This window comes from Gouania willdenowi, chromosome 11 (assembly GCF_900634775.1).
Source record: "Gouania willdenowi chromosome 11, fGouWil2.1, whole genome shotgun sequence".
In the NCBI taxonomy this organism is placed as follows: domain Eukaryota; kingdom Metazoa; phylum Chordata; class Actinopteri; order Blenniiformes; family Gobiesocidae; genus Gouania; species Gouania willdenowi.
Genome location: NC_041054.1, coordinates 11,681,743 through 11,753,831, shown reverse-complemented (window position 1 = coordinate 11,753,831; position 72,089 = coordinate 11,681,743). Strand labels below are relative to the sequence as shown.

The 72,089-nt window shown below is 37.9% G+C and overlaps 3 protein-coding genes and 1 long non-coding RNA gene across 9 annotated transcripts in view; 3 read left to right on the top strand and 1 right to left on the bottom strand.

Annotated features, from left to right (window-relative positions):
* Positions 1-6,313, top strand: part of LOC114472340 (uncharacterized) — a 24,318-nt gene extending 18,005 nt beyond the window's left edge. The window contains exon 5 of the long non-coding RNA XR_003675079.1: positions 6,256-6,313. This is a non-coding gene — a long non-coding RNA (uncharacterized LOC114472340). The remainder of the gene's footprint in view (positions 1-6,255) is intronic.
* Positions 6,314-19,189: 12,876 nt separating this feature from the next.
* On the top strand, positions 19,190-24,288 carry LOC114472092 (chromosomal protein D1). The gene is made up of 2 exons (XM_028461189.1): positions 19,190-19,317; positions 21,170-24,288. The coding sequence occupies exon 2, from the start codon at positions 21,211-21,213 to the stop codon at positions 22,450-22,452; it is 1,242 nt and encodes a 413-aa protein (XP_028316990.1). The 5' UTR covers positions 19,190-19,317; positions 21,170-21,210; the 3' UTR covers positions 22,453-24,288.
* Positions 24,289-31,514: 7,226 nt separating this feature from the next.
* LOC114472392 (uncharacterized) lies at positions 31,515-37,872 on the top strand. The gene is made up of 5 exons (XM_028461640.1): positions 31,515-31,698; positions 32,346-33,102; positions 34,523-34,717; positions 34,803-35,025; positions 36,990-37,872. Exons 2-5 carry the CDS (start codon positions 32,463-32,465, stop codon positions 37,180-37,182), a joined length of 1,251 nt encoding a protein of 416 aa, XP_028317441.1. The 5' UTR covers positions 31,515-31,698; positions 32,346-32,462; the 3' UTR covers positions 37,183-37,872.
* A 1,240-nt stretch (positions 37,873-39,112) lies between these two features.
* LOC114471925 (myocyte-specific enhancer factor 2D homolog) lies at positions 39,113-71,310 on the bottom strand. 6 transcript variants are annotated; one of them, XM_028460911.1, is made up of 13 exons: positions 71,099-71,310; positions 58,297-58,672; positions 55,867-56,070; positions 54,785-54,922; positions 54,235-54,451; positions 53,776-53,832; positions 53,122-53,303; positions 52,152-52,181; positions 49,589-49,718; positions 47,850-48,048; positions 46,027-46,095; positions 44,841-44,891; positions 39,113-43,502 (listed from the first exon to the last, which is right to left on the bottom strand). In XM_028460911.1, exons 2-13 carry the CDS (start codon positions 58,348-58,350, stop codon positions 43,031-43,033), a joined length of 1,803 nt encoding a protein of 600 aa, XP_028316712.1. In that variant the 5' UTR covers positions 58,351-58,672; positions 71,099-71,310; the 3' UTR covers positions 39,113-43,030. The 6 variants fall into 6 exon arrangements, with proteins under 6 accessions (XP_028316712.1, XP_028316713.1, XP_028316716.1 ...); XM_028460912.1 differs by having other exon boundaries at positions 54,235-54,448; XM_028460915.1 differs by lacking the exon at positions 44,841-44,891.
* Positions 71,311-72,089: the final 779 nt, after the last annotated feature.

The window sequence follows — 72,089 nt, the reverse complement described above, 5'->3', positions numbered from 1 at the left end:
TGAAGTAATAAGTGCTTTGCAAAGAGTAGTTTCCTGCCATTTAATAAAAACACCGTTTTACACTTCTCTCGCTTCTCACTTATGCTTGTCTGTCAAATTTAAAGTATTTGGTAATCTCTTGGAACAAGGAACAAAGAACAACTATCTATTAATGTGTCTGTTGCTTCCTCTCCCTCATTCATCCATGGTCACTGTCTGTCAACTGAGCCCACACAGTGAAATTTCCAAAAGAGAAAATGATAGTGTGCTTACAACAATTGTAAAGTGAGTGACAGCAATGCAAATAAAGGAACTGCTGAGCTCGCTGCCTTTCACATCCTCCTGTGACAGAACCACTCACAGATCGACTTCCCCGTGATTCACCGGGTCCACTCTGTGCAAAGAAATATGCAATTTATGATGATTCATGAAGACACAAGTGGCATTTGTTTTGCTCAGATCACCGAAGGACAATGACGTATTTGATCTACAACCTAAATGATACAGAGAACAACTACATTATTCTGAATAATAACAGGAAGCTTGTAAGGGTGCAACACAGCTCTGTAATGTGTATTTACAGTATGTACTTCATGAGTTTTCATAAATCGGTCCATCCTCCGTACCTGCTTACCCTGTACACACACCTACAGACAATCACAAGCACAGACACACTCACCAATTAAACTAATACACGTTTTCAGAACACACAGCGAAAACTTAGCACATTCATGGGAACATGCGAAAGTTGCGGATTACGACCAATGGACAGTTCGTATTGGGCTACAAAACAACAAGAATTTGATCAGAAATGGCATCCTAATGAGCTAATGATTCAATATGTTTTAATCAAGGCTGTTAATGAGAATATTTAAAAACACAAAGTATTTTTTAAGACTGCCTTTATATTGAGTCGTGTGTTATGGTAGATCTGTAGCCACAGCTGTAGATTATTATCATATACATGATCTTCCACCAGAACAATCGTCTCGTGCACAGTCTATGATATCAGCTTATAGTGAAAGAAACCAAACTAAAAGGGTTTGTAAAATATAACCACTTAATCACAGTAAACCATCAAGAGATTACAATAAAGTTTCTCTTCCAGGGCCAAGCAATGAATCCAAGAAAATTCAGATCAGAAATTCTTCCATAATATGAAACGTTAGCCTACAGCATGCTGTAATTTTCTCTTTGGTGTCAAAAAAGTCACGCTTGAAGCATAAAGAACTAGCGTTTATCACTGAGATCTATCTTAAGAGTGGAGAAACCTTGAGCTGGAAGTGGAAAGTGGTTTTTCAAGCAGCCACTCAGCACTCGTGTGTTTGTTTTGGTCTTTATCAATTCAAAGTCACATTTAGCTCTGACTCCCAAATGGCTCTTGATTCTTTGATCTGGCAGCCAAGAGATGAGCTGATACGCACAATTGAGCATTTTCAAGGTGATGCACAACAGCGAAAGAATTGCAGCTATTTCTCCTCTAAAGGTTGTTGTGATGATATTTCTCATCATTGACGAGACTTGATACGGATAATTATAACTAAATAGCATCCTATTATAGTTCTTCATAACCGCAAATGTCACAGATCTGTAGGTCTATGGTAAGTTTTCCATCATAGTGAATATAGGCGACGGGTGATTGTATCAACATAACAAATTATAAGGGTAAATATTATTGTTTTTTTACTGGTTTATAAAAAGGCTTAAGCTTTTTTGTAATTGCAATTATACACGATATGTAAAAACAGTGTAATTCAATTATATATTTCTTATTACTCTGCAAAAAGGTAGTATTTTCACAAGCATTTATTTGTTTGTGTGTCTGTTAAGAGGAAATGGTCAAAATAATTTATGAATTTTGACAAGTTTTTAACAAAGATAGACCTTTGGCATGGAAGATTCCATTTTATGTTTGAGTGGATCCTGATCAATATACTGATTTTGGTTTCCAGTTGATTCTAGTCGGATTCCGTTTTCAAAAATCAAAAAATCCCTATCTCTAATCATGGGCGAAATTTCTATAATTCATATCTAGGTTTGTAATTGAACGATCTTTATAAAATTTTACTTAATCATGTCAGGTTGGGTCTTCAATTAGCCCACCAAGTTTTATCTGTATTCATATCGGATTGTGCATTTCATCGCATGTCCATACATTTGGACCTACTGTATCGTTATTTACCCTAGAACACAATCTAAAATTAGTAACACCATCACTAACGCTAGGTGTATTTTACGTCATCAATATACTCAATAAAAAGTAATTATCATGTATGACAATACATGCCAATTTACAGTTGTGTTCTTTTATTTTCAGCTATGCCATGTCTAACAAAATGAAAAAAAAAAACTACATTAGGTGGACTGAAAAATTAGGAATGTAAGAACAAAAAATTCTGAGAAAAAAAAGAATGAAACTGGAAACATGGCATTTGGTTCATCCATTTTTGGGGCATTTGAGGCTTCCCTGGTGAAGGTATCATCTCCTTGACACATGGACAGCTGCAGGAGAGAGGAACAAAAAATGACTTTTTTTTGATTGGGTAAAAATGATCATCTGACTAAAATATTTTTATCATCCTATGAATTTCCTTGGAAATCACCACTTTTTGATATTTATTTACAACTGCTGGACTAAATAAAGATAGCATGGAAATTTCAGGACCACTTTTACAATGCTTTTTTTAATAGTATTATACTGTGATATAGTAGTAGTATATTAGTTGTTATTATGGATTTATTGATTGATAAAAATCAATTACATTCTAATTTCACGACTTATGCCAAAACAGAGATCATTATTATCTGCTGGTGTGTTTGATCCCTTTCTCAGTGTAAAACTTTTTTTTTAAGTACCAATTTAAACTGCAGTGAAAAACATTGGAATATCAGCACTCTCTGTCATTAAAGTGAGAACCCTCTCATCTCCATTATCTGCTGAAGTCCACCATCAGTGATGCAGGAGTGGAGCAGTTCATCCGCAGCCCACAGCTGATCCCACGCCTCTGTCAGTTCTCTATAAACCTCGCTTAACCATTTTAACCGACAATGACCTCAAAGCACTGAGGTTTTGGCTGTAGAGATGAGTGGTTTTTCCCAAGTGTACAGTTAGTAGCTGTGCTGCTGGTAACATATCACCCTTTCAAACCCCCCTCCCACCTCCTCTTCCCCCTTCTCCTCCTCCTCTTCCTCCTCCTCCTCTGTGGTGCATCACCTCACAGAGCTTTCAATCTCTTCTCCTCTCTCCTTCACTCTCTGGCTTAATATTGATCTGAATTCATTTGTTTCCTATTGATTTGCTACTCCAGCTTCTGCCGCATTGAGCAAACACAAGGACACACACCAGGGCTGAAAAAAATAACAAAAAAAACAGGCGTGTCTTGCACGCACCTCGCACGTGCGTGCAAGACCCAAAAAATGCCCATTTACAATGCGCTAATTCATTAGCTGCTTTGCACACACACACACACACACACACACACACACACACACACACACACACACACCTTAGTTTTGAGAGGTCTCTGTTCAAGCGTCGAACAAGCTAATGCCATGCAGAGAAACCTGGACTTGGTATTGATTAAACACTTGAGGAACAAGAGGAAAACAAAAGCTGCAGCAGCAGGTGACACGATTACACCTGTAGTTCAGGTTTTCCCAGGTTTGTTTGTTGGATCATCTTCAGTTAACAGAGCAGATTGCTCAGAATACTCAATTTTAGCTTCATCATCATTCTGCCCTCTGTCCGGTTCAGCTATTAAAGTGATTTAATATTATTTCCAAATTGATTTGAATGATACTTTTGTGAAGGGCAGCACACTTAACATCAAATATCTAACCACTGACTCTGTGATTTCCATCTGTAGAATAGTTTGCTTAAGCTCGTGTGGAAAGCTTGAAAAGGAATTGCCATCAGAAAAACATTCATTCATTCATCGTCCGAACCACTTGTCCCTGTTCACCCTTGAGGGGGCACCATTCCACCATCACAGCGTGTGAAAAACAGAAATGAAAACGATATCACCATAAAATTAAATTAGAAAAATGCGATTTCAATTCCTTAAATGGGCTAGCCTTTCCTTTAAAGTACTTTATTTATATTTTTCATTTATATACTGCAAAGTTTTGCTATTTTTCAATTGTAAAAAAACTAAATCATTAATTAAAGCTGATATCCGTAGTTTCTGAGAGGACGTCTCGATGTCCCGCCCTCAATAGCTCCACTTCCTCCCACTGCCTCTGCAATCTACCAGAAGCCACGCCTCTACTTTTTTGCACTCGCATTGCGGAACATAACAAGGTCGCATCGGGTCGCATTGATATATGTCTATGGGTCAGGTAAGAGCCAAAATCATATTTGACTGTTTGCTGTTTTGACACGTGGTCTGTTTCCGTACACAGTTCCACATTCACTTTGATTGACAGTCTCAAAAACGGGAAGATTAAGCCTATTGGCTGGGCACATTCGGCGATCTTTTCCATTTGTATAGGAGTCTATAGGACGAAGGAGGGACTTATATACATTAATGACCACCAGCAGTAAACCATAGTAAAAGACAAGTTAGGTATTTTTCTCATTTCAAAGAATTATACATAAACATAGATTTCTCAGAAACTGGATATCAGCTTTAAGTTAAAATAAAAAACAATTTAAAAATGTTTATAAAGAATGTAAACCACTGGTCACTTAATTCTTATGCCTGTAGAGCGGGAGGGATTTTTTTAATAAATATAAAATAAAATAAAATGATTTGTGTTTTAATTTCTATGATTGCAGCAACACATTCCTAGTATGGTAAAACTATCCTGACAACAGTCTAACCCAGCATACGTTCCCTATTCGTAGGTTAACAATTCGACTCTTGGTAAATTCTGCTTAGCAATGATAGAGCTGACATTCGAAGATAAAAAAAAATAAAGTGGCATCTCTATAAACTCTTGGCCACACTCAAGATGGATGGAGTTCAGTGCGACATCCCAAAGGAAAATTAACTCACACTTTATCTCACATTTGATCAAAGCAGGGGCGGAAAGGGGAAAAGAGTGCTCGCTGTATTCATAAACGAGAACTTTTGTGTGCAACACAAGAATCTCTTCTTGCGACCGACTGGATGGAATCATTCACGTCTTTCTGCACATCAAGAGGATTAGTTGGTTTAAAACTTTCCGTGCAGAGCGGCGGTGATTGTCCTCTGCATACTGTGCTGTTGGCCAACTTTGCAAACCCCCAGCCTCTCCAAATGTTTCTAGGTGGCATCAAGTTGCCATGACGCCAGACTGTTTGTCCTGCCCTCTGACCTGGTTTCAGGACATGCTGTGCTCAGTCAGACTGCATCTCCTGCAGCGGCTTGAGTTCAAAGGGCCGAGGGAGAAGAGGCAAAGTGGGAGAGGTTGTGCGTCTTCACAGTAATATTAGATAAGATGCACCACGGGTGATTTTCTGCCTAAAGCTTTCCTAAAGCCAGGAACACACTGAGCCATATCACATTTCCCGCCAGCACTAAAAGTCCACAGTCTCTCTCTCTAAATGTCATAATTGTTGCATTTGTTTGGCAGACTGCTGCTTAATTAACTAAGTGTGGATGATCATTTATTTTTTACTATCTCTGCTTTGTCTCGTACTCTGCATCACAGTCTGACAAGTCCTGTTCCGATATTGATATCGGTCCGATATCAGTCAGAAAACAAATATCAGATTTTATCGAGCTGCATTTAAAATCTCCGATATAAGCAATTCGATAAGTTTTTTTGGTTTTTGTCCCTGCCCTTCAGTTGTTCCCACCATATACTGACAGTAAACTTGAATAGTTCTCTGTTTGAGTAACATTACTTTATCAAGCATTTGCTAACATTCCACACTACAAAATAAGTAATAAAAGTATGTATGATTCATGCTGATATTGCATCGTATCGATATTGGCATCGGCTAACACTCAAGGCTACAATATCGGTATCATATCTAAAGTCAAAGAGTTATATCAGGACATCTTTACTGACATGGGATACATTCTCATATCTGTGGTGTTGATACATTCAATACTCGACAGCCATTTAAGGTGTTTTTTTTTTTACTTTGAGCTTCCCTAGGACACACTATTATGATCTCATTGCGCTTCACTTGAGAACTGTAGGGCGTTTTAGTGGATCAAATGTTTTGTCTAGGTGACTCGCATAGTTTATTTCCATACTCCAGTCTCCTGGTATATTTGTTTATTGATTTTCCCCTCCTTTTCCTGTGGTATGCTAATAATCTGCACAACGCTCTGTTGATTTCAGGAATGCCATGGTCAACCATTGAGGCTCCCCTGTGAGAGAAGGGCATGGGAACCAAGCCGCAGCTCCCTTTCGGTTTTGAGGTAAAGGCTTTGGCAACGTCTGTTCCTTCTAGAACACACAGAGAAAGAAAATAGCTTCATGGATCTGATGATGGAGACAAACATATGCACATGGGTTCAAGTTCTCTGATCATACTTAAACTAATGTTTCACAACAAGTCTAATTTCATTCTGATGAAATAAAGCCAGAAGAAAGATGGAGCGCTTCCACTGTATGTCGTTAGAGCTGAGCGCATGTTCTCGGGCTTTCTCTGACAGGGTAGCTTCTCGTGAAGAAAAATGCAGCAATAAAGACACAAAAGCTGCAGTGCATCATTTGTCACCCACAGAGTTTAACCGAGTTTGAAAGAACACGTTTTTTTAATAAACAAACTGACATTAGAGCTGCTGCTGCCATTTTGGAAGCTGAACAGTGAGCTGCTGCCTCTGTTCATTTTGATAGAATGTTTAGATGTGCCGAGCATCTACATGAACACTCAACACATACACATGCACTGGCCCACACAACCCAATAGCCATTGACAACGGTGCCCTAGCAACCGTTGGGCATCATGCCAAGCCACTGAGGTTGCCTGGTTGCGTGTTCCTATGGTAACGTTTTCTGCCTTTGTAAATAAGGGGGAGGAGGGTTGCACTACACCATCTCATTTTATCTGGAGAGCGCTAATAATTTATGGTTTTTGAGTAGCACATACTTCTCCTGGTTCTGAGCCAAGCCCTGCTCTCACTGAGGTGCATTCACATCAGTGAGGATCGGAGGTCGGAGTCCTTGCCTGCTCACTGGTTTTTATTGACAACAGGGGGAACCCATGGGGAATGTGTTTCTGCTCGTCTCTAATTTGTTTTTGTCTTATGAAAATGAGTGGGAGCGTAGTGATGGGTTCCTTGCTTTAGGCTTTGATCAGGTCAATAATGAACATTTTTTATTTATCAGGAATGTTTCTTCCTCGTCTCATTTTTTGTTCAATGTTTTTGCAGGAATAGTTTATAAACCCGTCCTCTGAAAATCCATTAGACCCAATTGGGATAAGCCTCATGTCTGAGGCTAGTTTTCCTGTTGAACTGGTGCTTACCAGTTCTTTTACTGTCACTGGGCAGATTTCACTCCTCTCTGCCCTCTACATAGTTTGGGTGGTGCCTTCGTGTCTGTGCCTCACTGCTCAAAGACAATGACTGGAGGAGAACCATCAGAATTTTGTCAGTGCAGCCAAAATTGTTTGTGTGTATATGTTTGGTAGAAACTTGACAGTAAAATTAAAACGAGAGTGAGCAAAATACTTGGTTGCTATGCAGATATGAGCTTTTTGTATGTTAGATGTGACTTTGATTCCAGTTTTGTTTTATATTTTAATACTGAAAGTGTTGTTCAGCGTACGTTAGTGTTTTAAGGCATTTTCCAACATGGATTTGCACTGTCAGACATATTTATGACTAATGTTTAATGTTTTAATGACTTCCGTTCTCTTTAAATCCTGACCGAGTATTCAAAATAATAGCTACATTTATTTATTTATTTTTTATTTATTCAGTTCATTTCCGACATGGTTAGAAAATTAACTCTTAATTTTCCCCTCTCTATACCTTCTGTATGCTGCTGTTTTTTGAAATCCAAACATTTGAAGTAGTTGCTCTGTTGTTTAATAGCAAAAACAGAAATGATTGTAATGTGTAATTCTTAAACAGTAATTTTATCATATAAACATTATAGATATACAAATGGAGAGTGAACAAACTATGATATAGGCATCTGCATTCTGCACACATATAGACATTTAATCAATCTATCATTTCAACCAAAAGCTTTCTATGGTAAACTAGGACTAAGAGTTATTCAGAAAGAAATGAAAAAGTAAGGATGAACCACAAGGCATGTGGTACTGAATGGGAAACAGCAGCTTTAGTTGTGCTTTTGGAAGGAAGCCTGTGGCTGTGAAAGACACATTGGATTCAGTCACGTCAAGACAAAAGCTTGCAAGCATGTGACTGCCTGATGAAGTTGTGCTACTAGTAGGTTGAATGCAGCAACTACCTGCTCCACTATTATCCTCATGAGTTATTTATATTGTTTTAAACTATAAATAACTATGTATAAACACTTCAGTTGTTGATGGTGCGGAGGTCAGCTTTGATTCTGGGCCTGGTCCCACTCATAAGTCTGTGTGTTGTAATTTGGTGCTGCTAATATAACTGTGGAAGCCCTTTGCAAGAGGTCTAAACAGCTTGTTCTTTTTGTGGCTAACGCAACTTTTATCATATATAAATGTTAGATTTGTCATGTTTTTTTCAGGCTTGTGTTGAAATATGACCATCATGATGATTCAGCCTAGACTTTCACATATAATATATATATATATATATATATATATATATACACACACTACTAAACCTTTACCATTAGAGTAAATACAGATACTAAAAGTTTGATTTTGGCCAGAGCAGCTCAAAGTAGAGCTTTCACATAGCTTAACCTGACCCGACAGCAGCTGGAGCATGAGCGTAGAAACCTTTTCTGGTGCAGGGGCTTTCCACCGCACTGTCTGTGTGTTAGGCAAACACGCCCAGGCAGTTTGGCAAAGAGCTGGCATTGGCACAACCATGCCGCATGCATGCGTGATCTGACTGCGAATGAGGCGGTGAGCGAGGTTTTAAAAGGGGAGGAGAGGAATCAAGTGAATGAAGAGGGCAGACTTAGTCGGGATGAACAGTGTGAATGTTTTTTGGGGAAAAAGGAAAGTTGTAAAAAGATTTGGAGGCATGAAATGTTTAGATATGGAGGACAAATAGAAAGAGCCGAGGACAGCCGAAGAAAGAGAAAGAAGTGCAGGCGGAGGGTGGGCCTTTACAAAGGCAGAGGGCAGTGCAGAGAGGCGAGGTGAATGGGTTGTGTTTGGACGCTGGCCAGCAAAATGTAAAAAAAAAAAACCCACAAGAGTCAATAACTCTGTTAACTACGTGGTCTGCTGAAACAGAGCCAGAGCTGCTGCTCTATCTAAAGTTCACTCTCTCATAGCAGCTACTTCTCTGACATTAACCCTGTAGTTTTTGTAATTAGGTAAACAAATAGAAGCAATTACAGCCATTCGTCCTCCTATACACTCCTGCTTGTGTATGCAGTAATTGTTGGGGCGGGTAATGGAGTGTGTTTCCTTCGGTTGTGGAATCAGTGATATACGTCTTAAGTGTTTGGCTGCTGACTTGAACATCTAAGGCTGTATTTTTTTGTCGTATTGACCAAGCTAGATAAAGAACCCAGCAAATCACCTGTGCAGCAGCTATCAAGTAATCAATGAGTTTCAGAGGTTCACTGAAGCTGTGTCAAATTACAACCATTTATAACTAACAGCAGCCAACTTGCCTGGTTTTACACGAGATCTCTTCTACTTAACTGTACAAATGTGTGGGTGTGCCCAATTGTTTATGGAATATAATGGGAAAGATTGACTTTTGTTTAAAATTGTTAATTACAAACTCTTTAGATCATGTTTGCTGACTTAGTATTTTGATATCACACCTATTAGCTCATCTTACTTATATGTGTTGATGTGTATAATAATAAATCAATTTTAAATAGTGCATTTTTGGACACTCTAAGTCACTTTACAGAATAAGGGGAATTATTATTTTTATTCCACACTTAATGGTGGTTAGCTACTATTGTAGCCACAACTGCCCTGGGGTAGACTGATGGAGGCGAGGCTGCCATGGTGTGCCATCGGGCCCTTCGACCACCACCAACACCAACACTCACTCATATCCTACATTCATACTAGGAATGTGGGTGAAGTGTCTTGCCCAAGGACACAATGACAGATACCACTGGGGTGAGATCTAACAAGTTCGGGCAATGACAGGCTGGTATGGCCACATATATGGGTACATATATGTGCATGTTTCGTCCATTTTCAATTAATGTCCTTGCAGTATTTTGCCTTCTCTCACATAGAACTGCAAAGTCTGTCTTTCTTAAATGCTGTAAAAATGCATCAAAGGGAGACAGACTTATCAGAAGATGCAGTTTAAGGGGAAGCTAAGCTGCTAAGAACCTAGTGCTCTAACGTCCTAAACGTCTTTAACTCCAAAAACTGTAATCCAAGGACTCTCAGGGACTCAAGCTTAGCATAACTACAAATAAAGAACACAACAAACCCTAAAATAAGATATTCATTTAGATAGAGTAGACATTGCTTTTTCATTTTCAATAGTTTCACTATAAACCAATCATTAGCTCTTATCCTGTTGAATTCAAATGAGAGTGTGTGTCACCTGGTAAATTAAAAACAGAATCCGTCATCAATGTTAGAAGTAAGGCTGTCCATGTTTTCTTCAACCCTGCCAATGGTTGTTTGGTAGAGCGGCCAATTTCTGGGACTACGCTTTGCTTTTTGACTACGCAGCATTGTGTAAGCATAAGGGAATTCACATTCACCTTTGTTATTAAGATGAGGAATATAAGGAAGCATCAAAAATCACTACAAAGACCAACTCTTTACAAAAATGGACAAGTGTTAAATTGTTGTCAACAGTTAAAGTGCACAAGCTTTTACTAAGCTTCAGTACTGATCATAAGGAACATGTTCAGTCACTCAGTGTTTAAATTCATTTAGTGTCAAATCAGGAAGAGTTCATTCTTTTTATAGTTGCGTAAAATTTCTGACACCATCTTTAGAGTGCAATGTTTTCTCTGTGTCTTGGACCAAGATTATGGAGAAATATCGACTATATGTTTTAAATGAGACCAACACAATATAGGATAACATTTTCTGCAACCATACATTGATTAAACCATATGCAGATAAGTAAACAAAGAATCAAGTTTTCTTCGATCTCCTTTAGAGGTGAAATCTGATAACCCTCTTTAGAGCAGAATGTCAATCTAAGCCGAGTGAAAGAAAAGCAGCTGAAGAAGTTTTTTAGACTTTAACCTCATACAGACTATAAAAGACAACTCAGTAGTTCTGAATCGAATCTTTCAGGATAGGGAAGATTCCGACAGCGCTTCTTGCAAAAGTAGGTCAGGCAGACGCCTACAGTGAGCAACATCAGGTTAAGTGCTTGTCTTTGTATTCCGATGGTGGAGACGGTCTCCCCTGGCCTCTGGTGGGGGGAGGGGGTGTCTCTGTACAGCTTGTACCCACAAGAGGGAGACAAGATCACAGAAACGCACAGAGTGCATTTTTTCACATCAAAGCATTAGACCTTGATCTTTTTATAAAGAATGTAAATACTGCTTTAATTTAAGGAAGCAAGAATGTAAAATAATCCAACCACACGATGAGAGGGAAGGAATCTGTTGATCTGAATGTAGTTTCTGTAGTAAATTCAGGAGATTATGAATGGAATAAGACAGACAGACAAGTCAAAGTCCTGAAGAGGAAAAAGACCCCAGCGCTGACCTCGCTCTGGTGCTCTGCAGTGTGAGGTAGTTGGTTGTATGGTTTGACATAATAACACAGCCTGGAGATAACTGTTACAACCTTCTAGCTTTCCCTGCGGAATCACCCACACTTCACTGAAACGCCGACAGCTTTCTCGCCCCTACAAGTGGTGAGTACGAAGACCCTCACGAAGAAGACATAAAGCTAACGAGTACCTAAAGATTCACCGCTACAGTTACTAACAGTGTTCTGCTTTAAGTAAAATCACCGACATTGTTTCATGTTTAACTTTGTTAAGACAGAAAACGACCTATGACACCAGGTATTACTCTGCCATCATATTAATTGTTACGAGTTACAAAAAGGTTTCTCTTGTGATCCTTAATCTGATAGACGTAAAAAATCAATCAGGTTTGTCTGCGTAGTTCAAGTCCAGCTAATTCAGACGATATTATTCCCTCACTTTGCTCTGCAGTGCTCTTTGATTTGTTATTTGCTGCAGTCCAATAAGGTGCAGAGCCAGCTTATCAATGGCAGCTGGTCTTGTTCAGGCTTTTCTTTGCATGGTGTGCAGAGAAGTTACTCGCAGTGTATTTACTGGAGTGGGTTAATGACATACTTGGGTCTGAGCGAGGGGCGTTTTCATCATTTGTAGAATCAGAAGTTCAAGTATACTCAAACTGTGCATCAGCTTAAGCCTGGCTGTAGTCTGATTTTCTCATTTATAAAAAGCTGTGTTTTATGGTATATCCTAATATCCATAGTTATTGTAATATTTCATCTTGATTACATTGATATAAGGCCCTTGGAGCTGATGTGTCTGTGTGAGCTCTCTGTAAGTCCAGGCAGATAATGAGTGTGTGCTCAGACGTTGGTATCAGTGTGTCCTGAAGCACGAGTTGCTGTGTGAACCTGCTCACTGCCTCCGCCTGCTCCTCCTCTATCCCTCTATCCCCACCACCGCCACCACCAACCCTCCTCCTCTGTCCCCCCCTGTGTGTCTGGCTAGTGGCTCAGACACCCAGTATCTGCATTGCGTTGCAGTGCTCCAGTGAGGAAAAAGGGGGGGGGGGGGGCACATATCAGCAATCTCTGCCGAGCACTGCTCTTTTTTGTGCTCACACAAAGAAACGACTTCACCCGGCACAATTAAGCGCTATTTATAAAAAGTAGCTAAGCCCTTCATGTATTTCAGAATGCATGCTCCTTCACACATTGTTTTTCTTTTACCTCAGCAATGGTATCGTATGCTCACCTGACTGAAAACTGAAATGCATACATATACTCCCATCTGAGCCTGAAGGCAAGTTTTTTTTCAAAAGCAATTAGTCTCATGATCTTCAGACTGTTTTATGGGTAATTTGGTAGGTAATTTCAAAAGACAATTTTGTTGAAAAGCAGAAGTTTGCATCTAGAAATGCGCAGTTTGTCTACGGCTTTCGCCTCGCAAAAGTGAATATTAGTGAATTTGTGCCACAAAGGCAGGTGGATGGATGTGTTAATTGCATGAGCTGATGATGAAATATGAAAGAGAAGCAGTGGTGTTGTGGCTGTGCTGGTCAGAAGGTTAATCACCTCTTGGTTTGCTGAGGCTTTGATCCTCACACTGTAAGCCTCTGTCTGTAAGCTTTAGCCACTGCCTTTTTTTCCCTCCGTCCTGACACACACACACACACACACACAGATAATTGTGAGCACACGCCACACATGGACGCATTGCTCCTCCCTCACACCAAACACATAGATTGCTAGCCCTCCTCCAGAAGCATGAAGTTAAAACACACACACACACACAGTAACGACACTGTCGTAGAGGTATCATGTGAGACGTTTCCCTTTTTTTTTCTGGCGAGACGGGACGTCACGCCTGGGAAAAAAAAAACGTAAGGGGTTAGAGAGTGCGGAAGAGGGGGGAGGGGGGGGAACAACGTGGGGAGGCTGAGACAGATTGATAGAGTATGTCCAAGCAAGAGAAGAAGAAAGAAAGATAGCTGAAGCTTGCATAAGCGTTTCTGCACGTGCACATGTGTGTGTGTGTGTGTGTGATGTATGTAGGTGACACAGATTTATGAAAGGAGAGGATCACAGTGCATTTGGTGGTTATTGGGGGAGGTGGGTTGATGGTGGCGCACCAGATAATAGAATCAATGCGTGCGTGTGTGTGTGCGCGTGCGTGCATGTCGTACCGTACCTGCCTCATAGACATTGCCTATTTGGACTGATTGCCAGGAGAATTAGTGATGTGACTTGGCAGAGAGAAACAGCCACAAAACAGAGCCAGGGACAGCGGCGGAGAGAGGGATAGAAGAAGAAGAGAGACAAAAAGAGAGCGAGAGATGGAGGGGTAGCGCGAGGGGAACAGCTTTTTCTATTTTGTCGCTGCGTAGTGTGCGATGTGAACAAGGAAGAGTCTGGCGATGGGGCTGGATAGGTTTTATCACGCCGCTTTCTTTACCAGTGGACTAATTGTTGTTGTTTTTTTCATGGGGAAACGGATCAATAACTCAGTAAGACAGTATGTTCTTGCAGACGCGCTGTAATGCACATGCATGTGCACATACATATGTGAGGAGTTTCAGGCAAACGGTGAGTTCAGAGTTTAAATGTTGCCTTCACAGATTTAGGCAAACAGCTAGACTGACTGTGTGCACCTGTCATCTTTTTATTTGTCTCCACCATCATGTTTTTTAACATTTGAAATAGGTTTTAAAAGTGTTTTATTTTATTCGCTCTCCTTATCTGTATTACATCATTCTCTCTTTTGTCTCCGGTGCATCAAAGGAGCAACTGTGGAGCGCTTAAAACTGGGGCAGAGGAAAAATATTGGAAACCTTGAAGACAAAGAAGAATTGGAGAGAGGGTGAAGTCTCTCACAGCAGAACGCTGCTGCACGGTTCGCCGGTGGTCGCATGCTCGCCTGCATGTGGCCAGAGACACATTTTGTAAGTTGGGGACATGCTCTGGATTCTTGGCAGGCAGAGAAGCTGGCAGAGCTCACATGTGATGAAAACAGCTTTTCATCTGTGGAGCAGTTGTTTGAGGCACTGGATCATATTCTTAGTGCAGCGTCGGCAGTGTCAAGCTTTGTGTGCCATTTATTTTGTCTGGGGAAGAGTAAATCAGTGCTATTCCCTCAAGGCTGAACATCTTTTTTATGGTGGGGGGGATGATTGCATAATCCTGTGATATCATAAGGCCTGTAGAAACATAAGAGGACAGTGTTGTCCGCAGTGTTGTCTGCGGACACAGCTGTCTGTGAATGTTACATGCATGCGGACATTCACACAAAGTCTCAAATGTTTGTGTGTGTGTGTGTGTGTGTGTGACTGCTGTACCGGAGCCGACCACAAACCAAATGTCTGAAAGCGGCAAGTTCTGATCATACATCAAATCTGAGGGTTAATGAAGGTGAGTCTGTCTCTTGCTGCATTGACCATTTGTCTGCCAGCAGGGGGCGTTTTGTCTCAGTGAAATACAGAGGGTTTGGTCCGAAACAAAGGCAGTGAAAGGCCCCCAAAGATTTGAAAAAAAAAAGTGTACAAATATTGTGATGACTGCAGCACTATTGTATGTTTAGCTACGTGCTTTAACTCCATCTGTCTGTTCACAGGGTTCAGTCCACACCAGCCTGTGCTGGCTTCACAAGACGCTGTGGTTTTCGTCGGACTGCATCGGCAATTTTTTATGTGACGCATAAACAAGCTCTTCACTCATACTAAAGAAAATGCTTGTACGTACCAACATAAATGCTTACTTGAATGTATAGTTTTTAAAATTCAAGATTTTTGGTCTTTTTAAGTCGTGTGTGCAGTGCATGCGAAACAGCGGACCATTGAAGACTTTCCTTTGCGTGCTTCATTGTCCCTGAGACCCTTAACCTGTGATGATAAGAAAGGTCACAGGTGAGGTCCTTGGGAACAAAGTAGACACGTGTTTACTACTTGAGACAAAAATACATCCCTGTTTCACCAATTTTGTGGATTTGATAAAAATGACGTCATCCTGTAAAGCCTGCAGAACATTCCCAGGGACGCAACGTTTGGAGCGCATGATATGGAAAAGACATCAAAGGTCAGTAAAGTGCGCCCTTTGTTCTCCGGAGGGGGCAGTACCTTTTGGCTGACTTTGTCCAAAGAATACATTAGTATTTCAATAAAAAAAAAGGCAGCCAAGGTTCATGACCCTGAATTGCAATTAACGTGGGAAATTTTAACGCCAGCTTCAAAATGCTTGCCAGACCTGGAAACGAATCCGCTTTTGATAGTTTCTCACGAATGAAGGCACAAGTTTTTGTTTAAATTCATGCTGAAACAAGAGTCTGGGGCAACTGCAAAAAGATCTGTTCATCAATTTAACCGCATAGAAGAAGAATAACATTGTTTCAGTTGAAGATAAGATGCTGTTAAAAGATTTACATTGTACTTTTTTAATGAATCATTAGCATCTTGTTCTGTTTGTTGGTTTTTTTGAATGACAATAAAATATTGTAACATTTGTGTTTAGTTGTCTTCTGTTTGATACATTAAGTCCAAGCTGTGTGTGTATGTGTGTGTCTTTCTTATCTCTGCGGTGTCATTTTTCATTGCCTCCATGCGGAAATCAATCCCAGACAAACCTTTCGGATCGGTGTAGGGATCGCTGTGAGATAGTGAGATGCTTTTGTGCACACCAGTAAAACTTCTCAGGTGAATGAATGGGAGTGACTTGCTCCTTATTCAGCCCTGCCTGGCTCGCTGTTCCCTGGCTGTCAGCCCTCTGTGTTTGTGCATCCCAGGACAGTTGACATTGATTGTGCTGGAGACAGCCGGAGACACATTAGTACCCAGCTCGCTCCTGCTGCTGAAAAACACATTAACTGGCTGCATTGGGAGCCCTGTTTGGTAACCATGGCAAAGCACATGGGCAGGAGGAGGAGGAGGGTAGAGACAGGGCAGTGGGTTCAGCGAGTCTCTGAGGAATCGTCTCTCAAACGCTTCATTCCCTCCTCCGGCCATGTCTGTCATTATCCCTCAGTGCCTTTGAAACTGACAACTTCTCACTGCCTCCATCATTCTTTACTTTTTCACTTAAAACTTCACTGCATCTGTTCTTTAATCATGTTTAATCTCCATTACTCTTTTTCCTACGTTATACTCGTCTCCGTCATCTAATGCTCAGTGCAGCCTCACTAATAAACCCAAAAGTCCCTTTTTCACCCCTGCATTTTAATTTCTTTAGTTTTTCATTCTTTCCTGTGGGGGATTTCCTTCATTATAAAGTATAGTTAATGCCAAGTACACTACCTAGGATTTTGTTATTCTGACACATTTCCCTGGGTTTGGTATTTAGATTACAAACGAACCAGAAATTAAATACCTGAGTCATGCAATTTATAAAATGTGTGTAGAGGACAGATAAAGATGTAAATCCAGTAACAATTTTGTTACTTATTACTAGCAGGACTGCAAAAGAAACACTAATTTCATACTTTTTAATCTTGCTGCTTGAAATTGATTATACAATGTAAAGCAACCAGAAAGATATTAGTCTAGGAATGAGACCAAAGAGGTTCGTTCTTTGACATTTTTTTATGCAATAATAGAAACTTTCAAAAATAAATTTGATAGAAGAAGAGAAAAATAATCAAGCAAACTAATTTAATTCATTATGTGAACAACAAGATGTCAGCATCGAAGCGTCTTTAAAAATAGTGACGTGGAATGTTTTCCTGTCTGCATCCATCAAAGTTTTTCCAAGAAAGGAAAATTAGTGAACCAGTATTGTCAGAGGAGGTCCTTGATGTCTGTTAGTGTTAAAATTGTCTAGTATGTACCCCTAAAAGCACAGACTACATCTCTAATCTGAGGCACAGAATAATGGAGTTAGGAGGACCAATCTGTGGTGGGGTTTCCACTCTATGTGATTTAAAACAGGTAACTCTGTTTACAACAATATTCCTTATGATATTAACTATTCAGCAACAAAATACTTGTGAGACGCACTGGATTATTAAGTCAACTCCATGGAACGGAATGAGGAAGACAGAAAAAACAAAAACTACAAAAGGCTAGTCTGCAGGTGTCTATCCAAATACATGTTTTTTATTTAACGAGGATGATCTCACCAACTTTCACAATCTCTTTATTTTTTACTAATTATTATTTACTCAGGTAAGTCATTATACCAATTTTCATTTGCAATGATTACCTGGTTAAGTGGCAAAAAATATGGAACAAATATACTAACATATAAGGATTACATTAACAAAGAGCAAATAATTTAAAGAGTAACTGAACCCCAAACCACTTTTTTTCTGCTGAAAACACATTTATTTCATTATGAAGTAATAGTGTTACTTATCGATTTGTATACAAATTCTGACATTTTTGTCAAAGTATTTCCATTTGGCATATATTTTTCCCCATCCAAATGAACTACAAACAAATAACGTATTTGTGTTATTGATATAATATGAACCTCACATGCAGCATCCATCATTTCTACCTACATTGAACAAATTTGTACAGAGAAACGGTGTCTTGCATAATCACAATTTTTATATAAAATCACAAAAATGGTTAGTTAATTACAACAGAGAGACCATATGTGCTACAGATTTGCATCTTGCACCAAAATGTTGCCCCAATACTGAAGAAACTTTAAGCCTATTGCAAATCATCATCAAAAAAATGTAAAAGTTATAAAACAATTCTCCTCTCACCATTTTTTAGCTTAATTGACACTAAACTTGCTACAGCAAATCTTCAGAAAATCCTACACAAATAATCCACACAGATTTGTGATTTATCAAAAATTGAGCGCATCAAAATGTTTGACTGTAAACAGTTATGGAAACATATATTGCAATTCTTGCTAAATACATTTTTAATGTTCATCAAAAAAAAAAAACATTATTTTGGAGTCATTGCAAATGATGTCTGGAAAAATCTGACTTTTATTTTCAATGCCTGTTTTTTTTTTATTTTATTTTTTTTTTAACAGTATTTTCAATTTCACTCTTTCTGATTTATTAACCAATAGTGCTAATAATTATGCTCGAGAAGAAGTTTTAAACATATAAACCTCAGAGTCGTCTTTTACTAATATATAACTCATTAACACAGATCATCGTCTCTTGTGCTAGAAATTGAGATTTCTCAACTTGATGTAAAATTCACATATTCAGCTAATATTGTAAAACGCTAAAGCACTTTTTAAATCCCGCTATTTAATTTTGCCTAAAATTGCCTGACTCCGACCCATTTTCATTTTATTTCATTAATTTAAATTGTTGATCTTTTCGCTGTTACACACCAGACTGTATACTGGATAGTGACGCACCCAGAAAACGGTGCATGTATTTTAGCTCAATTTTTGTTTTTTGTTTGAGTCTTGAAACTCTTCGGTATTTTTATATAGACTGGTAATATTTCTAGCTTAAATTAAATCAATTTTACCATTAAGTTACTATTTTTAATTTCAAAAATGTGTTTATCTGGCTCTTTTATTAAACCGTCGCAACCGGAACTGTTGACGCTGTGTTCGTGTTGTTGGTTTTTACGGCACTTCCTGAATGTCACGGACAGCCGGAAGAGGTCTGAATTTGAACAGCCATCACAGCAACAATACACGCGCAATTTTCTTCTACGGTACGTTTGCTCCATTTAATTATAAGTAAAACATGATTAAATTACGCAGAATGGAGTTTCTACGAGATGAAATGTTTTCTGGAATCGTGTGGGTTTATCTTTGACCGGCCGTTTCCTACTCATGTTACAGCCTTCGACTTGGATATAGACTATTTCCTGGAAAACAATTGCATGCACTGCTGTTTTAGCAGTTCAATGCCTTTAAGCGTTGACCGATGTTTTCTCGCATTTAGGCATTTGTTTAGCATTTGTGTATAATTTTTAGAGAATATTTTGAGTATTTTAAACTGCAAATATACGCCTTAAATGTGCATTTTTAATAATATTCCTGTAGCGGTACTGAAGGGACTGAGCACTTTCCCGCCCTTGAGTGAGGGGAGAACCAGGAAGTAGACGGAGCGGATGCGACCGTTTAATACATGCATTAGACCCCCTTAAAATACGCAAAAAAACCACGCGTGGACGGCGCTTTTCTGTGGTAGTATTGTGACGGGAGAGTAAACAATCCATCTTTGTTCTGGGAGTGGTGAATTCTGAAACATGTGGAGTAGTGTGCTGGATTTAAAATTGTATCTTCCTTTCTCTACCGTTTCCCACAAACCACGCCCACTAAATAGTTGCATGCAGATAAGTTGATCTGCTGTTTATTAGTCAAATAATATATTTATTTAATTATCTTCCACCCAGTTTATTATTTATTTTTTTAAAAAAAACGTAAATTTTAATTTATGCTTTTTTTTGTTATTGTAGTGTCTAATTTATCTTATGTGATTATTACTGTACTGTGTATAACCTACTAATATTTTATTTATTCAAGTAAATGTTTAAAGGAATTTTATTTTATTATTTATTTATTTTTTGGACAGAATTTGTATTTAATGTTTATGAAATGCAAAGCTCTCAGTGAAAACCGTTTGAGTTGTAATAGTGATATTTTAAACACTGCCTCTAGATGAGGTGTATAAATGAGCAAATAATTCAGTTGTAGATATCCAAGTCCATTTTAAAGTCAAATATCTAATGAAAATCCACAATTTTTGCAGGGGCTCACAATTTTTCAAGTGCCTTTGTCACACTACTGCAGTCCATTTTAATCTGTCAAAAGAAATGTAACTGTCTAAAATTCTTTCTCACAAACACGGACACAATTCTTCTAATTTACACACAGATTGGTCACAAAATCAAAAAACCTTGAAGTGTAGAGTGATATCTGTCACTTATTGCTTTTAAATGAGGGTGAACATTTTAATAAACAGTCAATAAATACTAGAATCAAGTATATTCTAGTATATATATAAATATTTCAACATTTAAACAGACTAAACCACTAACGTCTACTGAAAGTATCATCACATTTAGGGGTGTGAAAAAAAAATCGATTTCACGCTGTATCACGATTTTTGGGTGCCGATTTATACCAATATATCGATAATCGTAGTATCGTCATATCGTGAGATAATCGTTATCGTGAGTTTTTTTTTATTGTATCATGAGGTACCCAGCGGTTTCCCACCCCTAGTCTAGATCCATTTCTTCCGCATTCTAATGACAAAATTTGGTAATTATAAGATTAAAATAAAATACATAGAAAACATATCAAATATTAACACATATCACCATTTGATTATAATATAATTTTTAAAACTGCATTATTTTTTTTTCCTTTTGGCACAAGCATTATTTTCATTCAACATCACAATTTAAAAATATATATATATATAAATGCTCATATACTGTGTGCACACAATGTAATTGTTATGTTAAAATCCTGAATTACTAATGTCTTTGTCAATTAAGTTAATTATACATATTTGAAATAAAGTCATTCATTTTATATCTGGTTTTTGTACAGGTGCAGCCCAACAGCAGTAGTCCAAACGGAAAGTTAGCAGCATGGAAGAAGACATTGCTATAGCAGAGGCAGAACAAGTTCATGACGCGACTGATGAAAATGAGGTTGGTGTGGAAGTGCCCAACAATAATCCAGTCAAAAGGGGAAGAGGAAGACCATCTGGTGCCATGAAGCCGAAGGACACACCCAATGGCGAGTCTGGGACAAAGAAAAGAGGGCGTCCAAAACTTTCCAGTGTAGAAGGTCCAGAAGAGGATGAATCCAAGAAATCAGGCGAAAGCCTGGGAGATGGTTCACCTAAAACAAGGGGCCGGCCAAAAAAGTCACTCAGCCAAAGTCCAGGTGATGAACCTGCTGAAGACTTACCAAATGGCAGCACTGGGAAACAAAAAAGAGGACGTCCAAAAGGATCTTCAAAGCGTAAGCTTAAAAGTGAGGAAGACGGTGGTGCGACACAGAAGAAAAGAGGTCGACCAAAGGGCTCTTCAGACAAGGCGAGTGCTGAGGGCGATGATGCAGTTGGTGAAGGTACGGCTGGAGGCAGGCGGAGGAAAGCTGTTACACCTCAGAGAGGAAGAGGGAGGCCCAAAAAAACGGATGCATCTCCATCAGCAAAGGGCTCTCAGGGAGTAAAAAGAGGAAGAGGTCGGCCTAAAGGCTCTACCAGCAAGACAGCCTCTGCGTACAAGGGTCATCGTAAAATAGGTAGACCACGGAAAATACTTAGCACACCTGTTAAGGGCAAGAAGCGTGGTCGGCCACGCCTGAACGCACTGCCGGTAAAAAGAGGCAGGCCGAGGAAGCACCCCCTCCCCACTGCAGAGGAGCTTAAAAAGCCAAGAGTGTGGAAGCCTCTGGGAAGGCCCAGAAAATACCCCCGGGAGGATCTTCCAGAAGGAGTTTCTGCCGCCCCTCGTCGCAGCCGCGGGCGGCCTCGTAAAGCTGAGTCTAAAAAAGGAGCACATTTGCGCAAGGGTTTGTCACCTGCTTATGATGGTCCTCCAAGAAAAAGGGGTCGTCCTAAAAAAAGCGAGGTGGACACGCCCAGCAAAAAGCGAGGTCGTCCCAAAGGGTCGCCCAACAAAGCCAAAAGTCCTACGCAGCTCGATGGCGTTCTCTTACACTACTCTGAAGACGAAACAGATTCCCCTGCAGTCGGAGAGGAAGTGGAAACAGAAGGTGTAGAAAAGGTGGTGGAAGATTTCAGTCATGCGGTTGCCATGGATACAGAAGAGACTTTCGTTCACCAGGATGCAAGCGGTGATGATAGTGACCAGGCTTGATGAACAATCTTGGTCTGACCAAAAGTTAAAAAAAATAAATAAATCTGTAGTAATTGCAGATGAAAACATAGCCAGGGGAAGCAAACCATGCTTTTAACATTTTGTCCATTGGTTAGAATTAGAGCCTCTGAAGCTGTTCCATTGTTTTAACTAACATGTTTGTCATCATTGATGATTTTAATGATTTTTACTTTTTCTGATGAGGCAAAAAAAAAGTAACATTTTTGTTGAGCAGTCATGTGGAAGTTAAAAATATAGACTGACTGTTCTGTCATTTCACACCTTCCATAATTAGTATTTGTCTGCTTGGGTTACAGTAAAACTAATCTCTTTGCAGGTAGCTGGAAAATCAATTGATGGAGATGAGTGTTCTAAACAGACTTAAGATGGAAAGGAAAACTTCATTAAATAAGAACCGTCTCTTTGATAATGTCATCATTATTTCTTTTGATCTGTCCTTAAATCTTTTTCCCTTTTGGTTTAGTTTTCATGTTTGATAAAGTAGTGTAAGATCACCTTCTACTTTAATTAGCTAGCCCGAGTAAAGGTTAACTGGAGGAAAAGTAGGCCTTTTTTATCTTGTAGTTGACAAGTAGTATAGCAGTTAGCCAAATGTAGGACACAGTTTAACTCAAAATGTATTTTCCTTCATTTTATTATCTATTTACTGTTTGTATTGTTGATATCTTTGTAAGAAATTTGTGATCACATAAAAAACTGCGGCCAACCCTTACGCCCTCCCACCTGAAGTTTCTTGCAAGTTTTTAATCTGTAAGTTTTAAATGAACGTTTGTTTTTTTAAGCATTCTGGCCCACAGATGAGTTGTTTCGATCTCAGTGCAAAGTTTTTAAAACGTGAGCAACAGCACTGTAAATTCTTGATTTAGAAAAATAAAGTAGCAAGAAGCCCAAGTAAATATACAATACCGTTGTTCAAAATGTAATAATGTGGCTGTTAACAAGTTTGTCTGTTTTTTTTTTTTGCATTGATGTGAACACACTTTATTGCCCTTTCAGGTGAGATCATCTGCAATATTTCTTTATTTTTGTAATTGAGATTAACATTTATTTCGTTGAGTCTTGCATCTCCCGTGGCTCGTTATTGCCACATTGAAGAAAAACTTACAAGGAAGAATTAAAATGTGCATTTCATATGATTAAAAATAAGATTTTAACTTCCTGTATGTATTTGTGAACTGCAACATTTAAAATTAACTTGGCTTTTTCCTTTGGTGCCACTAATGTGCAGTTTTAGTCTTTTTCCGGGACACATTTTTATGTCTTCGATGAGGGATTTAGTGACTTAAATGTTATATTTTAAATAGTATTACACAGCTGATTGTGTTGAAACATTTGTTTTTGCCTTATTTGTTTTGAATGTATAATTAAAAGAGTCTGGTGTAGCCTGTTGGTTTGGGGCTCTTTTTGAAATTATATTCTTGCATGGATTAGCCCCAATTCTATGTTGAATGAATTACTCTAAACTATGACACCATTTCATTTGTAACAGTTGGAGTCATTACTTTAATCTGAAGTATCTATGAAATTATTTAAAGGACGTTTAGTGTCCCTCATGAGACCAGATTCCCCTGTTGGAGTGACCTTGCAACAGTTATCTTGTATCATTTTTTTTTTTTGCTGTATATTAACAGTTCTCTGGGTTGGGTTAACTGTGGATGTTTCCAAAAGCCAAATTGTCTTTTTCACCAAAATTTGACCTTGTGTTGTAAACTGATTATAGGATGGAGTTTGCCTTTTTGTGAGTTTTGAACGAGACGTCAATAAATTGTGTGATTAAGGTCATTTGAAACAAAATGATCTTCGCATTTTGGGTTCTGAGCGTGTTGTGTGATTTTTCTTTGCTTATTTATGTCCAGAATGCGTGATTTATTAATATTAGCTTATGTTATTTAGTAGTTAAACTAACCTATGTGGGTCAGTGGTGGCCTAGTGGTTACAGAAGTGGGCTTGGAACAGGATGCTTGAAGGTTCAAATTCACTGTGGGGCCTTGAGCAAGTCTCCTACACCTAATTTGCTTACAGGACTCTCTTAAAAAAAGATTAATCTCAATGAGGCTTTCCTGGTTAAATAAAGGAAAAAAAAAACTTGCATAATCATGGTATTTTGTGTGCATTCTCATACAAAAGTAATTCAACTTTTTTTAAAAAATTAAATATGATTTTGTAAAGTAATATTTTACTGCTAAAAAGATACAAAAATTTATGATTGCATTTTTTTTTTAAAGTAATCTTAATTATTTCAGTTTTGAAAGCACATATAGGAATATAAACAGTTCCCTTTTGATTATTTGCATCACATGTAATGTTCAAAACGTTCTTGGGAACAGTGTAGAGATGTGGCAATATTACCATTCCTACTCAAGAAAGCAATTACCACATATAGGGAGATAGACAATCCTGGATGAGTATTCCTTAAACACAATATGGATAATTAAAAAAAACACCATAGACAAAAATATGCGACTGCAAAGTGGCTAAATAAAAGCAACAAAATAACTTGAACATTTCCGTGGGATGCGAAAAAGAATAGCCAACTCCTTTGGCTGTATGTGTTTACTGTCAATGAACAGAAGTTTGTACAGTACACATTACCAATAGATGAGATACATGTAGTCGGTATTCAAAAAAAAATGAACAGCATCACATTGACCAACAAACAAACTTTTATTTAGAGCCAAGGTTACAGACATTGTGCAGAGCAAGATTTGAACCAGGTTCCACTTGCTGATAATCACTTGAAGGAAGATAGAAGTAGGGTTTGATCCAGGGTTGGGGTCAATTTTATATTTGTAATGGCGTAATTGATAATTAATTACAATAATGGTGTAATTATAATTGAAATTGTGCTTGATACAATTCGTTGGTGTTGTAAATGTAATTTATTTCAGATGATTGACTTTGTACTTGTAGTTGGCATGAAATTTAAAAAAAAACTCTATGGTTTACACATATTACATAGCACTCACACTGCTCTCAGGCCAGCCTTGTTTATTTGCTTTCCCATAGCCTTACCTCCGTTTTGAGGCGTTTGAAATTTTTTTTGCCGTTTTTATGCCTTACTATAGCATTACCTCCGTTTAAAGGTGTTTGAATTTTTTTAGCCGTTTTTATGCCTTACTATAGCCTTTCCTCTGTTTTGAAGCGTTTTAAATTTTTTCGCCCTTTTTATGCCTTATAATAGCCTTCGTTTTAAAGGTTTTGAAATTTTTTCGCAGGTTTTTATGCCTTACTATAGCCTTACCTTAGTTTTTAGGCGTTTGAAATTTTTTCACACGTTTTTATGCCTTACTATAGCCTTACCTCCTTTTCGAAGGGTTTTAAAATTTTTTTGCCGTTTTAATGCCTTACTATAGCCTTACCTTCGTTATGATGCTTTTGAAATTTTTTCACCGTTTTTATGCCTTCCTATAGCCTTACTTCCGTTTTAAGGTGTTTGAATTTTTTTAGCCGTTTTTATGCCTTACTATAGTCTTACCTTAGTTTTTAGGCGTTTGAAATTTTTTTGCACGTTTTCATGCCTTACTATAGCCTTTCTTCTGATTTTAGGCGTTTTAAATTTTTTTGCCATTTATAGGCCTTACTATAGCCTTACCTCCGTTTTAAGGCGTTTTTAAATTTTTTGCCGTTTTTATGCCTTACTATAGCCTTACCTTTGTAATGATGCTTTTGAAATTTTTTCACCGTTTTTATGCCTTCCTAAAGCCTTACCTCCGTTTTGAAGCGTTTTAAATTTTTTGCCGATTTTATGGCTTACTATAGCCTTACCTTAGTTTTTAGGCGTTTGAAATTTTTTCACACGTTTTTATGCCTTACTATAGCCTTACCTCCTTTTCGAAGGGTTTTAAATTTTTTTTGCCGTTTTAATGCCTTACTATAGCCTTACCTTCGTTATGATGCTTTTGAAATTTTTTCACCGTTTTTATGCCTTCCTATAGCCTTACTTCCGTTTTAAGGTGTTTGAATTTTTTTAGCCGTTTTTATGCCTTACTATAGTCTTACCTTAGTTTTTGGGCGTTTGAAATTTTTTCACACGTTTTTATGCCTTACTATAGCCTTACCTCTGTTTTGAGGCGTTTGAAATTTTTTCGCCCTTTTTATGCCTTACTCTAGCCTTAACTCCGTTTTTAGCTGTTTGAAATGTTTTCGCACGTTTTCATGCCTTACTATAGCCTTACCTCCGTTTTTAGGCGTTTTAATTTTTTTGCCCTTTTTAATGCCTTACTATAGCCTTACTTTCGTTTTAAGGTGTTTGAATTTTTTTAGCCGTTTTTATGCCTTACTATAGCCTTACCTTAGTTTTTAGGCGTTTGAAATTTTTTCACACGTTTTTATGCCTTACTATAGCCTTACCTCCTTTTTGAGGTGTTTGAATTTTTTCAGCCGTTTTTATGCCTTACTATAGCCTTACCTTTGTTTTTAGGCGTTTGAAATTTTTTCGCCCTTTTTATGCCTTACTATAATCTTACCTTAGTTTTTAGGCGTTTGAAATTTTTTTGCACGCTTTCATGCCTTACTATAACCTTTCTTCTGATTTGAGGCGTTTTAAATTTTTTTAACATTTATAGGCCTTACTATAGCCTTACCTCCGTTTTAAGGCGTTTTTAAATTTTTTGCCGTTTTTATGCCTTACTATAGCCTTACTTTTGTAAAGAAGCTTTTGAAATTTTTTCACCGTTTTTATGCCTTCCTAAAGCCTTACCTCCGTTTTGAAGCGTTTTAAATTTTTTGCCGATTTTATGGCTTACTATAGCCTTACCTCCGTTTTAAGGTGTTTGAAATTTTTTCGCAATTTTTTTTGCCTTACTATAGCCTTACCTTAGATTTTAGGCGTTTGAAATTTTTTTGCACGTTTTTATGCCTTACTATAGCCTTACCTCCGATTTGTTGCGTTTGAAATTTTTTTGCAGGTTTTTATGCCTTACTATAGCCTTACCTCCGTTTTGAAGCGTTTGAAATTTTTTTGCACGTTTTTATGCCTTACTATAGCCTTACCTCCGTTTTGAAGCGTTTGAAATTTTTTTGCAGGTTTTTATGCCTTACTATAGCCTTACCTCCGTTTTGAAGCGTTTGAAATTTTTTCACGCGTTTTTATGCCTTACTATAGCCTTACCTCCGTTTTGAAGCGTTTGAAATTTTTTTGCACGTTTTTATGCCTTACTATAGCCTTACCTCCGTTTTGAAGCGTTTGAAATTTTTTTGCAGGTTTTTATGCCTTTATCTAGCCTTACTTTAGATTTTAGGCGTTTGAAATTTTTTCACACGTTTTCATGCCTTACTATAGCCTTACCTTAGTTTTTAGGCGTTTGAAATTTTTTCACACGTTTTCATGCCTTACTACAGCCTTACCTTAGTTTTTAGGCATTTGAAAAATTTTCGCACGTTTTTTTGCCTTACTATAGCCTTACCTCCGTTTTGAAGCGTTTGAAAATTTTTTGCAGGTTTTTTTGACTTTATCTAGCCTTACTTTAGATTTTAGGCGTTTGAAATTTTTTCACACGTTTTCATGCCTTACTACAGCCTTACCTCCGTTTTGAGGCGTTTGAAATTTTTTTACACGTTTTTATGCCTTACTATAGCCTTACCTCTGTTTTAAGGCGTTTGAATATTTTTAGCCGCTTTTATGCCTTACTATAGCCTTACCTCCGTTTTGAAGCGTTTGAAATTTTTTCGCAGGTTTTTATGCCTTAGTATAGCCTTACTTTAGATTTTAGGCGTTTGAAATTTTTTTTACACGTTTTTATGCCTTACTATAGCCTTACCTCCTTTTTGAGGTGTTTGAATTTTTTCAGCCATTTTTATGCCTTACTATAGCCATACCTTTGTTTTTAGGCGTTTGTAATTTTTTCGCCCTTTTTATGCCTTACTATAATCTTACCTTAGTTTTTATGCGTTTGAAATTTTTTTGCACGTTTTTATGCCTTACTATAGCCTTACCTCCGTTTGAAGGGTTTTAAAAAATTTTTGCCGTTTATATGCCTTACTATAGCCTTACCTCCGTTTGAAGGGTTTTAAAAATTTTTTGCCGTTTATATGCCTTACTTATAGCCTTACCTCCGTTTTGAAGCGTTTGAAATTTTTTTGCACGTTTTTTTGCCTTACTATAGCCTTACCTTAGTTTTGAAGCGTTTGAAATTTTTTCGCAGGTTTTTATGCCTTACTATAGTTTTACCTTAGTTTTTAGGCGTTTGAAATTTTTTCAGCCGTTTTTATGCCTTACTATAGCCTTACCTTAGTTTTTAGGCGTTTGAAATTTTTTTGCACGTTTTCATGCCTTACTATAGCCTTTCTTCTGATTTGCGGAGTTTCAAATGTTTTTGCCATTTATAGGCCTTACTATAGCCTTACCTCCGTTTTAAGGCGTTTTTAAATTTTTTGCCGTTTTTATGCCTTACTATAGCCTTACCTTTGTAATGATGCTTTTGAAATTTTTTCAGCGTTTTTATGCCTTCCTAAAGCCTTACCTCCGTTTTTAGGCGTTTTAATTTTTTTCACCCTTTTTATGCCTTACAATAGCCTTACCTCCTTTTTGAGGCGTTTTAAATTTTTTGCCGTTTTTAAGGCTTACTATAGCCTTCCCTTAGTTTTTAGGCGTTTGAAATTTTTTCACACGTTTTTATGCCTTACTATAGCCTTATCTTAGTTTTTAGGCGTTTGAAATTTTTTTGCCGTTTTTATGCCTTACTATAGCCTTACCTCTGTTTTAAGGCGTTTGAATTTTTTTAGCCGCTTTTATGCCTTACTATAGCCTTACCTCCGTTTTGAAGCGTTTGAAATTTTTTCGCAGGTTTTTATGCCTTAGTATAGCCTTACCTCCTTTTTGAGGAGTTTGAATTTTTTCAGCCGTTTTTATGCCTTACTATAGCCTTACTTTAGATTTTAGGCGTTTGAAATTTTTTTTACACGTTTTTATGCCTTATTATAGCCTTACCTCCTTTTTGAGGTGTTTGAATTTTTTCAGCCGTTTTTATGCCTTACTATAGCCTTACCTTTGTTTTGAAGCGTTTTAAATTTTTTCGCAGGTTTTTATGCCTTACTATAGCCTTTCTTCTGATTTGTGGCGTTTTAAATTTTTTCGCCATTTATAGGCCTTACTATAGCCTTACCTCCGTTTTAAGGCGTTTTTAAATTTTTTGCCGTTTTTATTCCTTACTATAGCCTTACCTTTGTAATGATGCTTTTGAAATTTTTTCACCGTTTTTATGCCTTCCTAAAGCCTTACCTCCGTTTTAAAGCGTTTGAAATTTTTTCGCAGGTTTTTATGCCTTACTATAGCCTAACCTCCGTTTTGAAGCGTTTGAAATTTTTTTGCACGTTTTTTTGCCTAACTATAGCCTTACCTTAGTTTTGAAGCGTTTTCAATTTTTTCGCCGTTTTTATGCCTTACTATAGCCTTACCTTAGTTTTGAAGCGTTTGAAATTTTTTTGCACGTTTTCATGCCTTACTATAGCCTTTCTTCTGATTTGCGGAGTTTTAAATTTTTTTGCCATTTATAGGCCTTACTATAGCCTTACCTCCGTTTTAAGGCGTTTTTAAATTTTTTGCCGTTTTTATGCCTTACTATAGCCTTACCTCCGTTTTTAGGCGTTTTAATTTTTTTCACCCTTTTTATGCCTTACAATTGCCTTACCTCCTTTTTGAGGCGTTATAAATTTTTTCGCACGTTTTTATGCCTTCCAATAGCCATATCTCCGTTTTGAGGCATTTGAAATTTTTTCGCACGTTTTTATGCCTTACTATTGCCTTACCTCTGTTTTTAGGCGTTTTAAATTTTTTGCCGTTTTCATGGCTTACTATAGCCTTACTTCTGTTTTGAGACGTTTGAAATTTTTTTCGCCCTTTTTATGCCTTACTAAAGCCTTACCTCCCTTTTGAGTCGTTTTAAATTTTTTCGCGCATTTTCATGCTTTACTATTGCCTTTCCTCCGTTTTTTGGCATTCTCTGGCCATACGATGGCCTTACCTTCGTTTTGAGGTATTTTAAATTTTTTCGCCCGTTTTTTTGCTTTACTGTAACCTTACCTTTGTTTTGAGGCTGTTTTAATTTTTCCGGCTTTTTTTTTTTTTTTTTTTTATCCCTTACCTTGCCTTACTTCCGTTTTGAGACGTTTTAAATTTTTTTGCCGTTTTTATCCCTTACTATAGACATACCTTCATTTTTTGGTGATGCGAAAAAAAAAACTACTTGGGATGTATGTGTTTATTGTTCATGAACAGACATTTGTACACATTAACAAAAGATAAAATATTTGTTGTCAGTATTCACAAATAATGAACAGCATTACATTCACCCACTGAGCAATTAACACACTTTTATTTTGAGCCATAGTGCAGTGCAAGATTCATACCAGGTTCCACTTGATGATCAAGGAAGGTAGAGTATATAGGGTCTGATCACAGAAGTCCTGTGGCAAAAGTCCTATTGTGAATGCAAAGTATGGGCTTAATACAGCACACAAAGTATAATTTTAAGAAAGAGGAAGATTGTAGCAACATTTTAAGCTAAAAATTGGGGCTGTAGCTGCAGGATTAAAGCTTTAACAGCAGTTTTCCTCAAAGTTCATGAGCATTAGTTGCCACTATCTACAGCACTAAGTCCTGCAAAAGCAGTCTAATTCTTATAAAACCTTTAATTACATTAAAAGTAGGAGAGTTGACATTTTACAAATTAGTTATCATCATTGTCACAAAGCAGCAGAACATTCTGACTCCCACAATAATAATAATAATAATAATAATATCAAAAAATTTAAAAGATACCAAAAATAAATCCCATAAAATGAAATCAGTTTACTCACTTTTCATTACTTCATCACTTTTGCAAAACTCACATTTTCATTTAAATTAACATTCGAATAGACATACTTCACGTATAATGTACATGCTTAAGTTGGTATATATTTTCTGTAAATTGGTATACAATTATTATATAATTTTTCCTTTTTATAATAAAACGTTCCTTCTTAATCTGCCTATAAATAAAGCTAAACAAACAAACAACTGCGAGACTACGTGATGACGTCACGGTCGTGGGCGGTCTACTTGTGACGCTCTCAGGTGTCTCGGCGGAGTGATACTTTTCTATTTCCGAGTGTGTAAACGTTCAGTGGAAAGAACACCTGGCTTCACCTGACAGCTAATTTAATGTCTCTTTTCTCTGGGTAAAACAACGGGTTCAGCTTCAGATACAGCGACTTTTGGTGATGTTAACGGAGGAACTACAGCGGGTACGTACGGTAACGTTCATGTTAACTTCTTTGTTGGTTAAAACTTGACGGAAACAAGAGTTGCTCAACTAGTTTTAGCTGTAACTACATTCCTCAGTCAGGACTGCTCCATAACGCTCTCCTAGTCTGTGAAACACCTTCAGTATTTTGAACATGCCAATACATTAATGTTGTCTTTAGTAAATATATATATATCATTTTGATACGGGGTTCAAAGGTATGTAAAGCGTTTTGTCATTGCTGAAACTCCTGAGGAAAAAATAAAAAATTAAAGTTTAATTATAAATTAAAAAATAATAATAAATGTATAATTTTCTGCCTCATCACATTTTTTTTTTAATTATATCTTTCTCTGCCGTTTTTCAAACCGTTTTTTTTTTTTAATTATTATTTATTTTCTATTGAAAAGATGCAATAGCAACTGCTACAGTGATTTGTCAACGCAAGTGGACAGTTTCAGATTATTATTTGTCACTATTAGTAAAAATGTAGAAACTCCAACTTGTTTGTCAGCCTGTGTCAGGCCTGGAAAGGCCTTTTGTGGCTGCACACCCTTGATAAACATTGGACTTTGATTTCCCCTCTCCCTATTTCTGTTTATGGGGGTGAAGAAACGATGCTTTAACAGTGCATTCTCTACCTTGCAGATGAATCAGCAAATGTTACCAGAAAGGATGTTTTGCAGCTGCACGAGGATCCATTATTAGTCTCTTGGCTGTACACCACTGGTTGAAAGGAGAAAACTTTGAGTCAAAGGCTTGAGAATGTCAAGTGGTGTCGTTGCGGTTTTGCCTGAGGATGCTGCACTTTTACCTGCGGGTCCAATTTTAGAGCTGGACTCTGCAGTAAATATAAACCTTGAAGATGTCAGCAGTGCAGAAGAGGACGATGAGGAGAAAGAATTAAAAATTAGCTCTGCCCATTTCGAGCCAGCAACCTTACCTTGGTCAGAAGACAAAAATAAAAACGTTGTGATGGGCAAAGGTAAATTGTGGTCAGAAAAAGAAGGTTGGGATCCTGAGGAGAGGGACACAGGGTTCAGTGGGGGAAGCCAGGACCTTTCAGAGGAGCACAGCCAGACAGAAGACAACCTAAAGAACAAGGCCAAATGGAGGGAGAGCATGCCTGAGGGAGAAAGGTGGAGGGACGACGACAACGAGGTGGAGAAGCACGCCGACAAAGGAGATGGATCGTTAGCGGACGATGAGGAAGAGGAGGAAGAGGAAAAGGGGGATGAGAGTTTCACACCAAATGTGATGATAGTGCATCCGTCTGGCAAAGAGGCTGCAGAGGAGTCAAAGCGACACTTCAGAGATGTGGAGGAGGTGGAGAAGGAGCTGCAGATGGAGCCTGACTCAGCAGTGCAGGTTCATCAGGAGGGGACAGAAGACTATGACAAGTACTGTGAGTATCATCACACCTGCTGCATCAGCTTTGGGCCTCGTTTAAGTACGGTGTAAATCACCAGTTTCATTACGATATGATACAGTATATCCATTATTCACAACACGGGTAGGTACGAAATCACAAAGTCTGCAATGATTCGATTCAGGGGCCTTTGATTGATTCAAGACGGTAGCTGCGTTTCCATTACCCTTGGAAATGTGCAAAATCTAAATAGCGCAATAATTAAATGGTAATGGGAACGCCTGAATTTAAAATAAAAAAACTCAAAAATGGCAAAAAGGTTTTTACACTTTAATGAGGAGGTATTTCAGATGTTTCGATATTGAAATGTGTTGCAAAAGTGCTATGGAAACACCTTTTCCGCAAATACACATCACAGGGCACATGACCACTGCTCTCTGAGTAAACATGATGCGGTACGTGTAGACAGAAGAGGAGATCAGGACATTTCTTAGCATTACACTTAAAAAATGATTACTGGGGCGGTGTTTAGCTCAGTGGGTTGAGCGCCCGCCCCATGTACAGAGGCTATAGTTCCTCACCTGCAGCGGGTCCAGGTTCGATTCCCGGCCTGGGACCCTTTCCTGCGTGTCATTCCCTGCTCTCTCTGACCCCTTTCCTGTCAAGCAACTGTCATATAAAGGCCACTAGAGCCAAAAAAATCCTTTAAAAAAAAAAAAAAAAAAAAAAAAAAATGATTACTGTCATATTAGACGTGAACCAACAAAGGAATACAGAGTGTTATAAGGAGGTTGGGAGCGTCCATCTTCCTGCAGTGAAGTCTCGCGGGATGAGATTTCACGAGTTACGAGGCTCCTGCCCAAAACAACCTTCACTGGAAACGTTGAAAGCGCAATTATACTTTGTTTACATTTAGAAATATCACTTTTATTTAGCAAAAATCTGTAATGGAAACCCAGCTAATGTTATAAACCTATTTAACATTATTAGAATAGTTAAATTTTACCTACAAAAATCATTATGGAAATTAAGATGAATCATTGATTTAATTTTTCTGTGTAGAATGTATAATACAACATTGCCAAAAATGTATTTAGCAAGAGTTTGAAATGCATTTGGATGCACTAAAAGTGTTTGCCTCTCCTTATATAATCAATATTTTATTTTTTTTTCCAAGCAGAATTTGAAAAAGTAAAATCTGTCACAAGCAGGAAACCTTTGCAGTGATGCGGAAAAAGAAATAAAGATTGTTTCAGTAAAAATTGGTTTTAAAATGCAGATGGAAAAGATTTACCCTGACTGAAAATAAAACAGAATAAGATCAATCTGCCTTTTAGCTGATGAGAACAAAGTAAATAAAATGTGACATAAAAAACATTTCCAATCACTGATATTGTGTTGCTGAGTCATGCTCATCCCACTCTGTGAAGTTGCTGACTGTGTCCTTCCTCCTCAGACTTGTGTGAGGATCTGTGCAGTGAGAAAGTGAGGGTGGTTTTGGCCACAGTGGCAGGAGCGCTCCTCTTCCCTCTCCTGGTTTGGGGGGGGTTTGCCCTCCTTCCTTTTGACCCCCCCCTGCTGGAGAGCGCCCCCCTCAGGCTGATCTACACACTGCGCTGCGCGTTCTTCGCCACCATCCCTATTCTGCTTGGTAAGCTGTGGGAAAAACTTGTTGGACAAATGAGATGACACGATAGTGATCTGATGATGATGGTAGTGTGTGTGTGTTTGTGCAGGTGTGGTCGTGCAGGGCGTGGCTCGGCTGCGCTTCAGCTCACTCAGGCCAATGTTCCACAACACACTACACAACAGAGAGGTGGCAGTGCACTGGCACTATGTCAACGAATCGGCCGGGCTCTTTGTCTTCTACTTCCTACAGCTGGCTGTCATGGCAACCTACATCAGCCACGACCTGATTAAGCTGGTGCCGCTGCTCACCATCATTTTTGCCTTTGGCAGGTACGCACACCAGTTATACACTGTGGAACATCCTGTTGCTCTGCTGTTGGTGGACTGATATCTGCTGTCACTTTTTGTGGTTGTTTCACCTTTTTTATTCATGTCTTCTTGCTAGTTTGTGATTGATGGTTAATTATCTGTGATTATTTTGTCATTTTGTTGCATTTATGTTGTAGCTTTGACTTTATTTTTGTATCTAATTCAATGATTTCTCTAGTTTTGTGTGTTTTGGGGGTCTGTTTTAGGACCACCATCTAACCGTGTTTTCATGCTGTTTTGATCTATAAATAGTAATAACAGTTGTGCAAATTTAAGGTTTTTCCAAATATCTCAAAAAGGTATTGTTTGAAAAAAAAAAAAAAGTAAACATTGTAATTTATTGATGCTACTCTGCACTCAAACAAAGACATTAGTTTTGAGTCCTTATTTCACACCACAGATTAGTAGAGTCAGTTTGACATCCCTGGTTTAGATGAACTTTTACTCCTTTCTGATACATTTACCTAGTTACTCGGCTTTCCTTTAGAACAAGGTTTGGTTTAGTTTCTTGTTCAAGCACACTTTGATTTACGCAGAAGCCTGTCCTGGACCTCTGTGTTGGAGAAACTTCTCTATCTAAAGCTATCAGAGCTTGTGCACATCAATAATCAATCTGTAATTTAATGTTTAACTCGTCTGTGGCCTCCTGTTGTCACTTTGAACTGTGTTTGAACACCTGATTGTTCTTTCATAGCGTAATAACTTCTCTTTACATTGATACAGTTAAAAAGAACAAACTAGCATTTTTTTTTTTCAGAGTAACTCACACTTTGATGAAAAGTAAAAGGACTCAAATTAAAGATTGGAAAGCTTTATGACTAAAGTAGAAGACAAGTTAAGTAGCTACACATTAATAATAGTCTTATAAACAATGAATATTTTTACACTGTGAGCAGTTTGAGCTTTAACTATACTGATACTGATAACATGAGTAATAGATTATGCAGTTTGAAAAACCATGAAGTGAAAGAACGTACTGGGAGGACACTGGACGTCTTATTGCTTGTCTTTGGTAAAAGAACAATTTGCAGCTGAAACCTCTTCATGTCTGTTAACTGATCTAATCTGCTGAGAGCAGCAGCTTCAATAAAACCTGAAATTCATTTCAAATCAGTTCCTTGTTATGAAGCAATACTGTTCAAGTGAATTTAGGCCAAACGATGGGATTGATCCAACTCATCTGCCTGTTGCTTGTGCTTTTGGGAAAAAGACGGAGGTAAAGGGGGAGCGACACATGTATCTTTCTCCAAAATCATCTGCCCTGCTGTAAATAGCGAGTGTCTAGGAGTCGGGCAGTGGATTGGATCGTCTTCCTAGTAAACGTTCTGTTTAAAGCACTGATAAAATCCTAGTGTGTGCCTCATAGATCAATGATGGAACATAATTTACTCAAAAGAAACAAAAATGGTCAAAATTGCCACTTGAAAGTACGTAAACATTCAGTTTGTTGAAATGTTCCCGTGTTGCATTGTGGGATGTGGAGACACGTGCATTGAAGGGTTTTTACTTCATTCTGTTATCACATGAAATATCAGGAACAAATTATAACAAAAAAAAACTTCTATGCATCTGTTTACAAGACTCCACATCCCAAAATGCCAGTGTTTAGGGTGCAGACGGAAAATCAACTTTGAAACAGCAATTTTGACCTTTTTCCTTTCTTTTTGGAGTAAATGATGTGATCTGAGGCACACACTGATTTTATCTGAATTTTTTAAAAATGGAGGGTTGCAGCTTTAAGTTTTCTTGGGCAAAATACTGAAGTATCAAGTTGCACCCAGGCCACCACTGGTGAGCAGGACAGTGCATGAAGAGCTTTGAGACCTCTTCTTTAATGAGTCTGAGCTGATTTTATAAAGTTCCAGGGATGTTCCACCATGCTATTAGCTTCATGTTGGACTCTAACGTGTGGTTTTGTGCTGCAGGCTAATCTACTGGCTCTGCCTCGCACTGGGCAGCAGCATCAGAGGCCTCGGCTTTGGATTCTCCTTCTTTCCCATTCTGGTCATGCTGGGCGTCAACTTCTACTTCATCTGTTCCTCAGTGGGACAGGAGGCCATTTTCGATGTAGCACCGCTCACGACGCCTGCCCCTCTCAAGAGGAATTGGTGGGGTTAAAGAGATGCTGGACATTATGACTTAATAATAATCAAACTGCATTTACAGCCTGGTTCATTTCTTGTTTACTAAAAAAAAATGGTTTCTCTTTGGGTGTTTTGTAACGGGCGCATTTCAATCTTGAGCCAACACCTCAAGCGTATGAGTCACTTCACAAAATCAGTGTGACAGTTGACAAGTAAAAAAAACAAACATTCCAGGGTTTGATACGTGTCTCGATTAAATGACTTTACCGCATTCAAGTAAAAACATTGAATAATAAAAATGTCTATTTTTCACAGAATTTAGTGCATGTATTAGAATTACAGTTATTGAGGTTGATGAGTTAAAGCGACAGATTATTGATTCTCTAAACTTAGTAATGAATGGTTGGCTGATAAAACACTACACTGAAAGTAAAGATATGACAAACAAAGAGACCCAGTCAAAAGCTTAACATGGAATAGTTTGATTGATAAAACAATGCCTTAAAGTCTTTTAACTATAACATGTAAGGCACTGCTTCCATGTTTATGTCTGGAACTCTTCTGTTTACATTTTTGTTGTCTTCCAAAAATCTAAATAGTTATAATTTATTTTTGTTTCACTGCTTTTCATTGTGTACTGCTTCCTTTTTATACAGTTTAGTTACATCACTTTTTTTTCCTCTTACAGCTGTTTATTTTCTGTTAAAGTTGTATTTATATCCGAGACTCGTGAGTGTTTCCGTTTTATTAATCACATTTATTTCACAAAGCCTTTTTTTTGGGTTGTCTCCTTTGTGGTATTTTTTCTTTCTTTCTGACTTTAAACGAGCAAACATGATCAATATTTGGAGCCTAATAAAGTTTCATAAAGACACAAGATGCTGTTTAGTGTAAACGGAAACATGAAGTTTTAAAGTGCTGAGTTATGAAACGTGCATTGTTTTTTCCTTTCTTACGTAGGAGGAGATTTTTAAAAGTCTGTCAAGGGGCAAGTTTCAACAGCACTGACACAAACTCTGAAAAATGCAGCTCGGGCAGAGCGTGAGTTTACCTCAAGACAAACAGTCATGTGACATGCAAATAAAAACAAAGTCGTACGAGAGAAGGGCCACAATAGTTCAATAACTTTCTGCTTCTACCAAAGGACAAAACTAACGTTTAAAGCTAAAACTTTGTAACTCTTACTTGATTTTGACTTTATCAGCAGTTCAACAATAGTTGCATTCCACTGTTACAATTGGGCTATGGACTGAAAAATGTAAACTATTAAATTTAGCAGAAGCTACGCACAACATATTCCAGAGTAAATAAACCCCAGACCAGTTTTTTTTTTTTCTGAAATCAAATGTATTTGAGTATGAAATTGTGTTTTATCCATTCTTGTCCAAATTTTGACATTTCTGTCAAAGTATTTCAATTTTAGGATATTTTGTTGTAAAAATGTCAGTGACTGCCCTCTATGGGTTGAAACCCCGCTATTACAATTGAATTTTACTATTGGCTGAGAATGGTGGTTAGTGATGTTTCAGTGGCTTCTTACATCAGTAACCACTACTGTTGGCCCCGCCCCAATAAATAAAATTTTGCTTTTTTTTTTCTTTTCCAGATTGCAGCGTCCAAAAATGCTAAAAAATAAATTTTAAAAAAAGCATTTTTGGACGCTGCAATCTGTGGTGAGTAGTTGGGTTGAAAGAATTGTGGATGAAGAGGTACAGTGAGTATTGGGTTGCTAGTTAGCATAGCATAGAATATTCTTTCGAGATTTTAATAAAGACTGGGGCATGTTTGGGCGCCCGTAATCCACAAGTATGTGCCCTTATTAGCAGAAAATAAAGTAAAATTGATTTATGATTGGTATGTTCAAGTTGCAAAGTGTGATATATAGTTACATTCGTGTTGCTTTTTGACATTATTGATTGTTCCTTTCAGACAAATAGTGCATCAAACCAACCACAGACTCCAGCTCATTTCACTGTTTGTCTATTTAATATATAAAATACAGTAAAACATACGCAAAAAGAATAAGGTTTCAAGGGACTTGGATACTTTGGTACAACAAACACTTTTTGTAAAAGCGGTATAGAATTTCAATAACATATCAGTGCATACTTAGTATATGAAAATATACACAAACTGTTTATCATTCTCAAAAAGAAACTTAACAAAAAGAAATATTTTCTTTACAACAAAACCCAAAGCAGACCAGCTCAACACAATATATTAGCTATAAATTTCATCTTTAGTATCTCATATGCTACATTACTCTGAGTTGTTTTTAAAACTCAACTCTTGATGCATGTCCTTATCATGACTGTATGTAACATATGATCAGTTGTTACCTGCATCCCATGCATTTACACGTTCAATTTATGAATTACTAATTTCAGCTCTGTCCCGTTTTTATAAATATATTCTATATCTTAATTAAAATTGCAGCATTTAACTGGTATTTCCTTCATTGCATTTGCTAATACCACAATAAAAACTGATCGTGCAATTTTCAGCATGTTGTTTCAAAAAGGAAACCAGTACTATGTGTTTAGAAAAGTAAAATAAGAGCGAGGAAGTTAAAATAAAAACAAAAAACAAAAACAACTGTTGGCTATTCTACACAAAAACAGCAATAAAATAAAAGCGCCATAATAATATAATAGACAATGGAACTGTCACCAGCACAAATTAATCCAAAAATAGTGAGAAGCTAGAAAACGTTGTTCACGACAAATAACGGGTGCAGGGTTTCATTTCTCATATAGATTGTCTTGTGACTACACTGCAAAATTGGACAGAGAACCTTTTTTTTTTTTTTATTTTTCTTTCTTTTTAAATGTACATGAACAAACCTGCATGAGGCAGGAAGCCAATCGGGGCGCCGTTATATTTCAGTTGACTAAAAGCACCTCCAACACAAAGAGGGAAAACCATGTGTAACAATGACAATAACTGCAGTGAAACTGAGGGCGTGGCTCTGGAAACTAATTATTAAAGGAGGATCATTTGGGAAAATTACAAGGATTTAAATTCTGGAAAGATGTTTGGTTGATATCCAAGTTTTACTCATAGCTAACACCTACTAGCACTTAAATTTGGAGTGCATGTACTCAATATTGGTTTACGAGTTAGAGAGTACACAAAAAGTGTAACACGTACCAATAGCAAGCTTTATACGCTAATAAGGGGAAAACTATTACAACCAATCAGAGTGCTAGATTTGGTAATAAACCATTTTACTTCACTTGCATTAGGTGTACTAGTACTACAAATGAATATTTTGACTTTTTAGTACTATTAGTAGAATACAACAGCATACTAGTAATACTAATGAGATTCTGAGTATACTAGTAAATCTGCAGCAGAGCCCACATTTAAAATGTAAATATTGCCGAAGATCAGGTTAATTTATTCGTGGCAAATAAAATTGTGATCACAATTAAAATATGATTAATTGTGCAGCCCTACTGGTAGGCCATTTTGTTTCACAACTACTACTAGTGACACTTTTTACTCCACTAGTTAAGTATACTTGTACATTAGTAAATAAAAAAGGAGTACATGTATTCCACATTTGAATACTAGTAGAGATTAACTATGGTCAATGATATCAGATTTATGCTCAAATGGTTTTTCCACAGTAGATAACAGTTAGCAGAGTAATTTAAAAACATTACCAATGAATATTCTTGCATTTAAGCTGTAAAAGCTGGTGTTTCCAGATAATTAATTAAACAATGGCTTAACTTTAAAGTTAGTCACAAGGAAAAAGATGGAAACCACAATTTTGCATCATTGTTTAGGCACCTACAAGAAGAAAAACTACTTATGGTTTTCTCTGAAATTCTTACAAGGTTCCGTATTAGAATTATTTGCCTTTAAAATACAACTTTACTTTGATTATATTCATATCTACAGTCCACATTGTAGGTTTCTGTAAATAAAGATTTGCAAACAAGCAGGTTTCCCAAATTTGTCACAAAGATTCTTGTTGGAGAAAACACTGAGTAGTGAAAGCAGAAATGTTGTCAGAAGCTGCTCACCACACAGTCAAACGAGGTAAGCTAACAACAACGAGACGCTTCAACTATCGCTGATCACATGTTGTGCTGATGACGCTGCGTTCTCACCTACACTGAAGAAATGCATCAAGTGTAAAGTAGCAGATGCAGTCTTCACTTTGAGCATCGTCTTGAAGATGAAAAAGTCAAAGAATCCAGAGAAACGTTCCTATATTTAAATGGTGATCATAGTAATACTTGCACGCACGCACGCACACACAAAGATGAAATGATTCAGACAAAACAGATTTGTTCTTGGCTTTGATTGAAAGTGGGGAAAACCAACATTTGTCTGAACTTCTGTTTCACTCTCTCAGGTGATCGTAAGTGCCCTAAACAGCGCGTGTCTTTGATCGTGTGTGTTTAAAAAAAAAAAGAAATTGGGAAAATCAGTCCATAGAGTGTGATGACGTCACAATCAAGCAGGCCTCTGCGGGTGAGAGACAAAGTGCACACACCATCAACACTAGAATAAAAACAGGTCTACTGAAACGAGTCCCACCTACCAGCACGGTGACGCCCGGCCGGCCTGCACCACAGCTCAAAAACATCTCAAAGTCACACTCATATATGCAAACAGATCCACTGAGAATCAACACATTGCTTGTTTTTAGGGATACCTAGCAAAGTCTATGCAAATATATTAATATGTACATACACGTCATTTCAAGGTGAAAAGCCAGTTTACTTTTGTCGCCAACTGAAGCGGTAGAAATATAGAAAATGTCTTTTTCTGTCACATTTTTGAAACACAGCAAAAGAGCTAAAGGAGAGCTATAGTGAGCTAAAGAGGACATCAAAGCTTTTGTATAAGGAGTGATTTTTTTTTTTGTTATACAAAGTCAGAATTTCCTAACTTTGAACGACTAACGGACCTTCAAAACAGATTTGTATTTTCTAATAAAATACCAACAGATAAAGAACACTTGGACTGCAAGAACCAAATACGTTCCCCTACTGAGAAAAGCCACCAGAGGGCTCCAAACGCTCTCAACGCTCCAAACGTCAGGACTTTTAGGACTTCCAGCCGAGGAGCTGAGGTTAAGTGAGGTGAGCGCACGTGGAGGAGCACTCCATCCGTGAGCAAAGTGATGACCAATAGGAAGCCAACAAAAGCATCTGCAGTTTATCCTGCTTGGCTTGTCATGATGATACGTATCATGCACCGATGGCATTTTTATCTCTTGAAACGATTTATTGGCAAATGTTGCTCAACTCCACAGCAGCCTGATCATCTCGCAGCAGACATCCGTTTCTTTTCATTTTTGTCCGACCCCAAAAAGACAGTTTCAGTCCGCAAACGTCATGATACACGTTACCTCCAATAGTGCACGATTGAAGTGACGTGGATAAAAAACGGTCCACACACTAGATACATGATATCTGATTCTAAAGTGGCAAGCTGCGTCGCAGAAGTCTTGGTGAGTCGACGAACCGCAGATTTCCACGTCAGGAGTTTTGACGCAACTACATGAAGGTGGTGCAGAACAAACGATGTGAAGATAATAAATGTTTCTGTGGTATTTACTGATTGAAAGGTGAAACACCTTGAATTTCATAAAAGTCTAAAACGCTATAACAGGAATCCATTGAAAGCTTGAACGTTCCTCCCTCCAAGGCTCCGCCCCCACTTTGCTGACGGGGAAATCCCTGTTTTTCTCATATTTGAAAAATTTGGCAAAAGCCTGGTGAGTCTGTGTAACGCTGCAGAGTGATGTCAGTGAATAGAGGCAGTTTGTGTGATGATAGTGTCACATGGCATTAGGGTCAGGGGAGTGGGAGGGGCTAAAGCATGAGCGTGGGGTGTGTCACCAGAAATAGTGGCGGCATCTATGTGACCCAGGCATCCAAACGCATCCGCTTTATGTTCCCTCCGTCCTGCTCTGCTTCGTTGGAGGCTCTGAGGAGCTCCGTGGAGGGGCTTAGATTAGGCTGCACAGACCGGTTGGAGGGATCAGTGGCAGCTGTTGATCCTCCTCCCCCTCCTCCTCCTCCTCCTCCTCCGCTGCCACTTCCTCCTCCACCAGCATCGTCTCGATCGCTGCCTTCGAATGAGCTGGCGTTGCTGCTCACGCTGTCTGCGGGCGAGCGGCCGGTGGGCGGCTCCAGGCACAGCAGCGAGCTGGGATACTGGGGCGGCGCCGTTAGTACGGCTCCTCCTGAGGTGGAGGACGGCGTGGTGGAAGGAGGAGGACACGGTGTGCTGCGCTCACGTCCAGGAGAAACGGGCTCCGTCTTAATGCTGATGCTGGAGTTTGTGTTGACTGTCAGCATGGCGCCTTGAGGTATGTGGGTCACAGGCCTGAGATCAGGGGGGACACAGGAGGAAGAACATGGAGGGAAGATAAGGACAGAAGAGAGGAAATGAAATGAAAAACAATCAACTATTTAACAGAAATGTAGCACTAACTAAGACAAAACAATCACATTACAAAGCACAGCACCAACAGCAAAAAAGCAGCTATTAAAATGTCAACGTTACAACCAATGCTCAAAAGCAGACGTTAAAAACAACCCGTGTACCATTCGTTCTTTGGTTATTCCGTTTTAAAACCAAATGAAAATAACAAATAAAATGTGTGGTTATTTTGTTTTACTGATTTAAAACCAAAACAGAAATACAGAAAAATCAAAAATCAGATAAGCAGCGTTTTTCTGGACCCGGTCTCCACACACAATAGGACTGTTTAGGATTTATTTCAGCAGTTTTCTGCTCCTGCTTTCACGCAGTCTGTGATGTTTCAGGTCGTAAAAAGCTGCTCATGTTTATGTTTCGTTTTATGGTGTTACGGTCCAAATAGTATCCAAAGAAATAGGTGACTGACAATCGACTGTGAGGCTGGTGTGAGGAACAATAGATGCTTTTTTGAGGGCAGTAAAATTATTTATTTTCTACGTTATAAATACCGTGAGCCACCTACAACAGCCCTCAACATGATCACAAGAAACGAGGTACACCAGTAAACTCATTACACCACCTCTACTTCATTTAATCCCACATCATGTGAATGCTTTTCTTAATATAAATTTGTTGGGGGGATTTATTTGTGGATTAAAAACGTTTCAATTCATCAGTTCATCGGTAATGTTTTTGTCAAGGAGTAAAAGTCCTCCCCCGTATGTGGGTCCCCTCTGTGTGGTGAGCTTAAAATACAAAGCAGTCGTCCTAGTTTTCCTTAAATACCCAAATATCACACAAACAGAACAAGATTTAAGGTTAAAACAGAAAAACGCTGCTTGTCTGGTTTTTTTTTATTATTTTCTGCATTTCTATTTAGTTTTTAAGTCCGTAAAACAAAACAACCACACCGTAAATTTGTTATAATGATTTGGTTTATAGAACGAAGAGTACATGGATTAAAAATCCCAAAGCTGCTCCCAGTAGATCAAACACATCAGCCACAAACGCATGAGATGACTGAAGTGACAGGGCGGTGTGCGGTGAATCAGCTGTGATGAGAAACGACAAAAACCAACAGAAACTTTTGGAGGTGAGAGAACACGGAGTTAAACCACTACATCTCCTTCCTGTTTGACTGCAGACAGCAGCAGCCCACATGCTAACAGAGAGAGCAGCAGAAAGCGCACGCACGCACGCACACACACACACACACAGGAAAAAGGAAGTGTGATACAGTACCGGCCCAACCACTCATCTCTACCCAAGAGCAGGTTGGACGGAGAGCCAACGCTGTGGGAAGACAACAGAAAGTTGGAGCCCAAACCAAAGGGAACAGAAGGCATGTGAGGAGAAATGGCAAAACATTATTGTAGATTCTCCACCAATAATGTTAAGAGGCTTCAGCCTTTAAAGAATCTACTTTAGTTTCAAGCACGCGCACACACACACAAAAAAAACCCCTCACACAGCTCAGTTGACAGAGGAGCTACAGAGGCCACGAGAGACCAAAATACGTAGGATTCCTGCCTTACAGCACGAGTAGAAAAGAGATTTGTTTCCTGAAACATAAGATGATTTATGATTTCTATTTTTTTTTTTAACCTTTTGGTGCTTTTCTCTTTTTATATTTATATTCCTAAATGTTATTATTTTCTTTATCGTTTCAAACTGTAAGCAACTGTGGACTGAACAAATCAATACTGTATTAAGTTATTAAATATGATAATTTAGTCCACAAACATTTTGTTTTTACAATCCAAGCACAAAATAAAAAGCAGCACAATCGGGCTGTAAAATTAACAGTTTTTATTTTATAGATTTCACAAGTCAGGAGAAATCATATTAAAGTGTGCGTTGGTTCAATAACAAAAAGTAACACATCGTAGGTTGTGTGAATCGAGCAAATATAAAGAAATCTAATGAGCCATTCCAAGCTTGAAATGGACTATAAAAGGCAAAGTTAAAGTCCATTGAGCCACGATGTATTTAATGTAAACCTTTAGGAAGTTAAACTGAAAAACACAGTGACAGTGTCATGTGCATTCCATTCTGTAATGTACATACATTTTGTTCATATGTGAATCATGAACAAAAAAGGGTTAGAAACAGTCTTGCTTATTCAATCTTGACTGTAACAGCTAATTATTTATCATATATATGTGTGTGTGTGAATTATTAAATCTGATAACCACGTATATTGACTTAATTACCTTGAAATTTGCAACATAAAAAAAAGAAAAACAACAACCTCTAATCTGGGAAAACTCTCCTGGTCTGTATTAACCATGTTTATAAGAAAAGGCTGGTTTTCAGCACCGAGTTAAACTCCTGTTGCATGCCTTTTTAAACAGGGAACTGAAGCCCCTCCCCTTTTACAGTCAAGGCCAAGACATGTCACACGCACACACTTGTAGCGGCTGTTCACCTTAGATTGGCAGCCAGACTGGACATCTGGCTAGACAGCTCGCTGCTCTGTTTGTCCACGCCCCACATGCTGTGGACGAGAGGAGAGAACACACTTAAAGTCTGCTGGTCATGCTGCCACGCCCCCCAAAAAACCTCCAGCACCAGCACCAACCCAGACAAGGACACACACACCTCACCACTTGCACACACACACACGCACACACACACACACACAGTTTAACTAGAAATGTGCAGTTAACACATACAGCTCACATTGCACCATGATGTAATCATAGTCCCCATGGCTGTCACTATTGGAAATATACAAAACATATCAGTCTGAAATGAAAGCCGTCTGCTGTCACCACCGTGCTCCACTAAATTAAACAAAATATTCTACTGATGTTTCTTAAAATCCTTCAACCACATTCGCTGAGCTTCCTCCTGCTAAACTCACAGCCTCCCTGATCCAAACGCTTTATCCTGGTGTCACGTTCAAAATATTATTTATTCCTCTTCACAGGTGCTAGTAATGTAAAGGGACATGTAAAAAAAAAAAAAGAAAAGCTAAATAATACGCAGAAAAAGCATTTATGACCATTAAAGTTGGTCCACATTCAAATCTATTCGAGGGCAGTCAGGAATAAGGTAGATTCAAAATAGACCTTGGAAAACAATTAATAATATGTAACCTTTAGTGATTAAAAAACAACTCATTTATGTACTGGGTTTCATTCTGTGCACAAATAAAGTTCAGTATTATTTCAAAAAATTCAAAGTGACGCTCAGGATCAGATGAGTTACAAGCCCACTTCCTAATGCAGAAGGAAGTGGGATTGTAACTGGAGGGTCGCTGGTTCAAACCCACTGTGGGACCTTGAGCAAGTCCTTTAAACCTAACTGCTTCCAGGACTCTCTAGAAAAGAAGAGATTCTTAATCTCAATGAGATTCTTCTGGTTAAAAAAAAGGTGAAAAATTAGAATGAAACCCATTAATTGTCTTAATTTTTGAAAGACGATCGTAAAGTAACTTTTTGGGACCCTGTAGTAGTGTGTGTACATTCTCTCCTGTATATACTTGTTTCTTAACAAACTGAGTATCTCAGTAATGTAAAGTAATATGCACATCTAAAAATCACAGATCAACCATTATAATCGATGCTAACACTAACTATTATGGCTAATCTGTGTTTACCTTTTTGTATTTTCATTAAAAAAAAATGTCATTAAACTTTAAGGAGAGTGATGTGTACATGTTGTCTTAACCATGTTTGGGTTGAAAAAAGTGAATAGATGTCAACAAATGCACCTTCATTCAGTTAGGTGTGACTTCCAGCAGAATTTCACATTAAAAGCTGATGTTTAGGAACCTTTCCTATTAAAGTTGAATGCTTGTCAAAACACACTGCAGCATTTACTGCTGCAGTTCTATAACTCTGAATACCCTAAACCTGCAGCATTGCACCCCTGTAGGACTGAGCTTTAACACCCTGTACTAAAGAGTCAACAAGGAACCTCGATGGTGAACTAATCCTCTGGACGATTGATCAGATACTGCATCATTTTGATTCTACAGTGTCAAACTATTGCACAGATAAACTCCAGAATCACTGAGTAGAGTTCAGATTGATGTTATGAGGAGGCTGAAATGGTGAGATGCTGGTGAGAGATCAGGTTGCTTAAAAAAGGAATGTGAATTGCTTGCATTTCAGGTCATGGTATGGAGAACATGCAAGCTGGAAGGGAAGTCAGTTATCAGCGTTAAAGTTACCAGCATGTCCACCTTTACCATTGACCAAAAAAAGAACCAGCACTGAGGAGGAATGGAAAAATAAAACCTACACCAAGTTGCTGAGTGATGCAAGATTAAGTTGTTGCTGCTGCTGTTGCTGCTGCTGCGTTTGTTGCTGTGGTTGTTGCTGCTGTGGTTGCTGGTTAACGGCCTGCTGCTGTTGCCATGTAGAGACAGTTGCGGGCAACAGGCCACCGGGTGACGCCAGAGCGTGCAGAGCAGTGATGTCTGCACTGGTCAACTGATAATCTGACAGAGGGGCGAGAAAACAGAAGCAGAAAAGATTATGAAGTTAACTATAAACTGGTTTCTATCCTCTCTGTAGCACTACTAGCAACAGGGTTTGTAGTGCTGAAGGTGAATGGTAGGCTGTCATCTTTTTAATTACCTGTTGATAATCATAGGCACATTTTTTACACTACTTTCTTTTTTTAAAGTGTCATTTTTTACCTGCGCAAATGAGCTAATATTTTTACAGCTGATTATTTATTTGTTTGTCTGTTAGTAGGATTATGTCAAATTTACTAAACAGATCTTGACAGCATTATGACCTTATGACATGAAAAAATTCACCAAATTTTGGAGGGGATCCATATCAATATACTAATTCTGGATCAGTTTAAATAATCCTTATCTCTCAACAAATCCATATCTTGGTTCGTAAATGACCGATTTTTAGGAAGTTTTACTCAATTATGTCGGGTTGTTTCCTTAAATACCATCCCAAGTTTTATTAGGATCAAATTTGTATTGCCATTAATTTGTGATTTAAAAAAAAATATAAAAAATTAAAAAATGGAGGTGCCCATACATTTGGACCTACTATATCGTTAATAATCGGGGTTGAAATTTCTTCCAAGCTTCTAAAATGTAAACAATCATAGTACCATGATCACAATCACTGATCCAGTTAATATCTGACAAAGAGGATATTTGGTGCTTGAGGAGGTTGGGCTTTTGTTTGTGTGTATATATATATATATATATGGAAGAGGAGGAGAGCATTTTTGTGTTACTGAGATGCAGATTTAAGTCCTTGATTAAAAACAGTTTTTACTGGAAGCGATAGCTACCCTCGATGTCACCTAAAGCCTATAATTTGCATTTTTTTCTCAACTAACCTATTTGGTAACAAAAGGAGCCATACTCTAACACAGTGGTCACCAACACGGTGCTTGAGGGCACCAGGTAGCCCGCATGGACCATGTGAGGTGCCCTCAGGCTCACTAATGAGCTCCATCTAAAATCTGATTTATTTACCAGGATTCAAACTCACAAGGATAAATACATATGATATACTGTATGCAGTCAGTAAAGCTAAATACTGCTGATAAAGTTTTAACTTTTAAGGTTTATTTTCACTGAAACATTGTGACAAATGTTTTTAAGTGTTTCAGATCTCGTGTATGATCAGTGGCATGTTATATATAACTTACTACCAATCTATCATTAAAGATATATCTTTAAAAATCTATTTTCTATAAAATTTAATGAAAATGAAACAATTACATTAATTAAGGGAAATATAGTGTTTGAAGTTGAAACTTCAACATCTCCAACCTTTTTAAGTTACTGCTAGTCATCTTCCTTATTATCATAACCTGCAATTAAAGTGAAACCAGGAAAATCTAGTATTTAGGAAGTGTTTTTCTAACTGGTATCCCTTCGGACTATATAGTACCTATGATGTAGCTCACAGTTGCAGAAAAGTTGGCGACACCTGATTCAACAGGTGTGACACCCAAGTACACTCAGAGATACAGAAAGGCGAGCGCTGCGTCTCACTTACCTGTGTTGTATGCAGTGGGCATGGCGGAGAAGGGCAGCCCCTGTGCCAGCAGGCTGGGTGTAGCCACAGAGACCACTGGGGTGGTGAGGGTCTGTGCCACCTGGGCTCCGGCCACCAGCCGCTGTGCATTCTGTCAGAGAAGGAAAAACACGTTAGTCACAGCAATGGAAGTAAAATCATCATTGATCACAAATGTAACATGGCATGCTTGGAATGATGATGTGCACATGGCTGACTTGTATGTGATGTACCCATGTCAAGTAAATCTCAGAATCAGGGGTGGATTTACTGGGTTCTTGATGGCAGGCATCAAAAACGGCTTCTTTAGAGTTACATTAAAGGCAGTTTGTGTAAGACTCAGGGGTACGTATGCAAAACAAAAAGAAGTAGAGGTTTGTGGGTTAAAAGTATCTTAAGTTTTATTCTGTGCAAATAATCCCATTGTGCATTTAAGTAAAATGTAATGTAATATTATTCTATTCAATCAAGAAGTCAAAGCCTTCTTTGCTAAAATTACATCACAATACAAAATCACAATATATTTTAGGACTTTGAGCATTCATTCATTAATTTAAGTTGGGTTTTTAAACTTCCTTTGGCTGCATTGTGCAGTTGTCATGGAAACACATTGTTTTACAATATCACACCCTCATAACATTATGACCCCCAGTCTAATGATGTGTAGGTCCTTTTAATTTCTGCTCTGTGACAAAGACCATTCATCTACCTGAAGTGTAGAGGGCTGTATCTAAGCTACATTCACCCATCAAGGGTCATAATAGTATGGCTGTTTAGGTGTATAAAGACACGGAAAGCAATTACCCTAACAGATGATATAAAAACAGTTTCACCATAGAAAGGTCTCTAATCAGATAATTGAGGAAGTAGATTGAAGATGCTACTGTTGTATTTGTTTATATATATATATGATAGATAAATATAGAGTTCCCTGTAAATTAATGCGAGTTGTTACTGAGCAATCATTTAAAGAAACCAGATGACAAGGTGGTCAGCCTTTGACATTGATGCTGTTAGATGTGCTGTGCTGCAGCCGAGAGGTTGGATTATTATGTAGCTGCAGTAAAGTAGACAAATCCGTGAGGGGACACAGCCCCAGTCTAAATTATATCTCATATAAAAGTATGTAAAAGGCCAGCGAGGCAGTAATTCTTCTCTGAAATGAGTCTCCTACTCTGAGGCTGATCATCCTGAGAGGAAACATTCGGCTCGAGCCACGACTGTAATGCTGAATTTACAGAGAGCACAGCTAGATTCAATTATCTGCCTTTGTGAGGAAGGGAGGAAGCGTGGCGGGCTGAGAGTGATGAAAATTAATCACTATTCGCTGGAAAAGGAGAATCTTGCCGGTTGACTTTGAGGGGAATTAGAAAAAGAGGCCGAACGACAAAAGCCACCAGCAGCAAAAAAATGAGAGCCTGATTCGCCCCACTCGCTGTCAAACCAGCCGACGTTATGAAGCTCAGTTTCTCAACCCAATTGCTTATAGCCATGTTTGTGTATAGTAAATATTTATTAAATCACATCATTATAATAGCATAACTTAAGCAAAGACGTGATTATTTATGTTCAAGACTAATTGAAGCACACTTGTTGCAATTGACATTTGTAAAACTCTTCTTTTTTAAATCTAATTTGCCACATTTTATTTCTGAATAATAATCACATTTACATTGATTTGCACAGTCTGATAACTTATCAGAGTTTTAGAGGATCCTGTTTAATAGGGACAGCTATTGTTTAAACATACTAAAAGAAATGAAATTGCAGCTTAAATAATGGGAGTATTCTCTGCTTGAGGACGAACCAAACAGTAATCAAGGCATAATAAATATCAAAAGTCTCAGGAAAGGTTTACAAACTGTCATCGGCCTGTTTTATTGATTTAAAAGCAGAAAAAGCATTACATTCTGATTTGATTTTTAAATATTTTTGTTTTTTAAAAAGAAAAATGGCATTAAAAATTAATGGAAAACAAATCGGATTTGATTTGATCCTAAATTTCACCTGAATAGATTAAATTTAAATATACAGCCACGGCAGAAGGAAAAGTTTTGAGGGAAATGCCTTTAATGTAAAGCCAGCGAGTTAGTCAACATCTCAGGTTTGAGTGTGGATGGTGAGAATGAATAAGTGTGAGTGTGACATGCTCTGCAGTGCTTGGCACCACAATGCTAAGTGAAGAAACACCCATGCTCTGTGTGACATCATATGATGAGGTGAAAAGGCCTGACCCAAAACTGACGGTTCGTTAAAGGTCGCTGCAGCAGGTCAGTCAGAGCTATGCTTTACAACTTATCAACCAACCGCTGTTCATTATCCTGATGCCTGAACAACATCAAACATCCACGAGCCCTGAACCACATGCAGTCAGGGGTGGGGGGGCGGAGTTACAAACTGAAGACCGTCCTGAGAGAATGTTGGTGGAGCAAGACCAAAACAAATGACGGACTTCTGTCGAGTGCTGTGTTCATGATAATCATGTGTGGACCGTCGATCTGTATCAACTCATGCCAGTGACTGACGTGAGGAGAAAAAAAATCACCTCGTTTACCAACTCCAGCTCATCCTCTGTCTGCAAAGGGTGGTAACAGAGAGGGTTACAACTCCTCACACAACAGTGACAAAAGGACCTACGTGCGCTCATAGAGACTTAGCCATGTGTTAGCTTAGCTGTTAGAGTGAAAGAGCTGCAAAATAGTCATTAAATGTATTTAAAAACAAGTGTCTCAAATCAAAGCTTCAAAGCCTCAAATGCTGAATTCCACATTGCACATCCATGATTAAAGTAAAAATGGCAAATAAATAAAATAGTCCATCCGTCTATCACACGTGCAACATTCTGCATATATAACTAAATGTTTTTAAAAATTTACTTCCACTTAATCTCTACAGGATGTTGTTGTGTGTCACAGCTCATCTGAATGAAGAAGCCAATGAACCTCACTACTCTGGCTCCACCTCTTAAACCAAGTGGTCCCCAACTACCGGGCTGCAGATCGGTACCGGTCCGTGGACGGTTTGGTACCAGGTTGCACAGAAAAAAGGTTGAAAAAAAAAATAGATTTTAAAATATGTTTCAGTAATTTTATTTTGAAAAATTCTCACTTCCACTTTGGTGCTCACACCTCTTTTACTTTACTGCATTTGATTAGACACATTGCCTGAAGAAGCTGGTCCACAACAGACAAAAGGTTAGGAAAATACATTAGCATTACTTTTATAATGAAGAATTGGAAACAGTAGTTTTGATTAATGTTGAGTGGCATCTGTTGGGAATAGTTTGTGTTATCTGAAAGGTACATTTTCTGAACATAAACGTCAGTACCTTCTGCAACATGTTTGTTCTACAAAATAACTCATTTGGCCATACAGAATAAGAAAAGTGTCCATATGTAATGCTACAGGTTTAGTATTCCCAGTACTACAATGTAGGCGCGTATCATGGCACCACTCTGTATAATCATCCCAGCCAGAGTAAACGCATTCATCAAACTGGGACTAGTTAAGCTCACCATCTGCATCAGGCTCTTTCCACCCTGTGAGGTGATGACACGGAGGTCTGGCTTGCGGCTGTTGACCATCTGGGGGCTTGGAGGCGGAGGTGGGGACTTAGCCGGAACTACTTTCCCCAGGCTGTTGCCGTTGGAAACTGTGAGGAGGCCTGGGGAGGCCCTGGCACTGGTGTATCCATTAGCTGCGGGGACACCAAGGTGCGAGTGGACAGAAATCAATAGAAAAATCAAACAGGTGAGAGCAGGCAGCGAGGTGTGGACAGAGAGGCCTGAGAGGAGGGTTACATCACCCTGCAAAGGTTGTGCATTCAATCTCTGAGAGATCATTTAACGTCACTTTTGAAAACATGACGCTCCACAAAATGTATTAATTTTTTAATCAAATGCCCAAAAAACTCTGCACGATAGTGGTAGGAAAAAAACATCTGACTTCAGTTCCCATCTTACACAGTGATCTATGATGACAATAAGCTGGGAATCAATCCTCTGCATTTCTGTTGATGTCATTGGTTGCATCAACTACTAGGAAACTATCACAGACTGTGCAGAGAAGGAAATACATTATTTTATACCAATCAGATAATGAAAGAAATCCTCAGTGAAGACACTGCAAAAAAACAGGCAAAGCATAAAAATCAGGGTAAAAATACTCACGGACTGGACTCGGACATCCTCCATTTGAGTTATTCAGGTCACCTCCAAGGAGGGCGCCTATCGATGATAGAAAACAAACAAACTAAATAATCAAACATAATGGCACACAAATCTTCAGAATGTCACAGCTGAAAAACATGATTATATGAAAATGCTTACAAAATTACTTAAATTTGCCCTTTCCTAAAAATAATACTCTCTATCAAATTATTAAAAGTAATACTAATAAGAAATAAGAGAGCATAGTGCAAGAATTAGCACAGTGTGTGGTATGGAGCAGCTAATAACGGCAATTAAAGTTGTTTACAGATATTGGAAGGTATAATTATCAGTGAGTGAAAGCAAAAGAAAACAAACCCAAACATCAGCTGTGCTTCACATAAAAATCAAATACACGTTGTTTCCCACCACACTCATGAATCTAGTTACCTATACTCTGACCGGGGATTGTTCTCTCACCTGCACTGGCCGGTCGCTGTGGCAACCCAGGAGACACTGTGTTTCTCTGAAGCGCCGGTTGCTGTGGCGACAGGAGGTGGGTATCGGTGAGCGAAGTGGAGGTCACATAGGAGGTAGTCACCAGTGCGTTGCCGGGATTGCTGAACTGCAGCGTGCTCTGATTGGACGCCTGGACGGTGACTGGCATGGTGAAGGTTTGGGTCGGAGCTGCTGACTGCTGCCAAATTCAGGACGGTTTGTTTATTTCACACTTAAAGACATATACCTTTATTCTGAGTGTATTAAGACTTCTATTGTTGATTTTTGGCTGAAGTTGAAATAAATCCATCCAGGCTTTGTTTGATTACCATCAAACAGCACGGCTGACATAAATATATAAATAAACGTCCAGTCTCATCTTCTGCATCTACGTATTTTAACACCTCTCCATATAACGTCACTCTATTACAGCATTTCATTCAACAACTTTAAATTAATTTGTATTATGTATTGTAAAATCCATTCTACGATATACATTAAGATTGCATGTAAAAAATAAATAAAAACTCACTCCGTAGCGTTTGAAGAGAACATCCAGGTCTTCTGTGGTCTTACGATACTTTTCATCATTGAGAGGGCTTTGGTCAATGGAGTCCTCGCCGTCCGGCTCCGGGCTGTCACAGCCGTTAAAACCTTTTTTCCTCAAAGTCTAAACAAGAGAGTGAGAACCCAGTCAGGAAGTGAGAGATGCAGACATAGAGAGCTGCTAATAAATGAATAAGGGCTCAATTATTCTCCATTTAGAAATGAAAATAAAAGGAATATTTTTGTCATGGCCCACATCTGTACATTTCTAACTTTAGCATGGATATTTCAGCAACACCACCTGGGGCAACAACAACAAGAATAAATGTATCATCAACAAGGAAGCTAATATAAATAAATGAATGAAAACCTGAATATAACTATAAAAAAATCAGCATCTGGTTGACAACCCATAAGTATAGGGTAGATAGTAGGGGTGGGACGATACACTGAGTTCATGATACAATACACGTGATTGTGTTAAAGGGATCAATACAATACATTATTTTAAAAAGGAAAAAAAAAAGACAAAAAATAAATCTTAGTTTATTTATTTATTATTATCATCATCATCATCATCATCATATTTACTAAATTTAAATTGATTCGCATTTACACTCTGTAAAATGCTTTATTAAGCTTGTACCTGAATAATAAAAATATTAGACTTCCTTTTTAGTGCCACTGCCCGACTGAAACTGAACCACACAGCTAATATATCACAATCATCATTATGACATCTTTTAATAAATAAATAAACAATCTACATCATATATGGTTTATAATCCATACCAGTTGCGCAAGATATTGTCCCACTTTGTCTTAACTGGAGGAGGTGATTTAGCATCTCATCCTTGGTTATTGGGAGAATATGAGGTAATATTAAATCATTTTAGAAACATTTTTAATCAGATGACATGAAACGCACAAATATGAATTTCAAAGGGGGGTCTACTCATTTCTGTTACAGTGTAACATACCAGTCAGATAGAAAAATGTTTTAAACACCAAAGACTTGCGATTATTCATTGTTATCCTTCTGATATTTCTCCATCATGTCTGGTTTACCTCGATGATGTCAGCGTTGGTCCGGCTCTCGTGGGGCTCGTTGTACTCTGTGTATTTGAGCAGGACCTTGTCCATGTCGGTGCTGGCGTACTGGAACAGCTTGTTGGCGTGGTTGAAGATGATCAGGGCGATCTCGCAGTCGCACAATACACTCAGCTCGTAGGCTTTCTTCATCAAGCCAAATTTTCGTTTTGTGAATGTGACCTGGGAGGAAGACGACGAGGAAAGACTATTAAACTTCTTTACTGAAACATTTAAAAAAAAGTCAATAAAAAAATTGGTCTTTCAAATTCTCCTTTTGGTTATATCAATTGACTGATTTAAAATAAAATACATTAAGAAAAAGTAAAGGAGGAACAACAATCAATATAATATTATCCAAGAGAAATTCAATCCACTCAAGTGAAGATGAGATGTTTGAACATAAGAACTCTCTCTGATGGTGTGAGCAGAAGCTCAACAGGGAGCTTTTTGTTACAAATCAGGCTCATCGTCACTTCATTACCGTGAAGTGACACGACGGCAGCCGTTAGCAGTGAAGAGCAGACGACACATGGGAACACAGAAAAAAAAAAAAAGAGCAAATTTCTGTCGACAGTTGGTTTTGGAGTCGCTGAGACTTGATAAAAAAAAAAAAAGATGTCTGAGAGACAAAGTGCCAGTCAGGAAGTGGAATCAACACTTAAGGAGCCAAACCAAAGTCACGACCCAGCAGTGACACAAAGACTTGACAAAAAAGAATGACATTAGTAATTACTCCCAAAAGGATCAGAGTGGCAGCGAAACAAAGCGACAGTCGTCATCTGTTGAGTGCTTATCGCAGCGTTATGATGGCACGTAGCGCATAATGCACTCACTGAGCTTTTTAAAAAATATGCAGAGGATAGTTTTTATCACTTTCTTAGAGCACATCCCAATCAGTTCAAGGCTGGCTCCATTAACATCATTCATCTGGAGTAATTGCAGGGTTTTCTTATCTTGACCGAGTGATTTAATAATCTATTCAAAACTGTTTTCTTCTATAGCCAATTTCTTCTTTTCCTTTTTTCTGCGTATGATATCAAAAGAAATACTGTATATATAAAAAGGTTTTTTTTTGAGAAGGCTTTTCTCACAAAATCTTAAGATACGCATGTTTATTGTACACCATGGTTTAGGCTCCAGTATTACAGGTCAAAGAGCAGGGACATTATGTACATTTATATCCAGGAAATGTGTACATTCAAACGTATTCAGATGTATGAATCTGTGCATACGCATTAATTGAAGCACATTTCCATTTGATCATCCAAATCAATGTGGAGCTGAGCACAATTGTTGGAGTACCTGACCCCTCCCTGTCCAAGACTCCACTGATATATTGGCACCAAGGATTCACCACTGCATGATGAGAAAATGAATGAAAATGCATTCTACAGAATAGAGTGAAGTACAACACTGCATTCTTCACTGAAGTGGAGGTGCACAAATGTGTACAGTTTGGCAAGCTGTCCTCCAGTTTAACCACTAAACATAAAAGTTCAGCTATTAGCGTGCAAGTGTGAAAGGAATATGCAATCAATGATTCAATATTCAGCTTTAGTCTGGGCTCCTATAAACAGAAACACTGACCTTGAAAAGCTGGTGAACGTATATTTTGGAACATTCTGAATCCTTTCTCTTGTATTTACACTGTCACGCAAATACTCACTAGAAGTCACTTTGAACTGGAATATTTAAGAATCTACAGTTTACATTGATAATAGCTAACCACTTACTTGAATAACTTTCTGCAATATATTTTTGGACTTGTCATAAACAACCTATTTTGTAATTCCTATTTATTTAGGTTAATTATTGTTTACATATGTCATGGTACAGGTGACGTTCAATGTGTTGGCCTTTGAGTTTCTACTTAAAATGTCCTGATTTTTTTTCAATTAGTCGTTGGAAAAGTAGTCATTTTAAAAAACACTGTATGAATGCATATGAAAAAGAACACTGAATATTTTAACCTTCGTTCATTCATTGTAGATTAGGTGCTGGTAGGACTGGGTGATATGGACCAAAACTCATTTCAATATTTTTTTCTCAAAATGGCAATATAAGATATAAATCTCAATAATTTTAAATTCAAATAGTCTTACCAGAAAGACTATTGAGGGTGAAATTTGCTGATGCAAAATGCCACACAGGCAAATTTTTTAAAGCACTTAGTAATGCTTTTTAATGCTGTTCTGAGAAGTAGTAAAAGCAGCGACTCCAAAACAATATATATATATATATATATATATATATATATATATATATATATATATAATTCACCTAAATAAAACACATTCACCACAATAAAACACATACAATTATATCTTGAATCTCGATACATCGCCCAGCCCTAGGTGCTGGTCATTAACCTATTTAGATACAGTGAGATTATTTCCCAACACTTACCTGTCGGTTCCTCTCGTCTGTGATCCTCTGGATCTGAATCTTTTTTCTGCCCATGATGCTTTAATGTAATGAAGCCAAAAGAGTTGCTCAGTAGGACGAGGAGTGTCTCTCAGTTCAGAGGTGAAGGGAGAAAGTGCAGTCCAAAAACTCTCAGACACAGTCACACATCCCAGGAAGCGGGCGCACACACATTTCCCTGTCCAGGTAACGACGAGGCAGCGACTTCTATTACCGCCAGGTAGAGAAAGAGAGAGAGAGGGGCGATCAGGAGCAGAGATCAGTAGGTGGATAAAGCCCTCAGTTCATCATTTGTTTCAGGACAGTTGGAGTAAATCTTCTCAGTAACTTCAGCGGTGACAGGGGAGTCCTTTTGTTTCTGCAAGACAGAACGAGATTTCAATTAACGAGATATTAATTACCCACTGCACAATCACAGGATTAAACCTGATGAGAGTCACAAAAAGAAAAACATGTTCTTTTAAACACTGAGTGTGACCACATTTCATGTCTGTAAAAACTTTTGGTTCTCTTTGGTTCGATTCGAGTCGAAAAAAGAACGAGTTCATTTTTAAAAATATGGTTTCATCATGTAATGGATATATCTAACGACATAGGATAAATAAACCATTTACTGTATATATCTATTAAAGATAATGAATTAAAATATTTAAAACATGTTCTTTTAAACACTGAGTGTGACCACATTTCATGTCTGTAAAAACTTTTGGTTCTCTTTGGTTTATGGCATATTTGTTTAGTCTTGTGTTATTCTATTGTAAAGCACTTTGTGTTTTAACATGTTTCATATTAAGTAAAGTAACACGACTTCACAAAATGTGTTTGAGAGTATAATAAATGAATAATCATTAAAAAAAACATAATAAAAATATTACATAGATTAAAAGACTTAAAAACAATCATACAGTTCACTCCAAAGCCTATAGAGGGGTCAATGCATCTTATGGTTGCCAATATGGCGACAGTGTTTGCCTACAACTTTAAGAACCATGTAGTCACCACATAAACCACACAAAACCAGCGATAATACTGAATATTTACAATGTATTACACAGACAGTTACATACAAAAAAAAAATGTAGTTGTGGGTTACATTCACTGTGAGTAGGGCAGATGTTTTCCTGCTGCCACCGCAGCAATTTGCCACATTGAAAAGAAAAAGCCACATAAGGTATCAGTTTCTGTGCCACCCATGTTTGAGCAATGGTCCCAGTCTAGCCACCCCTGTAAAAACTGCCTGACTCCTCTACAGCTTGTTTGGCATTTAAACTTACAACAATTGACCACGAGACTCTATTATCAAATCTATTGTGTTACAATTATTGCTTTTTTTTTTTTTAACAATAAAAAATGTAAACTTGCACTAGAGATCAACGTTGTAGGATAAAACAGATTTCGAACCACATACAGGCAACTAAAGCTAAGACTCTACACCTTAACCTGAGTGAATTGTTTTCCATTTGTCCCCCGTTTTACAGGCCAGACACTGAGTCACTTAAGTGATATTTAGTTGTGTGAAGCTGATTTGTTGAACCTCAACACACTAACCACTTCAACATCTGAGTCATCACAATATACAAGAAAACAGGCATGTTTTTCCACATGCGTTACACTTCAGTGCCCCTTTATAGCAATTTAGTGCCAACGTTGGAATAAATGTGGTTTTTACATTAAAGGAAAGGCAGAGCAGACTGCAGTAAAAAAAAAAAAAAACTGTCTCAGAGGACCTTTAGGAACGGATTCAAAGGGAGCGAGATCAAGTAACACCTGCTTCAAAAGGACATTATTGATTACAATTTCAGAGTAAGTGCATTATAAATGGCACTGATTGTTTTCACTTTAAAAAATATGAAATATGATGATTTACAAATAGATATATACTCTATTTCATTGGTTCTCAACTGGTCTCACCCTGGGACCCACATTTTGTCATTGGGTCCGACTTTTTTTTAGAATTCAACCAACCAAATTTAGTTTTACAAAAATAGATGTTGAAAACACACATATAATCTTTTTTAAAACATAAATCTATATATTTTTCCTTGCAAAATGCATTTCACAGTATGCCTGTGAAAAAAAAAAAGTTTCTTTCAAAATAAAAGACAAGTCCAACATGAGACATTAAGTATTTATTTATTTTTGACCAGCTGCCTGCGACCAACCCAGTTCATGTCCACGACCCACTTTTGGGTCTTGACCCACCAGTTGAGAATAACTGCTCTATTTCTTCCCATACTGTGCCACTATAACTGATAGTCGTCTTGAACATATTTGTCTTGTGAAGACAATAATATATTGACATGCAAAAGTGAAACATGGAACCAAAATCATTGACAATTCAAGCTCAAATCCATGGATTTTAGACCGTTACGTAATCCATTCACAGGCATTTCATCATCTAAAGTAGAGACTTCGCTAAGGTCTTCCAATGTCATCTTTCTCATACGTAGAAAGCGCCGACATGCTTGTGTGTAGTAACTGTCACTGTAGTCACATTTACAGCTGTACTCACCCTGCCTGCTGTGAGAGCGTTCAGGAAATCCACAGCTGTGATTTACCTTCAGTCGCCCTGCGCAGTGGCTCATATATTAATCACAACAATTCATTAAACACAGCCAGGTGCCGTGCTGACGCAACGCATGTGGCAAGGCTGCGGTGCGGCAATGAATGACGAAAACACCTCCACGGCGTTATTTCAGTGCTTATCACTATAGAAATAAAAGGATATTCAGCGACATTATGGTGGTGATGTTCTGACTAGTATTAGATCTTCATACGTTTGTGTTACTTGACCTCTGGATAGAATAGTACGCATAACAGCTTAGTTGTCAAAGGAATGGATTCAAAAACACATTTATGTTTATTTTGGTGTGATAAAGCTACACAGCAGTGGTATCAGAACACTACAACAGTCACAGCCTTCAGATGGGCTTCATTCATGAGAGTAAGGCAGCACGATTTTATTTAAAATTAAAATCCAGATTCGAGTCGAAAAAAGAACGAGTTCATTTTTAAAAATATGGTTTCATCATGTAATGGATATATCTAACAACATAGGATAAATAAACCATTTACTGTATATATCTACTAAAGATAATAAATGACAATATTTAAAATGTGTTGTTTTTTATCATATATATGTATGGGACCAGGTCTTTGGCCATTTGAACTGCCACCACATCTGAAATCCTTTTCCACTGAGCTTATTTTTTCCTCATGCTCATTTTAACTATTGATCGACTTCTGTTCACAATTGGATATGATCTTAAGAACTAATAAAATATACCAAGGGCATGCTGGGCTGGTAAGTCTTTGTTGGTTCAATACAACATAATTATACATCATTCCAGTTCCTTCAGACACCATTTTAAAAAAAATGCATTTTCATGTCATCATTACATGATTAAAGCTAGGAACTGAATACAACAGTTGAAATGTTGTTGTTTTTATTGGAATATCAGGCATATTGTCATTGTCACAACATAGAGAGAGAGCCAAAAGGAAGTCAAAATTATGAAAACATAATGAAAGAAAGATTATTTTCTCTGTTTTTTTTTTTTCATTTTAAACAAGGTCGGTTTAACAAACATTTCATAATACTTCAGTTCCAAAGTACACGCCCACTCTGCCCACTATTTTTTCCTATCCATAGACTCAGTGCTGCGCCTTGACTCCACGTTTGCACTTTCCTGTGGATTGTCGTTAAGTCAGAGGGAAAAAATGAAAATGTGGCAGCAGACTAGCACATGGGGTCTCCCCCATTTTAACACATTTCCAACTTGAAAATTAAGCAGGAAGATGGAAGGAATCCATCAAATGTATAAGAAGATGGTGTGTGTATAACTGAACTTTCTTTGAGGTAAATGTTTGCTGTGGTTTGCACTTTCTATGGTGAGCACCTGCACTAAGAGCAGATGGTGTGTTTTCAATGTCTCCTACACCCTGGCTGACCAACTATGTGTAAAGATGCTCTGATGTGATACACTGCAACAGGACATCGCCCATCGCTAATGTTTCTGAACAAAGCAGGTGTTGGCTCGTTGCACTATAGCCTCTTGTTTTAGTTCAACCAGGCTAGGTTTCAACACTACAGCATCCCTCAGTTTCTGCAGAGCAAAGACTGTCTCTGTCGCTTCAGTAGCATCCTTAGACATTAAGTTGACACTGGTGGTAGACAGTATTAGGGGGAAAAAACCCAGGTCACTGCCCTGTGCTCTATCACAGGCAGCAGGCAAAGTTCACACCAAAGTCACATTGTGAGTGTGACTGATGCAAACAGAGCAAAAAAGGGAAGCTGCTCTTAAGAAATCAAATAATCATAAGACTGAACCCCATTTCTCCTTAAACATGAATCTATGTTACAGTTCCAGTGAGATTTGTTTTTTCTTCTTTTTAATTAATATGTTAAGTTGAGGTTTTGTTTATTCAGACAAGGTTTTTCAGGAAATGTTTAAAGGTAGGGTAGGTGACTTTCAAAAGCTTGCATGATTTTTAATGTAGCTTCTCGACAGCTTCGCCTCCCCCCCATCCCCCCCCACTTCCGCTCCGTCTCACTCACATGCACGCGCACAGCTGCTGAACAAGAGGAGCTCAGCTCTTCACTGGTATTGTGTTGAAACTTTGTCTCATTCGGCAGTAAGTAAACAATAAACTCTATCATTATATATGTTAAAAAACGTGACTAAAAACTCTGTCGGCGGTGATGGGCTTCAGTGTGAGCCTGTGCATGTGAGAGATCGAGAACGAGCAAGGAGACAGTTTGTTTTTTTCCATTGGTTGAAGTTATTACAGATTTACAGCTGCTACATTTGACAGATTTTCTTCGTTCCTTTTTCAGAGTACATAAGATCTTAATTAATGTCAGGACATAAAGACAATTTCAACCAAAAACTTAAAAAGTGTATCTAGAGGAAATCATCTACCCTAGCTTTAACTCCTGTTTCGACTGATCAAATCAGCAGAACTCCTCTGACAAAGACTGGCAGTTGACCGTCAAAAAATGTCAGGAGATAAACAAAACATCAACTTAACATATTAATCTATGTTACTAATACTAAACAACTGGAACCAAATTGAACTTGTCTTTGAATCACAGTTTTAAGATCTTGAGTCATTGAGAAATCATTATTGAAAACAACATGACCCCAAATAAATAAACCATTGACTGCTACTGCAGCTAAATCTCTACAATCACTCCATGCAATACCTGAAAGCTGCTGTTGTTGTTGGAATCAACTCTTTGTTGTGGAAAACATAATTGATCTTGTTTTCATAGCCCATGAACCCTAATATTTGGTAATAATAATAATATAATCCTATACTTATCTTTTCCTAATCAACATGACTTCAGTCTCCAGGGCAAGAGCAGCTCGGAGTAGATTTAGTGTTTTGATTGATGAAAACAGTGATTATGGGAATTCGAATGAGACATTTTCAATTTCCTGAAGACAATGTAGTGTTAATATACTGAAAACTTAACTGGTTTGGTACATGGTTGAAGTCATTCATGTCAAAAAAGGCACATATAGTTGAGTATACACTTGTTATGTACTTTATTGTCTTATTCCATACAGGTTACTATTTAGTTCTAGTTTTAATTTGGGTTTCAATTCATGAGTTCCCTCTTGCTCTTCCTTATTGTAATGATAATGCAATGTTTGGGCCCTTTCATAACAAATGCAGGCAGTGCAGCCTATTATATACCTGTTTCTATAAGTGATTGTCTGGTAGATGGATAAATGTTGCTTTTTTTCCTACTCTGGCTTGTGCCTAGCCTTCATCTTCTCTGACTGCACTGCACAGCAGCTCGCTCATTGCTGCAATTTACGTGTTCATCCCTTCTCTTCCTACTCAAGGCGATGATGGCTCAATTAGGAGTTGGCCACAAAAATAATGAGGTCACCGCTCAGTATAGTCTTAGATCTACGTTCAGGCCTGCACTGAGAAATGCTGGGAGCCAAATCGGCAGAAACTTGGAGAGTCAGAAGACAATAAGGTAAAGGACAGTTTCTGAAACAGTTTTAATATAGATAGATGAATGAATTTTGGAGGGAGCAGGTCTGCCTTCATTTTTTTAAGAAGACTAGGACTTGTCCATAAAAAGAAGCGCTGCACATGTTATTTAACTCATTCAATTGAGTGATGGTTTAGCAACCCCGGAATACTCTTCTACAAAAGGACAGTGCAATCATGCTTACGATTTGCATATGTCAGTTTTGGAGAAGTGTAATTAGTGGCAGTGACCTTTAGCAGAAAATGTGCTCGCCAATAAATAATGTCGGCGCTCTCAAATAAATAGCTGTTAGCTCACACTTGACTGAGGGTGTGGCGGTTTGCCTGGCCCAGCTTAACAAGAGGTTAAAATGGCTAAAATGTCTTCAATTGCTTACTCTTTACCTCCGGAGGCTGCTTGGATTTGCTTTTAGAGTCCAGAGCTTCTGTATCCACCTGACCATAAAATGTTACATCATGTGCATCACCGTAATATACATTACCGACACTTAAAATAAAAAGCAGACAAGCTCAAAACAACTGCAAGCTGAAACCTCAAAGCTCCTAGTTAAATGGAGAGCCGCCCGGTCAGCAGAATCAAACTGATACATTTGTGAAGCCTTGATTTGATGCAGAGCCGTTTAATGAATGGTGAAAAACGACTGTAAAGCAATTGGGGGAAAAAAATGAATAGATTTGTGTTCCCAAAAGAGCATTCTAATCAACTATTAAGTCAATTACAAGTTTTCTTCTCGACATTCTACCATGACTGAAATATGGAAAAAAAACACCAGCATTTTCAGTGTGTGTTCCTCAAAGGCCTTAAATCAACATCCAAACCCAAGAGTTTACTTTCATCAAAGGCAAAACCTCAAATCCTTAAATCAGAGGCATTACCAAAAAAAGTTTCATTTTTTAAAATAGAAGCACATACTTGAGAAAAAACTTCAATTTTACAACCATATATTAGAAATCATGCTATTTTCCAAATTTAACTGACTGATCAATCATAAGACCAGCAGCTAAAAAAAACCCCACCAGAAATAAGTGGAAAATCACATTCTCTACATCCGTCTGTTCTTGAATGTCACTTAAATTGAATACTTTGAGATTCTTTAAAGGGTACCAGTAGTGAATTCTAATTGCAAGCTCTATCAAAAGATCATAAATATTACTAGTGGTTTAGTGGGTAACTTTCTTGAGAAGTCCTTGTAGAGCTGCTAGGAATAGGAAAAAACTTGGTTGATTTTACATCTTTAAATCACTTTCATGTCCTCCCAGAGTCGTCCCGTCTGGCCGAACATGGCTGCACCCCGTGGATTGCTTTTTAGTTATAAAATAGTTCAAAAAAGTACTTCAGATGTGTTTTTTTTAATAATGGTAATCTATTAAACACATTGCATATTATATAAATGATGACTATAGAGGTACCCTTTAAGCAGCTGTAAAATTGTTAGTGAGGACTGTACAGTAGCAGGACTTTGGTGTTTTCTCTAATCTAGCTAGTGGCAAAATACCTCTGTGCAGTTCAACAGCTGGACTGCACTACCTACAGATGTTGTAAAGAACTTGACATAAGTATGGATCATAGTGGTGGATCACTGCCGTTATCGTGGCCTAGTTCTCAATGTGCAGCGTTTCATTTTTCACAGAAAGGGTACACAAAAAAAATAGCAGCTGCACAATCACCATCAGTGCTTTAATTTAACAAGCATAAGCCACTCAAAACACAACATTGAATAATTTACTTCAGCTTAACCTAAACACAGCTTTGTGAAGGTAAATGCCAGAGCGAGATCTTTTGGTCCTTACTCATCTTCTATATCGTCCTTATTACTGGGATAAGAGTCACAAGGTAATGGAGTATATCTAATGTGCACCTTAACAGGCCACCAGTCCATCATATTAGCAACACACGCACTAACACATATACACACTAGAACCCGACCAATATGGATTTTTTTTCAACCTACACTGATATTGTTGGTTTTTAAATGCTAATAGCTGATGTATCTGTCAATTGCTGATATATGAAATAAGAACAATAATCTACACAAGATATACAAAGTACACAAAGAATAATACTGAAAGATAAAGAAGCAACACTATTAAATTAAAATAAGGAACTTGTATTAGTAACACTATCAACATAAGTACTGTAAAGCCACTAATAAATAAGAAAAGACAAATGTGTGTAAACTGTATTTTCCAGAATACAATGTTAAAAACATATCAAAAAAAGAGTTGCTCAAATTTCAAACAGTAAACATGGATAAATCAAAATCGGTTGAGCCGATTAATTGGTTGGGTAATACACACAAACTTTTTATAAACAATTTAAAAACCGATTATTCGACCAACAAACAAATACATAGTTGAGGTGCTGCCTTAAATGGGATATTATCATTAATCAGAATCAAAGTTTTCTTTGATTCTGAGCCACGGGCGACCGTGGCTCAGGTGGTAGAGGGTCGTCTTCTGATCGAGAGGTTAGGGGTTCGATCCCAGTACCTGACTATGTGTCGAAGTGTCCTTGGGCAAGACACTGAACCCTAAGTTGCCCCCAGTGGTCGACTAGCGCCTTGCATGACAGTCCTGTCCCACTGGTGTGTGAATGTGAGAGTGATTGGGTGAATGAGCTGATATGTAAAGCGCTTTGAGACTGCTTCGGTGTGGTGATAAAGCGCTATATAAAATCAAGTCCATTTACCATTCTCTGAATGGATGACAGTCACTGACAGACTGCTACTTCAACAAATGCATCAAATGATTAGCAGCACCTTGTTAATTATCTACATAGCAAAACATGGAATATGAAAAATAAGCTTTTACATATTTAAATATTTAATAAACAAACCAAGATCCTTATTTAATTCAGCAGCCACACTTGTTATCAGATTTAGTGTGTGTGTGTTACTGCTTTGATGAATGTGTTTTGAAAGTACACATGGTTTGTCTCTCACCACTCACTACAGCCTCCTTTCAAAACACGCCCAAGTTTACATACAGGCAAAGGAGTTGACAAATCCAGTTGTTTAGCCTAATTTATATGACTGGATAAACTGATTATTATTATATTTTTGTACTTCTCTAACATTAAAGGGGTTACAGGACATTGTAAGGATAATAAATGAAGAGATTTCAGCCAAAAATCAGCATTTAAGCTTTTTAAAAACATCTGCTAATTTAATTACTGTGGAATGTTACATTCAAAGTCAATACTGATGTACTGATTATGTAGGTTACTGAGCAAGTCTTCACTCAAGCCAGTGTAGGAAAATATTATTTTTCCTGAGAGGTCTTAAGAGCTGGAAAATTGCAGTTATGTGAAGTGCTAGAACAAAGGGCTCTTATGTACATAATGTTGGATCTCCTCATACGTTAAGTAGGTAAGTGTAAGGAGTTGTGTACTTTAAAATAGCAGAAAATAAAAGTGAAATCTAGATCTAATTAATGGATTGTTGCTTGGTAGAGCAGCATGTATGCAGCTTCAGTGGAAAAAGGTAGTAAGATCAAGACCTGGTGGCCCAGTTTCTGTTTTTTTTGGGGGGGGGTTTGCATTTTGTTCAAGTGTACGTGTGTTTTCTGCGGGTACGCTGGTTTCTTCACGATGTCATTGAACATTGGAAAAGTTTGAATGCATGTCTCTGACTGTCTGGGTTTGAATTAGCACTGGGATAGACTGGTAACCCGTGTAGCCTGTCTTCTTAACAACTGGAATAAACAGCAGAACTTATCAAGAAGTATAAAATGAATGAATAATGGGCTTCAATAATCTGTAACTGAAATCATCTTCAAAACACAAAGTTTCAAGATCTTGACTGATTGAAAAATCATTACTGAAACCACATGATCTTAAATATTTAAACAACTGACTGCTATGGCTGAAAAGGGCAGCTTTGGACTGCTACGTTTTCCCTGGACATGCAGGTGATACAGTGAATGCCTTTAAAATGTGTTTGGGTAAGGAATAACCAGTAAATAGACACACAGGACTTTGACCAACACAAGGTTAGTAAAAAAGCAAACCAAGAAGCAGAAATTTCCAGAGAGCAATGAGCAGGGAGAATGCGCATCTGTGTTACAGCGTGTACCAGTAACGGTTTGTGAGACTCCGCCCCTAACTGACATGTTCAGGTGTGCGCAAAGATGGTGGTAGTACCATTATTGACTCCACTTTGTTTCCTTTAAACTCCACAATGGAGTGAACACTGTGCAGGAATAACTCTTTGTATCCGTTTTTTTTTTTTTTGACAAGTATTAAATATATTGTGATTTTCAATTGATTCTGTCACTCCTTCCCTCTGTATTCCTCTACAGTTAATGCCCACTGCCATAGTTAGCTGGGTTTCCATTACAGATTTTTGCAAAATAAAAGCAATATTTCTAAATGTCGACAAATTATAATTGCACTTTGAACGTGTTTCCATTGAAGGTTGTTTTGGGCAGGAGCCTCGTAACTCCCATGAAATATCATCCCACAAGACTTCGCTGCAGAAAGACCTCCTTATGTATTCCTTTATTGTTTCACGTCTAATGTGGCAGTAATATTTTTAAAGCATAATGCTAAGAAATGTCCCGGTCTTCTCTTCTGTTTACACATAGTGCGCCATGTTTTCTCGAAAAAAGTACATCACGTCATGTGACCATGTACGTCACGTTCTGTGATGTGTATTTGCAGGAAAAATAATTCCATAGCACTTTTGTGTAGGGCTGCTCATTTAATCGAAGTTCGATTATGATTTTGATTATTACACCCAACAATTACAAAAACAACATAATCGAAAAAAAAACAATTATTTAAAAAAAATAATAATAATTATCTTTTTTTTTTTAACATGTTTTATTCACTTAATAAAACAAACCCACTATTTCCGACATCTACAAATAATAAAGCTTGGCACACACGTTAATAATACTAACTTTGAGTTGTTTAATCTACACACATGCAAGCTCCTCCCCTCCGCCCCGCCCCTCTCAAAGCCAAAGCTCGCCTGCAAGCCAACACGAGGAAAGTTGTTGCTAATGGTCTTTAAACATGGCAGGAGAAATGCAGCAAAAACTCTTGGTAAACAAACAAGGCAAGTCAAATCTCTTATATAGGAACACTTTGGGTTTGATGATGAAGACCTAGAGAAAAGACGCATCACGTGCAAGAAGTGTATTGTTTTGTGCAAAAGTGAACATACTTGATTTTAGTGTTTGAAGGATTTTATTTCTGTTTAAAGAATAGATTTTATGTTTTTTTTTTTTCTTTTGTACAAAAAATAAGTAACTTTTTGGTCGACAAATAATCGTAATTTCAATTATGACTATAACAATCGTGATTATCATTTTTTATATAATCGAGCAGCCCTACTGAAATTCCTTCTTATGAAGACCTAAAAGCCTTTTCGCAATATTTGAGTGTCTTATCGAAATTCAGGTGTTTCCGTTACCGGTTTTAATTGCGCTATTAAGATTTTGCATATTTCCAAGGGGAGAGGTGGGTAGAGTAGCCAAGAACGGTACTCGTGTAAAAGTACTGTTACATGTAAATGACATTTACTCAAGTAAAAGTAGAAGTAGTCATTCCAAATACTTACTTGAGTAAGAGTGAAAAAGTGCTGAGTGAAAAATTACTCAAGTGCTGAGTAACATCTTATTCAAAAAACATCAAAATCAAAACATCTATTCTTAGAACTTATACATATAAAAAACATGGACTATATGATGCCAGAGGTGGACAGTCTCCTCCGAACTTGTCGATGGCTGCTCATTGTCCGCCATGGTCACATTATTAAGACATGCTGGATGTTTTGCCATGGGTGGAATTCTCACGTTTGATTGTCAACACTTGGTCGGTTGTTCCCTGTTGTATAGGATGATGTAGGAGAGCCATAGACCAATGACTCGGATGCTTTGGAATACTTCCAATGAAACAGCTTTTCTGAAAGCACGATATAAATGTTTCTTTGAAAAATAAATAGACTGACAATAAAAGTAACTAAATCGCCGCTCTCAAATTGTAAAGGAGTAAAAGTAGAAAAAATAATCACAAATTTACCCAAGTAAAAGTAGAAGTATGCCTCGATAAATTTACTCAAGTACATGTTATGGAGTAAATGTAACTCATTACTACCCACCTCTGTCCAAGGGTAATGGAAACACAGCTACTGTTGTTTTTTTTAATCGTCTAAGGGCATATTTAAAAAAGGATGGTGGGCCGCATTTGGCCCGCGTGCCGTAGTTTGAACACCTCTGCCATATGGTAGTGGAGGTTGTGCTGTGGACAAATTTAGCTGTTCAGTAAGGTTTCTAAAAAATCTCGAGCCCCTAAATAGATTAAATTAACACTAATGTCGGCACAGAAAAAACAAAAACAAAAATTGGTTGACTCTAAAAGCAATAATGACAGACGGAAAACAGGCCCACTGACGGCTGACAGGACACACATCATACATGCTAAACTACACACCACAGACAGGTCGGAGTTCTGATTTATAACCATCACAAACACACTGATGTAAAACCTCAGGGCTGAGAGACGATGACAGCACTTCACAGGCCATTTCACAATTTTCCAGCTAACCAGCCCGACCGACAGCCATTACCTTCCTCACTCGGTTAGCCAAACTGTAGTCAGCTACGCACTACTTTAAACCTATGTAATAATGCGTTAACCAAAGGCTGTGTGAGACAAATAAACGTGATAGTGAGGTGTTACTCTGGCCGCATTTTATGGATAAATTAAGCTCAGTCTGCACCGTACAGCGAGAAAAGACGCAGGAAGGAAATGTATCACTCCACTTACCCTGAAACACTGCTGTCAAGCTACGAAAATAGGCCTTCCGCCGCCCAATTAGGAGCTGACTCGACTTTATTTACCAAGACTTAAACATTAACCACAAATCCCCGTCTCTGTTTACATCAACCCGCCGTATTTTAGTCAATTTAACCTAGAAGTGAACTATACTGTCCACCAGGCGACACAGCGTACCCGCTGTACGGTCGACGTCAGTGACACGAGCCTGTGACTGATAGACTCCTCGGCCAATAGAAAAGCAATATGCGAGCGTTTTGTCCAATCAGAACGTGACGTTGCCCGGGTGGGCGGGTGTGCAGGAGAGGACATGACGGAGGTGACGGCCATGTTCTGCAAGTGTTTGTATCCCTCCGCCTCAGTATTTACCTTTTGCTGGTTTTGCATGTGAGGAAAATGTCACTGATGTCTCTTTCTGTGTCCTCCTGCTTTCCATAAATGATACACCGCTACAGCGTTGGTTTTACATCTAGACCACTAGCTCAGCTGTGTTTGTGGGGAGAAACCACAGCGTATGGAATGTGACAAACACTGATACACGATATGTTGCCAAAAGTATGAGGACGCTCGCCCTAACATTTATATGAAATATGACATCTCGGGCTGCAGCTATCAAATATCTTAATAAACGATTAGTTCATCAATTATTCGAGTAATTGGATTTGTAGTTTGGCTTAATAAAAGTTTAATTATCAGTATACAGCAGAAATTAAGAGATGTCATTTATTAATACCTTTTATGGAAAAACAAAATCATTTTATTTATACGTATTTTTGCAATGTAGAAGAAGACAAAACATGCATATTTGTCCGGATAATACTCCACTACATGTTGTCAACTTAAAACGAGAAATTCAAGCATAGCAAAATAAATAAAAAAATGTAATACTTTAAAAAAAAAATATATATATATATATATATATATATATATATATATATATATATTAAAGGCAGAGAAACTTTATTAATCACATTTCGTAATC

What these genes read in the sequence shown, in the direction of transcription:
- LOC114472092 (XM_028461189.1), top strand. Translation starts at nt 21,211, where the DNA reads ATGGAAGAAGACATTGCTATAGCAGAGGCAGAACAAGTTCATGACGCG.
- LOC114472392 (XM_028461640.1), top strand. Translation starts at nt 32,463, where the DNA reads ATGTCAAGTGGTGTCGTTGCGGTTTTGCCTGAGGATGCTGCACTTTTA. An exon ending in CACCATCCCTATTCTGCTTG is followed by an intron (nt 34,718 to 34,802) that starts GTAAGCTGTGGG and finishes GTGTTTGTGCAG; the next exon opens with GTGTGGTCGTGCAGGGCGTG. An exon ending in ATCATTTTTGCCTTTGGCAG is followed by an intron (nt 35,026 to 36,989) that starts GTACGCACACCA and finishes TTTGTGCTGCAG; the next exon opens with GCTAATCTACTGGCTCTGCC.
- LOC114471925 (XM_028460911.1), bottom strand. Translation starts at nt 58,350, where the DNA reads ATGGGCAGAAAAAAGATTCAGATCCAGAGGATCACAGACGAGAGGAAC. An exon ending in AGGATGTCCGAGTCCAGTCC is followed by an intron (nt 53,304 to 53,775) that starts GTGAGTATTTTT and finishes GTGTCCCCGCAG; the next exon opens with CTAATGGATACACCAGTGCC. An exon ending in GCCCACTGCATACAACACAG is followed by an intron (nt 48,049 to 49,588) that starts GTAAGTGAGACG and finishes CCCCTCTGTCAG; the next exon opens with ATTATCAGTTGACCAGTGCA.